This window comes from Mytilus trossulus, chromosome 8, assembly GCF_036588685.1.
Source record: "Mytilus trossulus isolate FHL-02 chromosome 8, PNRI_Mtr1.1.1.hap1, whole genome shotgun sequence".
Lineage (NCBI taxonomy): Eukaryota > Metazoa > Mollusca > Bivalvia > Mytilida > Mytilidae > Mytilus > Mytilus trossulus.
The window spans coordinates 28,735,015-28,789,752 of NC_086380.1; the positions used below are offsets into that span (position 1 = coordinate 28,735,015).

General features: G+C 31.4%; 1 protein-coding gene and 1 long non-coding RNA gene across 2 annotated transcripts; both read right to left on the reverse strand.

Moving 5' to 3' along the window:
- Window positions 1-16,061: 16,061 nt before the first annotated feature.
- LOC134727543 (uncharacterized) lies at window positions 16,062-18,874 on the reverse strand. Its single transcript, XM_063591923.1, has 4 exons — window positions 18,819-18,874; window positions 17,135-17,236; window positions 16,715-16,941; window positions 16,062-16,270 (listed from the first exon to the last, which is right to left on the reverse strand). The coding sequence occupies exons 2-4, from the start codon at window positions 17,221-17,223 to the stop codon at window positions 16,062-16,064; spliced, it is 525 nt and encodes a 174-aa protein (XP_063447993.1). The 5' UTR covers window positions 17,224-17,236; window positions 18,819-18,874.
- A 7-nt stretch (window positions 18,875-18,881) lies between these two features.
- LOC134681807 (uncharacterized) lies at window positions 18,882-22,042 on the reverse strand. Its single transcript, XR_010100700.1, has 3 exons — window positions 21,934-22,042; window positions 19,413-19,521; window positions 18,882-18,919 (listed from the first exon to the last, which is right to left on the reverse strand). It is a non-coding gene; the product is annotated as an uncharacterized LOC134681807 (long non-coding RNA).
- Between the last annotated feature and the right edge of the window lie 32,696 nt (window positions 22,043-54,738).

Genomic DNA, 54,738 nt, shown 5'->3' on the forward strand with positions numbered 1-54,738 from the left:
ACAAATAAAAAACATGTTTGTAACAAAATGAAAAAAATAAATATATATATAAAATATAAAAATACTTGTATACATTTAAAACTATTTACTACCAAACAGCATTCATTGTAACATACACATTACTGTATAATTATGTCTATATATTTATAATTTGAATCCCATAGGATTTTATTTTGTCCCATGGGATATTAAAAATCCCATGGGATAAATATAATCCCATGGGATTTTTTTTGTCCCATGGGACAAGAAATATCCCATGGGACAACAATTATCCCATGGGACCAAAAAAAATCCCATGGGATTTAACCAAAATCCCATGGGATAATGGTAAATCCCATGGGATTTTGCCCTGTCCCATGGGATATTGAAAATCCCATGTATTTATAAATCAAATAGCAAAATAAATATAATAGAAACAGTACAAAACCAATGAAATTATTGAATCCCATGTAATTCCGCACATTTTGGTTATATACATGATACTGTAGCTCTTGTTTGAGGCGGCGGCGGATTTGCAAATGAGTGTTTTGCAAATTAAAAGTGTCCAGTGTATGATAAATTACCTTAGCCGTATTTGGTACACTTTTTTGAAATTGTTGGATCATCAATGCTCTTCAACTTTTTACTTGTTTGGCTTTATAAATATTTTGATATGAGCGTCACTGATGAGTCTTATGTAGACAAAACGCGCGTCTGGCATACTAAACTTTATAATCCTGGTACCTTTGATAATTAGTTGCCAATATATGTCAAGTTTTTGTACGACCATAAAGTGAGAAGGCTTTTCATGCTTTTAATTTTTTTCTGAATAGTTTTCTAAAGTTTTATCCTCATTTAAGGGATATTTAACGAATTCCATACAGTTTAAACTTTCCTGATGTTTTCCAAGATAATTTCTTATTTGGTAACAGTTTTGCATTACTGCCTAATCTTGTGATAACCCATATGGCTTCAGTTTTATCTACATTTTCCCTCAAACCAGCACAAGCAGCAAAGATATCAAAAATGTGCATTATTCAGTAAGGAAACACACGAGTGCATATGTCTCGCCCTATATACTAATTATTATACATAGATATTATGTTGATAGTCCTGAATATAAAGGCTTTAAGCTTTAATACGACTGTCACATAACCTTAACATTAACAAAGAAAATAGTGCCCTCTGGTGGTGGCCAAAGGTGTTTTGTTTTTTTTTGCTTTAATATTGTTTTCATCTAGCCCTGCAGGATGGTTTGCAGTCAATTTGTATTCTAGTTTAGCCCAGTCAGAGAGAAGTTTTGCACATTCTTCATCAGTTTTTCCATCAATATAAGCCTGGTGCATAAGGTTGTGACTGTGATGTTCTTTGTCAAATCGCAAACACAAACCATGCCAATGTATCATACCTCTTGACTTTGAAAATTCTTGCATATACCAATAACTATTAACCCCGAATACAGGTTCCATAATCTCTTTGAAATAGCTTTGAGTTTTTTTTATTAAAATAATCTCCAACAATGTGTGAATTATTTTGTACAGCTTTAAACATTTTGTTGTGGTCATTTAAAAATCGATTACGTTGCCAGTTGTTTCTTCAATGTAATGGGAACGTATTCGTTTTAGTGGTTTTAAAGTAAAATTCTGCACAACTGCCAGTGGTAAAAAAAGATGGTAAACTTAACATTGACCAATGAACCATGAAAATGAGGTCAAGGTCAGATGAACCATGCTAGGCAGACATATACAGCTAATAATTCTTCCATACAACAAATATAGTTGTCAATTTGGAAATAAGTATGGCGTTCAGTATCACTGAACTAGTGTATATTTGTTTAGGGGTCAGCTGATGGACGCCTCTGGGTACGGGAATTCTCGCTACATTGTAGACCTGTTGGTGACCTTCTGCTGTTATTTTTTCTACGGTCGGGTTGTTGTCTGTTTGACACATTCCCCATTTCCTTTCTCAATTTTATTAACCTATTGCATATAAGTTTAAAAAAAAGACCAAAACACAAAACTTAAACATTGAGCAAGAAGTATGAAAATGATGTCAAGTTCAAATAAAACCTGCGCAACTGATAAATAGATCATAAAATATTTCCTTACACCAAATATAGTTGACCTATTGCATATAGTATTAGAAATAAAAGACCAAAACTCAAAAACTTAACTTTGACCACCGAACCTTGAAAATGAGGTCAAGGTCAGATGAAGCCTGCTATCTAGACATGTACACCTTACAATCATAAAAATTCTAAACTATTCTGTTTTGAAAAATTGTATTCATCTTTAGTTTTGGGTTTTGTGTTGTTGGGATGCTGTCCAATGAACCTATACCCCAAATCTCCTTGTATTCATATGTTAATATATTTGGAAAAAAAGTTAAATCAGACTTAACTGAATTATTTGGCTAAAACTGAGATAAAAGTATTCTTTATTTCTATTTTAATTTTTAAAACAACATATGTATGTTTATGATTAATTTATGAAGACGTACAATTTTTTTTAAACAACAATCAATAAAACGAAAATAAATATTTCAAAATACACACAAATATTCAGGCGCAGTTAGTATGCACTTCAATTCACTCATTGAAACGTGAATAATCATTGTTTGAGAGTGCATAAGTCTTGTTTAAAAGTTAATTTTAAGTGTGTCTTTTCCATTTATGTACACATGTAGAATCTGAATCTCTGCAGACTTTTAATGCTTCTCATGTAACTTGATAAACTTTCAATGATTAGGTTGACATAATTGTGATCTGAAAATATATAAACATATTTTTTATAACTTTGTTACTAGATGTACAGTAGGTAAGGGATGTACATGGTATGTCATTGTTTGTCCATCCATCCTTTAAAATCATTATGGCAACACTTTGTTTAATATTTCAAAGAAGTGGGGCTAACTAAAAAAGGTTTTTATTTGGCCCAGATAGTACTGCTTATCTAACAGTTATCCTAAATATTTAAAAAATTGTCCGAACTAGACTAAGGTACACCATATTCTGAAAATAATGGGATTTTTTTACAACTAAAGAGTTACCATGGCAATGTGCCTATCCAAGATAAAAAATTATATTTAGCATGTTTAGTGAGATTATGTCAATAGTTATAATAAAGGTTTGCTTAAATTATTATGTTGTTTTGGAAACTGCATGAATTCTTAATTTCATTTTGCTCAGTTTTCCAACAAAGGCACATGGGGGCCATTTTTGGGGTTGGGTTGATTTGCCGACACCCAAACTTTGCTTTACCACATTGTATGTAGTACGTGTTGCTTTAATACGGATTCACATGGCGGGAAGCTTGATAAGACTTTTATATTTGTTCTCGTTTTCATGATGTAATTGTGGCGTTATCAGACAAAAAATATTATGATTTTAATTCATGTTTCTTCAATTTATGCATTTCCAAACATAATTGGGCTTTTTGGAATAGTTTATATTCTTGGAACAAAAATAGGCTTTTTATGCCCCTTCTCCTTTGCTTTCAACAATTTCTAATGAAATTTTAACATTAAATTTAGAATGAGTTCCCTTTTAATTTTTCAATTTTTTGGAGTCTTTTTCAAAAGTTGCAGGACCTATCAGATTTAGGGTATTTTTCACATCACCTATAAAGCTTGGGTTTGCTTAGAGTAAATAATCTAGATATGTACTAAGTGTCTTTCAGTTGTTTGGATGTACTAGTACCTGACCATGCCCCCTTTTTTTTTGGTTTTATTTATTTCTACTTGTATCCATCCTTTCATCCATAGTGACGCCTTTTGACGCAACCCCTTTACTCCATAATGACGCCCTTTGACGTCCATGTAGTACCTCAGTTGAAACGCTTTGACTACAAAGTGCCTGCAGTAGACTTAATAAAATTTGTATCCAATATAAAAAGGAATATCAAAGGAATATCCAACTTAAATTTATTTGATGAAATATTTGTTTTTCGCAATGCATTTTATACTTAAAAGCCTATTTTCAGAATTTTATTTAAAAATCATATGCGAATCAAGTATGAAAAAAAAATCAATGGAGGAAAGGGTTAAGATTTAAGACTTTACAACAGAATTTTATAGTTGGTTTTTATTTTGTACTCTTACAGCACTGTCCTAGGTAAGGGAAGGGTTGGGCCCCAGTTAACATGTTTAACCCCACCACATTATGTATGTCAATGTTTGTACTGATTCAGGAGCCTTTAAATCAGTGGTTGTTGCTTGGTTTGTCACATATTTGTTTTTCGTTCATTATTTTGTACATACATGTATGCTTACTTCGGCCAAAGGAGTAGGTCCAGTAAGACCCCTTTTTGGCCCCAAAATATAGCAGTTTTACAAAGTTGTTAAAATGTAAACTTTTAGTTATTTATTGGACAGTACAATGCCTCTGCTACATAAATATGGGCTGTTTTTGACATAAAAATGCACATAATTCGGGTACTAGCACCATAAAGTCATGCTAAATTACTGAAATCTTCATAATTCTAGCATTTTAGTTAAATTTTAGACGTTTTTCGTGTAAAACGAAAGTGGCCGCATTCGTGTTCATCCTTAATATTGAAATGTAAGTTGCATTTTATGATTATAAATAACATATCTAAAGGTTGAGGATGAACACGGATGCGGCCATTTCATTTTTAGTGGAAGAAGACGTCAAGTCTTCTGAAGACTTAAGGGGCCGACCCTTGTCATTGAGTCTCTGTATGCCGCATTCATTTCGTATATTACAATTTCAAAACAACTTAGATTCCTGACACCGATTTTTACACATGATTAGGCATCTGAATCATTTAATTTGTAAATTATAATTGTAAAACAATCACTATCGTAAATATGACCCTTTTATTTATGTAAATTATTAGATTTCATCTCATCCACATGAACGTTATTTGTTTACTTGTAACAGGATGTTTTAACTGTAGATATTTGTATTACGCATGCGTGAATTTGGTATCGGGACAACTCGCCCTGTTTAAAAGTTCGCCCTTGAAGTTACGAATTTGCAATCCTGCAGACAAGAAGATTTTGTTTTTATATAAATAAAAAGGATATATAAAGTGTTGTCTTTATTCATGGTTTTCCTTTGTCATGTGAATTAGATGCACTTCGTAACATACATTTCAGGGGTCTCCTCCCGTCCTCCCGTTTAGGAGAAAAAACTCCCGAGTATGAAATATTTCATGAATGAAAATTTTCAGACGCCATATTTAATCATTTCTTACTACTGTACGGGTGTAATTGACACCTGTGTTAAATTTTACCTGATCATCAAAGAAGATGTATAATTATATGGCTTCACTTGACAGCTTGGGTGTCAAACATACTGGTAAACAACGATGTTTACCTCCGGCTAACTGCCGTTGTGTTATCAAAACGATGTGTATTGGGAATATTGAAATACTTTTTTGTTACTTCCCTTTGTTTTAGCCTGTTTTCAGTTATTTTGCTTTTAAAAATGTAAATTGTAAAAAGACTATAAATTATTAATATTTTAATCAAATAATCATAAAATGATGTTAATTAAATGAATTTAAATGATTTTGGACAAATAAAAAAATTAAAATTTATAAATTATTTTAGCAATCTAGACCTCCTTTCATGGATTACATTGAAGTTTATATGATAAATTTGTTTCCAATTTTTAACAGCTAACATACAATATGTGCAACTAGACTAATAAAAGGTCTAGTAGTCAGATTAATTTAAATTTAAATTTAAATGTGTAAAAGTTAGTTTATATTAGATTTTATTGTTTAAGCTAAGAAATCTTCTTAATTTTACTGCCAAATTAAAGATTTTACCTACTTTTCATAGTCAACTGAACATAGAAAGAGATTGTACGGATGGGAAATCCATGTACTTAAGACCTTTTCTTGTTTGAAGAAAAAAATACATTTTAACAATAATGGAACAAAGCAGCCTGGATAAGTGGGGCTGCTTTTATGGTAATTCAAGTTACTTTTTATTCACCTTCTTCCACTTCAGAGCTATCAGCTCTTTGATTGACAAAAACTATCTGAAAAGTGACATTTTTGGCATATTTGGTAGATTTTTCATATTTGAGCTTGAATCAGATCGTTTTTAAAGACTAAATCAGTTTAAATATTACACATAAACAATTTGATTCAAATGAAATAGACACTAAAATGTTTAAAAAGTGGTCAAAAACTTTCATCAGATGAACCTTAAATTTGAGGCCAAAATCGGTCCTTACCAAACCTACTCCTTTTAGTTTTAATTGTTTTCCGTTTGTCATTTCAGTGTATTTTATAGCTCTTCGAGTGGTATGGGCTTTTCTCATTGTTTAAGACTGTACTATGACATACTATGGGCTACAGTTGTTAACTTCTGTCATTTGGTCTCTTGTTGGAAGAGTTTTCTCATTGGCAATCATACAACATAATCTATTTTATATTCACAGTTTATAGCATAAACCATGTAGTTGTATCCCACAATTTTATCATATAATTTACATCACCATAGGAAATATAAGTAATTTAAAAAGAAAAACGTTTTTGAGTATTTGATTTAATATATAATTTGGTCCTGTATTTACTCAAATATATCTAGTAATCAAAGAGCAGAATGCTCTGAGGGATACGATTGCCATATACTTTTCATTGACACATGTATAGCAGTTCTGCCAACTTTTCATTAAGCAAATTCGTGAGATTTGGCCAAAATTGAAAAGATCAAAGAGGAAAAATATAAATCCAAGGATACTGCTGCAAAAAAGCATGAACATGTGTGAGTCTCACGCATTTTTAGCAGCCCTAGCCTTGAAGGCCATAACACTTTGCTCAGTGCTTGGATCACAAAAATCATGCTCGAAACAAGAAATTCAGCAATATCATTGGTTGATTTTCGAGTATGAGTACAAAAAACTGACTCGAAAGTGTTATGACCGCAAGTCCAGGTACAGCTGGATAGTATTATTTCAGTCAAAACTAATTCAACTGCACATGCAAATGTAATAACCCGAATAGTCACTCAACTTTAAAAATAGCCAATCCCGTATACAAGTGTATGACCAATGTACTTATTGCGTTTCATTTGACAAGTTTGTACTATCAATTTCACGTTTACTTTCCACAGCAGTAACTGAGAGCTCAGACTGAGAGTGAGAGAAGGTATTTCACTTCGTATCTTATCATCGTTAATTCTAGGAGGAACCCCATTTCTAACTCTTTAAATATTAATTTCCTTTGAGTCAGTGGGCATGACTCCTTTCCGTACACACTCCTCTGTTTAAATTGAGATCGTTCTTAATATAATACACATCCAACGAGTTAATTTTTCTTGCGAGTCGTATTGTATTTCGATTTTGGCGGGAAATACTTCCGGAAGGGAGACAACTCGAAACGATAATATGGAAGACTCCATTTCGGCTGAAGGTGTTTTATAGGTAAAACTACATTGATTTTAATTCAAATGATGCATATGATTTTAAATTATGCAACAACAATATTACACCCTCATTAGCAGACAGACATAGAAAGAATGCCATGAGTTTCAAATGAATTAAGGTAACACGATACCGAATGACGTTACGCCACGAGTTATCGGTCCTGACGTTATCGAATAACGTTCACACATGATGTATGTACACAAGCCAATGTAGCAGGTTCTGCAATTAAAAGGTGATTTTGAATAAAAAAAATAATTTTGGTAACTATGTGAAATTTTTAACGGAAACTTTTTCTAGTTGCAGAGTGCCGAGAGTTTTGATGCAATACGTAACGGTTACATGTATATTGCTTTATCGCTTTCCGGTAATTCTTCTGCTCATTGTTAACCTTAAAAATGTATTACTTTACTTTTGAATATTCTGTTTCTTGAATATTTAAGCATCTGCACGATTTATCTATATATACGTTCTTATGCATAAAAGATTGAGTTGTGTCCCTTTATTTTATTCTTGGTTTATATTTGCGTGATTAAATACTTATTCATGATTCACGCCGTATCCCCATGAAATTTTCGTAGAAATCTAATTTATAGAAACTTAGGATGATGCGTAATAAAACAGGAATTGTACAACTAAAATTCGTGTTAAAATGGTCGCCAAAAACACCGCTCGGGCAAAATAGAAAAAGGTTATCATCTGGATGAGAATTCGAATAGAATTAGGCTCAAAAGAACAATACATTGTACAATCAGACTTTGAAACCCATACAGAAAATAGTTTGCTAGAATGGAATGTAAAAAAATGGTTTAACTTTGTTATTTTGCCGAAAAACATTCCCAGTGTTCCAAGTATAAACAGTCTCTGAAATTCATTGGTCTGTAGAGAGTAAATCCGATAAAGTTTCTGAAACATTTATAAAATAAAGTCCTGTAGACCAAATCTACACGGGACAGACAGCAAATTCGGAATGAGGTCTGAGAAAGTTAACGTAGACTGAGAAATACATGAGAACAAAAATAAAATTAAAAACAATTCAGGTCTAGTTAAAGCCTGATTAAAGACAGCTCCATGTATCCACTTGCGTCTATAAACGCAAGTTGATAGTCAGGACTGGCTCTTGTCAAACTGGTTCCGTTACATTTTTTCCTCTCGAAATTTACAAGCAAACGACTGACTAACTTTTTATTCAAACGACTTGTTTCGTTGTGAGAACAAATACATTTTATATTTCTGACAATTACATAATTTTTATATATTTTTTTTTATTCTACGAATTACACCACAAGGGTGACTAGGGAATAGTAATGATCACTTGGTCTTCTTCCGACCGGCAGTAAAATGCTTCGAAAGTGAGACGTCTATTTGACTGTGCGGGATGTATCAAGTTTTTAGCCACATCCGGTCAGAATGGGGACATTAAATCCGATGCCTCGATTAAAGAGAGTGTTATGCTCTTTGAAAATCAAAACTTTGCAACAACTCTTTGAGGGGTCCGTAGGTGGCCTGTTGCAAGATAAAATTTCTGTCCCTATCCAATATACCCTCATTTTCCAGTGTCATTCCAAATTTACTCGCTCATAATCCCGGGATAGCCTCTATTATATCAAACTACCTATTGTATTTATTGTTAACTTGTTCTCGCCCTTAACATGCATGATCTATTTGCCACTGGACGTAAAGCAAACAGCAATCAATCCGACAATTTACAACCGTCGCTTGAAACTTTAGGTGTTAAATTTCAAATCACTAGTTGTCTCTAATTTTTCTAAGAAATCGACAAAGTTTACGAACATTTACGCAAAAAGAAATATCTTCCTTACCGCTTGCTCATTATGGAAGAGGGTAACATTAGACTAGTAAAAGTAAAAGTATAAATAAAGCAAACAATTATATGGAAAATTTTATTTGTACAACAGTTGGCTGTAATAATGATAAATGAAGAGTTGTCTCATTGGCACTCACACCACCTGTTTCTATATCTACCTAACGACATCAAAACCTAAGAAATCATGAAAATTGTGACTGAAACTGATTGGACGAGTATCTTTTTATTTCTAATTTGTAGTTTTAGCAAATGTTGGTCCTCTATATTGGAAAGTTTTGATAAGTATAATTATCACAGTAACATTTCAGTCTCTTAGTACATATCTGTTTAAGTTTTAAAACTTTTATTTTTCGGTAGATAATTCAAACCATAATGAAATAAGGTGGTGCGGTAAAATTGCCAATTAATCAACTTTCCACCATAGTGGGAGATATTATGGACATAATTGTGCAAATCGTGATACAAGCATGAAATTTGGTATAAAGGTTAATTATATGATACTTATAAACAATCCGCTGCTGGCCAGAAAAAAAAACATTTTTTCAAGATGGCTACCACACATTTTGAAAATGGCGTCATAACAAATTAGCCATTATTTGTTTATCCTTTAAAAGGTGTGATATATGTTAAATCCATTGTTAGATTTGATAAAAAGCAAATGACAGTTCATAAATAACGACTAGACAATACATTAATGAAACTTTAGGTGACTTCCGGTTTCAAAATGTCGGCAAAAGAGTAAAAAATTTGGTTTTTTTTTTCTTTCAAGCAAAGGACAAGGTACGATAAGCATTAGAGAACGGCCCCCTAATTTCGTTCAAATTAAAAGTGACTTGCCATTAATTATAATACATTATTCTTAAAGTTTAAAATCTATATTTATGTTAACATCAATAGATTTTTCAACTTCCGTTGATATTATTCATGCTCTGTTGCTTTAAAGACCTGAGGATTCGCGAAAAGGGCAGAAAAATGGCAGTTTCCAAAACTTTTTCTGCATTTTAAACTATGAGCGTACCTACGACCCACGATCATATTTATACCAGACATTCCTTGAACATTAATGTTGATGTAGTTCAAATATTTTAGTGGGTCGTAAGTACGCTCATAGTTAAAAATTCAAAAAAGTGACAAAAAATCGTCGTTGGTGCCATCAGCACAAGGATAATAGTTACGCTGAACGGTGCCCGCTGGTCACCCTATAAATAGTACTCTTCTGTGTAGTAATATTGTAGTTCTAAAAATAGAAAACCAAAAATAGACAATTCTTCTTTCTGTTTAGCAATACACCATAGATCTAAAGCCTGTTACCGTCTGTATTATCTGTAAGTAAAATTAACGTACTGAGCAATTGAATACAATGAATAACACAAACTTCAGTTTAATGAAGTTATTCAAAGCAAAATATTTGTTTCATCCATTTTGCATGATTTGTCATTTGTGATGACACATTTTTTAAATGTTCGAATCACAGACTAGAAGGAAATCTTCTTTTTTCAGAAGTCCGCGGAAAATGTAGATAAGAGTGGTATGTATGCATTTAATGTATTATATGAAAAAATTTAATATGATGGCAACATACACTATGTTTATATAAAGCTGCAACTATCAATCTTTTTGAACTTAAAACTTGCAATCGTTTCTGGTAAAATGGCTACTTAGGCTTGATTGAACGAATCATTTTTTGTTTCATGATTACCTTACACAAATATTTAATTAGATTACATGTGGTCATCTTAACCAGAAATAGGATTTGTTAACCTCTGTTGGCCTTAATATGCTAGAATGGGGTAACTTCTGGTCACCTTATTCATATATAGGATTTGGTGACCTCTGGTCACCTTCTGTAAATATTGGATTTGGTGACCTCTGGTCACCTTATGTAAATATTAGATTTGGTGATCTCTGGGATCTTATGTTAATATTGGATTTGGTTCCGTCTGGTCATCTTATGCAGATTTTAGATTTGGTTATCTCTGGTAATTAACATTTTCATACAACTAGTTGATGTTTTTCATATCATTTGTAAAAAGTTTGAGACAATCAAAGAAAAAGAGAAAGGAAGAAGAACAGGTTTGATATACATTATAGGTCAACAAGAATATAGAATATTATTTTCTTAAGTTTGATATATCGATAAAACTTTACACAATGAACATTATCTTTCACAATCATCTACAAACAAATCTAAGAAAAATCCTTGATCTTTCAAACATTGCCAAGGACATGGACAGTTGATAATTTAGTCAATTTCTTCTTATCCTCATCAGACACTTTTGGATACATAAAATTGAATTTACTAATACAATTATCATATGTTTATCTTCTTTTTTCAGAAGTCGTCAGAAAATGTAGATGCGAGTGGTATGTATGCATTTAATTTATTGTAATAAACATTTAATATGATGGAAACACACAGAATGTTTATATAATGCTGCAACTATTCAACTATTATTCTTTTTGAACGGAATAATTGCAATCGTTTCTGGTAAAATGGCCACTCAGGCTTGATTGAACAAATCATTTTTTGTTTATTGATTACCTTGCACAAATATTTCTTTTGATTACATGTGGCCATCGTAACCAGAAATGGGATTTGATAACCTCTAGTGGCCTTAGCATGCTAGAATGGGGAAACTTCTGGTCCCCTTATTCATATAATGGAATTGGTGACCTCTGGTCACCTTTTGATAATATTGGCTTTGGTGACCTCTGGTCACCTTGTGTTAATATTGTATTTGGTAACCTCTGGTCACCTTATTCATATATGAGATTTGGTTACCTCTGGTCACCTTATTCATAGTTTAGATTTGATTACCTCTGGTCACCTTATTCATATTTTAGATTTGGTTACCTCTGGTCACCTTATTCATATTTTAAATTTGGTGACCTCTGGTCACCTTATGTTAATATTGGATTTGGTAATCTCTGGTCACCTTATGTTAATATTGGATTTGGCTATCTCTGGTCACCTTATGTTTATATTGGATTTGGTTACCTCTGGTCACCTTATGTTAATTCTAGCTTTGGTTACCTCTGGTCACCTTATGTTAATATTAGATTTGGTGACCTTTGGTCACCTTATGTTAATAATGGATTATGTTACTCTTTTCACCTTATTCATATATTAGATTTGGTGACCTCTGGTCACTTATGTTAATATTGGATTTGGTAATCTCTGGTCACCTTATGTTTATATTGGTTTTGGTTATCTCTGGTCCCCTTATGTTTATATTGGATTTGGTTAACCTCTTGTCACCTTATGTTAATTCTAGCTTTGGTTACCTCTGGTCACCTTATGTTAATATTAGATTTGGTGACCTCTGGTCACTTTAGGTTAATATTGGATTTGGTTATCTCTGGTCATCTTATGTTGTAGAATATTATTACATGAAGTTTAATATGCCTATGAAACTTAACACAATAGACATTATCTTTCATGATCATCTACAAACAAATATAAGAAAAATCCTTGACCTTGCAAACATTGCCAAGATCATTGGCAGTTGATAATTAAGTAAAATAATACTGATCATCATAAGATAATTGAATTTACTAATACATTTATCATATATTTATATTCTTTTTTCAGAAGTCCTCAGAAAATGTAGATGAGAATGGTATGTATGCATTTAATTTATTGTGTCAAACCTTTAATATAATGAAAACATACACTATGCTTATATAATGCTGCAAATATAATTCTTTTTGAACTTAAATCTTGCAATTGTTTCTGGTCAAATGGCCACTTAGGCCTGATTGAACAAATCATATTTTTTTGGTTTCTTGATTACCTTACATAAATATTTAATATTGATTACATCTAAACAAGAAATGGGATTTGTTAACCTGTGGTGGCCTTAACATGCTAGAATTGGGTAACTTCTGGTCACCTCATTCATATATTGGATTTTGTGACATCTGGTCACCTTGTGTTATTAGATTTTGTGACTTCTGGCCACCTTATGTTAATATTGGATTTGGTGACCTCTGGTCACCTTATGTTATTAGATTGGGTGACCTCTGGTCACCTTATGTTAATATTTGATTTGGTTATCTCTGGTCACCTAATGCTAATTTCAGATTTGGTTACCTCTGGTCATCAAAACATAAGTCATGTTATGTTTTTTTATCATTTGTAGGAATTGTAAGACAATCAAAGAATATGAAAAAAAGAACAAGAACAGGTTTGATATGCATTACTGGTTCAGCAAGACTATATTTTATTGTATATTAGTCAATACACTTGATTCTCAAAGAAAACAGTTTTTGCTGGTTAAATTACATATATTGGTGATCTCGTATTTTTTTTTAAAGCATTCATAGAGTAGTTACATGGTAGGTAAGGAATGGTGAATGGGTCGAAAGGAACATTCAAACTAAAATTTGGAGAACAAACTGACAAAGTTGGACCAAAAAATTAAAAAAGATTGATATTCAAATTGCAATCATTATAATTCAATATAGAAAAAATAAAACTGAGCAACATAAACCCCACCAAAAACCAGGGTGGTCTCATGTTATCTAGAATGGTTAGCAAATCCAGCTCATTATGCGATGCCCATGATATTGTTCATGCTTGAGTTTAGGATCCCTTGGTATATTACTGTATCATTAGAAATCATATGTCTACTGTGAATCATATACATGTCACTTTGCCAATCTGTAAGACATTTTTTTAAGTTGTAAGAAATTTCATAACGGTGCCTAATATGTCTTATTCCATATATTTTTTTAGCTTAACTGCAAGAAAAGATCACAACTGTATCTCACTTCAGTTCCAGGTGATGTTGACTATCAAGTTAAATGCTTTAACCGAGGCTCCTGTCGATAACGAATCAACCAAAAAGGCTGTTTTCCGAAAAATGAAAGGGACATCTGCCCCTAAAAAAAAGGATGACAATGAAAAAACTAAGTAAGTGTTTGAGGGGAATTCAATTGTTCAGATTTTACGAACATTGGATCTATAATGGCTACAAAAGCAATCGTCTTCTTGACAGCCTTATTACATACTAAGAGTATGGAATAAAATACACAATAGAAAATGCAAACAACTAGATTAACATGAAATATATAAAACATACATTTTCCAAATACCATGATCATTATGTATTCATCTTCTTAACAATCAATTATACACTGAGTATTCTCATCTATTTTTCAATAATTATTCTAGACTAAATTTGAAACAAAATTCAGTTCATAAATTCATAATCAAGTCAGTTCATAAATTCATAATCAAGTCTATAATGCAATCTATCTTTTTGCACTCGAGGTCTACAAATGTATTATATAGAAAATGAACAATTGTGTTAATTGCGAATGGAAATGATTCAAACACAAACATACTACCAGCTGTTCAAAAATAGATTTTGTTTGAATATAACTCTATGGACACGGGTAATATGCCAAAGAGAAAACAACCCGACCAAAACGTAAAAACAACTCAAGGTTATGCAAGTTTCATATTTCTCTGTGTACTAAATAATAAACTTATCAAAGCAAACTGACATGCAATCAATCATTTTAAAATTAATCGCATCGTTAGAATACGAACTATAAAATCATATACAATCTACTTCTTACAGGTCATAAACGTAAAACAATCCACACTACATTTTTATCGGAAAGCTAGGTAGAACAATTGATGTACAAATTACTATTTAATTTGGCCTTACAATTCGACTTGGTCCTATGTTTTTTTGTAGATATGTATAACATTGCTATTCTCATTTATTTTTAAACGGTTTAACATGCTCTGTTTTATTGTAGCTAGGAAACATTTAAAATTATTGAATAAAATATTTGTTATTAATGACATAAATTAAGCATTATAGTACCAACATACTAAAACATTTTAAAAAGAATATTTAAGTCAATTAAATACATTTTTGTAAAGTACTTTCTTTGTTCAGATTAAATTAGTCTTATTAAAACTAGAAGTCAGAATTAAAATAGTGTCATTATATAAAATAATGTAGGTAAAGAAATGTCCTATAATAATAAAACTGCTGTCTTAACTTATATTTGCAGAAAATTTATTGGCCATTTTATAGGCGAACTAAATAAAACAAATGTTAACAAGGCAATTCATGGGAAAGTTTTGAGGCCTTTTGGAAGACAATAGAGACAATGCTGCCAGGTAATGATTTATTAGACACATCACACGTATTATCTTAACTTCAAACATGTTTGATCATTTGCTTAAAACATATTACCTACTTGAGACAGCAAAAAGACCTAGTCAAATGTATATATATATAGCCAATTTATCTGTTTGACAAAATCTTCATTAGGAATAGGTATTAGTTATATTAAATTATATACATTTGGTAACATAAGTATCTTTGCAAAACATATCAAGAGCAAACTGTATATGTCCTACTTTTAAAGCCTTTATGCACCAATGTAACATATAAATTTTTTGAATGAATATCAAGAACAAGCAGTTTTTCTAAATCAGTATAATATTTCATTATTTTGGTCATTGAAATAGTTTACGAATGGATTCTTTCTATCTGTTGGTCGATTTGAAACTGCCATCATCATTAACTTTTCGCCCCTGCTTTCGGCTTACTGAAGAGTCATGATCAGTTTTTGAACTTTTGGATTTTCTGCTTGGAAACAGCGGATGTTGCTTTCGCTTTCTTGTTGTTTTGGAAAAGTTGGTTGTCTTACAACTATGTAATGCCGTTGTGATTGCTTGTAAAATAGTCTTTTTTTCACGTCAATTGTCAGGAAGTTATCATTGTTTACATATATATTCCCTCAATTTTTCTTTTAATAGCCTGTTCGGTTGTTTCTTTGTCTTCCTTTAATTGTTGTCTTGTTTCATCAATTGGGGTAGACTCTATGTCAGGTGATGAAAATACCAATTTTTGCTACCATCACACAAATACAATGTATACCATGGCTATTGGCAAAACATGTACATTTAAATGAGGTCAAATAAACAACTGATACATTCCCAATCTGGATAAAACCTCTAGATCTGCGCCCTACAGTGAGGTCGATGTTCCTTTTAGACGCAATGAATTCAGCTAAATGAACATGCTTACACATCCCTAAAAAATAGGAAAGAATGGAACATAAATAACTGCATTATACCTTTATGGTTTACTTTCAATTGTACAACCTTCAAACAAAACCACTAATGAACATTCAGTAAAGATTAACTTAAATTAAATCGCATTGTTTTAGAAAAATTGATGAGTCAAATGATTATTTGCACTTGTATAACCTGATGACGCCTTGTTGGAAGACAAAAACAATCAAAATCGAGGAGACTCTTAACCCAAAAATCATTCACAACAGTAAAAAAATAAAATAATAAACAGCGCGAATTCCACTAAAAACCTGAAGTAGAATTAGATGCTCCAGAAGGCTAAGCATTTGTGGGACCATATACGGCACTCGCGAAATTAATAATCTTGATTTCTACAATTCTTACTTGATGGTGTACTTTTAAACATTGTTGAACTGACTTAAGATAATAAAAAAAAACATACCTCTTGTTGTTGCAGCTGGACAATTGCACACTACATTGACAATGTCTACATTATAAATCGTCCCAAATGCTGTCTGTGATGGAACAGTGTATTCTGTGGATGAAGTCCATTGCACCATTTGTTCAAGTTCTGCCTTGAGCATATTCTCTGCTGTCAATTTACTTTTGTCTTCCCTTTGTCCTCCCATATTTTTCAAGCGACTAATCTTTGCGAGTTCATCTAGATTGCTAAAATTACGATGTTTTTTTATTTGAAAACATAATTCAAAGATCTATTAATAAATTATTTCTTAAAAAATTGAATTCACAGTATTTAATATTCAATGTAATTGCATCTTTAATTGAAATTATCTTTCTAATTTCAGACGATTCAAGTGGACGATAAGAAGAACAGGATTGTGACAAATTTAAACTTACTTACTCATAAAACATAGTTACATTTACATGGAGTAAGATTATTAAGTCCTCTACTCTGCTATTGGCATACCCACCAAGGAAATGGTATTTCATGCCCAGGAAAAACCTGAAAATGACAAAATGTTATTGAGTTTGAATTTATGATTTATGTTTAAAGGAACAAATAGAAAGTACATAAAATTTTAATGTGTATACATTTGAATGTTATAAGTAGCATTATATTTTTTGTTTTAATGTTTTCATACACATCAGGTTTTGCTAGACTACATTTTTCATTTGTCTGCTTTTATGTAATTATCGACTTGCATTGAAGATTATGATTTTTGTATTAAATTTGCATAACCCTATCATGAAAGAACGGCAATAATCTCTCCGTATAGTTAAACAATTGTATAGTTTATATCATTTTAAGTCTTTGGTTACCCACGAAGAAGTAGGATATAGACAAAGTGTAACACTTTTTATACTTCAGGTCATAAAAACAGAGACAGTTCAGTTTATCCCCAAAATAAAATATAATTAGTTACTATTATCAAATAGATAATGATTAGATGATGCTTAAAATTTCGATTTTGTAATATATAAGGTGTATAGTAATAAAATGTATTAATAACCTTTCAACTAAGTTATTTGTATCTTGATCTTAATGAAAAAATATGTCTTCCATAGTTGGCCCATCGACATCCCAACTTGTCAGTACACCAGTTGTCTAACAAGTAGTCTGTTATTTGTTTGGAAGGCATCTTCTCTTGCAACATTTGAACTTTTTGAAAAGTATATTTGTTGATGAAAAATTATATTGACACATTTCTTTTAAGTATAGGAACAGAATCTAAAGATTAAACACGCATGTACTCATAAGCATTGTACATTTATAGGTAAGATCTTCAAATTGCATCAAGCAACTCTTTGTACTTTTAAATTATTTTACTGATATAATTCAATAGAGATTCATTGCTATATGTTTTAGTGGGTTCTTTTTATCTTTTATCAACCAAAATTTATGTTTTTTGTAAGTGTCACTAGTTCATGAGATAAATATTATTATGTAAAATTATTTATCTAATATTCTTTGCCAAAATTCAACTGAAATCTGTGTTGACGTTAATTGTATTAAATTTGATATGCAGGAAAAGATGTTTCTTTAGATGAATCTTTCTTAGCATTGTCTATTGGTCAATTGTTAAATAACTATCACTGCACGAATATGTGGATAATGTCATAGTTTAACCTGTAATTTTTACACACAAATATATTAAAAGATATAATTGAATGGCCTTTATTTATCTTTTACATCCATATCAGATTTGGTCTTGACCGAATGATGTAACTAATTGTAAACAAATAACATGACGAAAATGAAGTGTTAATAAGCAATGATATCGAATTTGAATTATTGTCAACTTTGATACCCACAAACCTTGGACATAAATCAAATCCATGATTTTCAGCCGTAGTCTTCATAGATCTCACAACTATTTTGACAACCAGTATCATTTGACGAGATATATTACAAAATATGAGTGCTCCGGCCTTGCTGTTCATCTCTTGCAAAAAGAGCATAGAATGAATAACCATAGGCAGTTAAACAAAACATATGTTGTAAGTTTATTGTCACACAGTTAAACTTTTTTTAAACGTATCAATATTTTAAATTGAAATTTCCATGATTATATATAAGTATATACCTTTATATGTAACATCTAAAACCACCACATTTTCACCTAGTTACATTATTCTTTTTCTTTTTGCTTCATTCTGGTAAATAATTACTAATGGTTATACCCCCCTACAATGTAAATGTTACATATTTATAAATGCCCATAAGTATGAGTATGAATTACATATTTTATGTTAAAATCATGTTCATATAATGGAAGAGAAGACGACAAACTAGCTACATTGTTCTCATATTAAATAACCTCAATTAAAACTGAAAAGACAAAAATGTAAACTCTATTGACAAAATATATGACGTGTGAACAAGTATAGCACTTAAAACAATCAAAGGGATAAAAAAACGAAAATACAAAACATCTATTATAAGAAGTCAGATATACGTTCAGTCTACAGAAAACTCGTCTGTACAGCTCTCATTAAATCATTTTACGGACAAAAACATATACGAAATTGAACAGACGAGTACTATAAAAAATATGTCATTTGAACATAAGGCCATCAAGTCATGTCTGAAGAACAAAACAGGGTATCAATCAGTAATTTCTGAATTACTCTTTATCAGCATTATGCTTATATCAGTCATTAAAATTTACAAAAAGTACATTATTATATAAGAACAATTTCTCTTTCAATTCTTGGTAGAAAATTATCTCTTCCTTCAGTATTTGTGTGCATAGCTCTGGTTCAGCTACAGCTTCATTCTGGTGAATTCTAAAACAAAGGAAGAAAAATGAAATTTAACCAACTTTTATAGAAATATCATAGATCAATACAAGTACTGACATATACAGAACCAATGTCAACAGTACATCTGTATACTTTGACCAGAAAACACCTAAGTTCATTTACTGTGTAAAATGTTGCGGGAAGACAGTGTTAACCAAATTTAACATCTGTATAGTGTGATAAGAGATAACCGATTCCAATAAAAATTCATTGTGACCAGAGGTTACCAAAGCCGATATTTTTGAACGGTGACCGGAGGTTACTAAAATTAATATCTGTTTATGCTGACCAAAGGTAACCCCATTCCACTAAAGGGTGACCAGTAGTAACTTAAGTTAATATGTGTATACGATGCCCGGAGGTAATTTCATTCAATAATATGAAAGGGTTGCCCAATTCGATATCTGTGTAGGGTGACCAGAGGTAACCACATTCAATATCTTTTAAGTTGACAAAAGATATTCATTATTAATGAATTGTAACCATAAGTAACATAAGCCAATCTATTGTAGGGTGACCAAAGGTAACCATTTCCAATATGTTGTGTAGAATGACCAGAGGTTACCATAGCCAATATATATGTGGGTGACCAGAGGTTACCATGTTTGAAATATATGTAGGGTGACCAAAGGTAACCAACGTCAATATATGTTTAGGGTGACCAGAGGTAACCATATTCAATATCTTTAAAGGTGACCAAAATAACCTTATTCAATATCTGTGTAAGGTGACCATAGGTAACCTTATTCAATATCTGTGTATGGTGACCAGAGGTAACCATATTCACAATTTTGGTAGGGTGACCAGAGGTCACCATAGTCAATATATGTGTAGGGTGACCAGAGGTAACCATATTCAATATCTTTGTATGGTTACAAGAGCTAACCACATTCAACATCTTGGTAGTGTGACCAGAGATTACCAAATTAAACATATAAGTAGGGTTAATAAAGGTACCTAAATTCAATATTTATGCATGGTGTCTAAAGAATTATTTTTTTTATCTATGTATAGTGATCCGAGGTAACCACATTCCAAAAAAGCCAATTGCTATATATATTTGTTGACAATGGCAAAATAATTAGATATATGTGTACAGCGACCAGAAGTTACTATATTAATTATAAAAGTAGCGCAAACAGTGTGAATCGAGATATCCGATGCTAACCAAATTCATTTTTTGTGAATTGTTATCATAGGTAACATAAGTCAATTTATTGAATGTTGACCAAAAGTTACCATTTTCAATATCTTTGAAGGATGACCAGAAGTAACCATAGCTTATATCTGTGTGGGTGACCAGAGGTAACCATTTTCAAAATATGTGTAAGGTGACCAGAGGTAACCATATTCAAAATTTCGGTTGGGTGACCAGAGGTCACCATATTCAATATATTTGTAGGGTGACCAGAGGTAACCATGTTCAATATCTTTGTAGGGTGACCATAGTCAATATATGTATAGGATGATCAGAGGTAAGCACATTCGATATCTGTAATGGTTAACCAGAGGATACCTTTTTCAATATTTGTGTAGATTGATCAGAGGCTACAACGTTCAATATATGAGTAGGGTGAACGAAGTTTACAAAATTTAATATTTAAGTAGGCTAAATATAGGTAACCAAATTCAATATGTATGCACGGTGACTAGAGATAACCAAATTATATATTTGTGTATGATAAGAGGTAACCAAATTCAAAATATGTGAAGGGTGACCAGAGGTAACCCCATTCAGTTGATGTGTGGGGTCACTTGAGGTATTTGAAGTTCATATATGTATAGAGTGACCAGAGGTCACCACAATTAATTATGTAAAAGGTGACAAGATGTAACAAAATTCAATATCTGAGAAGGATTGCCGGGGTGACCAGAAGTAACCAAATTCAATATCTTTTAATGTTTAAGAGAATTTAATGCATGTGTTGGGTGACCACAGGTAACCAATTTTAATATATGTGTAGGGTGACCAGAGGTCACCACAGTTAATATCTGAAACGTGACAGGATGTAACAAAATTCTATATCTGTTTAAGGTGGCAAGGTTGACCAGAGGTTACAAAATTCAGTATCTAATTAATTGTAGGTAAATTCAATATATGTAAAGGGTGATCAGAGGTTACCAAATTCAATATATGTGTAGGGTGACCAGAGGTCACCACAATTAATTATGTAAAGGGTGGCAAGATGTAACGAAATTCAATATCTGTGTAGGGGGCCATTCAATATATGTCATGAGAGTGCAAAATAGGACATTAGGGTTTTTTTTCTAAAAAAAAATAAGCCATGTCACTCGCTTTAAGATATAAATAGAGTAAAGGGTGAATCTTCTATGCATTTTCAATTGTTTCTTTTTAGTGAATTATTATGATTATTGATTATTTGGTATTTTCTTTACTTTTTGTATCTCTCTCAACAGTATCCTTTGAAATATGGTTATTCCGGAACTTTGCATTAAGCTAATATCCGTATTATATAGCAGCAATTATAAACTGTGTATCCCCTTAGTAACGTACTTTCACTTTAAACCGGAAATCATGTACTATTTTTTGTCGCGTATAGACTCAATTTTAACCGTTTCAGTTCAGGTGACCAGTGGGCACCGTTCAGCGTAACTATTATCCTTGTGCATTCATTGAATCATCGAAATTTTTAACCGAACTGCGGACCGGAGATGATTTCCGGTATTTACTAGATCTGACGACGGAAAAGTATTCCTGCTACGCTATAATAATAGCTAGTTTCTTTAGGACGAAAAATAAACATATATTTGAGACAGGAAAACAGGATATTCCTTTACTCATTATTCTTGAAATTAAAGTGACATTTTAGCAGACCGTCGAAATTTGACCAAAAAATAAACGGAACTGTGATAAACTTCAGAGAAATACTGGGAACGTAATTGTAAATGAATATAATAACTGGTTCATACTCAAAAAGTGCATATATACGTATTTTGTTTCATAATTGACGAAATCGTTGCCCTGGAATGTTTCAATCTCCGTTGACACTTTAGTGAAAAGTGCTTTCTTTCCCGTCCGCATTTCTACCAAGTATGGCATGCCAAGTAAACATTTTAGACAATCATTTAATAAAAATACAGATGGCGAAAATAAACTACAGAACTGTGAATAATAACATACACTGTAATTCATATCACATAAGAGGGGGAGGACAGGGGGAAAGGGGTAGGAGAAAGGAGAAAGGGGTACGAGAAAGGAGAGGAAGGCTGGGAGAAAGGAGAAAAGTTGGAGAAAAAAATAAAAAAATATATGAAAAAATAAAATATCTCTTTTTTTTCCGGTAAATTAATAAAAATAAAATTAGGAGAAAGGAGAAGAGGCCTGGTAGGAGAAAGAAGATGAGGGATGGGAGAAGGGAGAAGGGTACCCCTTGTCCTCCCCCTCACATAAGAAGACACCATGTGACCATTTTAATTAGTTAATTGTGTAAGTGTAACAATAATCAAAGTTAAACAAAACTATCTCAACACTTTTATGATCTAAATTATGTATCTTGAGGTTTTTTTGGTCATGGCGTTGAATTTATTGGACTTATTTTTTGTAATTGTCACCCGCCTTCCCGTTGTTCTGTCTTGACGACAACTTGGTGCTACTTCGTATTTCTTGTTTGCAAATCATTCTCTTCATATCTTTCCGTTAAAATTTGCATGCATAAAGTATTTGTCACTGGACGGTCAGAAAACAACATTCAATCAATCATATATCTTCTAAAATAACAGCACTTCATGTATTATGAATTTAAACATATTCAAAAGAATAAAAGCTTCTTTTATTTTTTAATCAGATATTTACACGTCGAAGAAAATAAAACAAGTATTGAATATGAAAGGAATAAAAACGCATCATAATTAAAGATATTTTGCTTGTAAGACGTGTGTTTCGCGTACAAAAGACTCATCAGTGACGGTCGAATAAAAAAATGTCAAAGGACCATAAAAGGCTCAAAATTCCGATTTTTTTTGTGAATAAAGGTTATTTATTCCTGAATATATTATCCGTAGTTTTTGCAAACAATATAAAGTTTTGTTAACAGTTAATTCATAAAAGTTACTATTTCAATAATAATTCATGTTTGCACAAAGTGCTCACTTTTGGACATCATGTTGCTTTTGGACATCATGTTGCTGAATATTAATTTTGAGTGTGCTATAGCTTAAAAGGTTACAGTCCGTTGGAAGACATATTACCCTAACTTGACACTCCGATCCAACTAGTTTTTGTTCTTACCCCTTAATGCCAATTGATTGACGGAAATCAGCAAATATCAATTTTTAAGTCTTAAGTTTGACCAGGCCGGTGTCAGAACCCACGATATCAGGCGTTTTAATTCATTTATTATATTTATAAAATTGTACAATGAATGAATAAAAGGGTGCATACTGTAAGAATCCATCTTATATGAATCCGCGCTTAAACATACACATCCACCCAAAAGAAATAACTTTTGCAACATTTATAGAAATAAGAAGATGTGGTATGAGTGCTAATGATACTACTCTCCTTTCAGGACACAACATGTAAAAAGTAAACATTTATAGGTCAAAGTACGACCTTTAACACAGAGCTTTGGCTTACACCAACCTGCAAGCTATCAAGGACACACAAGTGGCTAATGTAGCATTTCAAACAGGAAAATCAACGGTTTAATCTTTATATAAAAAAAACTAGAAACGAGGAACACGTATGAACCACAACAACCACTGAACAGGTTCCTTACTAGTTGCAAACAAACGCAGCATGTGTAAACGTTTAAACAGGCGACAACCGTCACCCTAACCCGAACTTATACTAGTATACTCTTATCAGTAACTTTCATGTCCAATTAAAACTGTAGTTCATTTTGATAAACAAATTAAAAAAACACAAAAACAAAACGAAAAAATACAAAATGCAAATTAATCACATACATGCATTTTGCATGATATTTCACAAATCATTTGACACTGACAGGAAAATGAAACCATTTTTCGTCATTGCCAGTATTCACATCATAATTACAGATAACAAAAATGTTCCATAGTTATAGGAAGATGTGATGTGATTGCCAATGATACAACTCTCCATCCAAATAACAATTTATACAAGTAAACCATTATAGATCAATGTACGGCCTTTAACACGGGGCCTTGGCTCACACCAAACAACAAGCTATAAAGGGCCTCAAAATTACTACTGTAAAACCATTCAAACCACAGTCCATTTCATCGTGAAAGAAAACAGTTTATTCTGTACTCAGTTTTCATTTGTCTTTGTCAATTTTCCCTGGCTTCAAATGAAATGAATGGATTAATTATGTTAAACATATTACTTTTTTCTTCTTTTTTGGAATTTTATTCTCATACACACTTGTCCCGGTCTACACTTATTTAGTTTTTATACATTGACTTGTGATATTTGGCATACAGTGTATAGCCATGACTCGGATATCATAACAGTCTAATTTTGTTTATTTTCTTTGGTAACATCTTCTGACATCAGACTCGAACTTCTCTTGAATTGAATTTTAAATGTACGTATTGTTATGCGTTTACCTTTCAACATTAGCTCGAGGTATAGGGGGAGGGTTGAGATCTCGTAAACATGTTAAACCCCGCCGCATTTTAGCGCCTGTCCCAAATCAGGAGCCTCTGGTCTTTGTTAGTCTTGTATTTTTTTAATTTTAGTTTCTTGTGTACAATTTGGAAATTAGTATGGCGTTCATCATCACTGAACTAGTACATATTTGTTTAGGGGCCAGCTGAAGGACGCCTCCGGGTGCGGGAATTTCTCGTTACATTGAAGACCTGTTGGTGACCTTCTGCTGTTGTTTTTTCTTTGGTCGGGTTGATGTCTCTTTGATACATTCTCTATTTCTATTCTCAATTTCAATATCATTATGACATTTACCGTTGATCTCAAGGTCCAATTAATTGACCTTTAACTTTCATAGTTAAATGCCTCGTTAATAACTCCAAAAATGATTTATACATCCCCCTTTTTGCCTTGATAAGTCGTTTCTAATCCACCATAGGTTTGTACCCATGCAGAGGACGCATTTATTCCAACCCCTGCATGTGTACATCATATTAATTCGTAATTGCCTGGATTAGACATTTTATTCCGCACAATGTCTGTATGTGGTACAAGTCACGTCTCTTTTATTCCATTAACTGTTAAGTATCTTTAAAAACTGTTTAAACTCATGATAAGACTTTCACATTGAAACAAAGATTTTGTACTGGTCTACAAATTAAACAAAATGTTTGATGTCGCTTAGTAAGATGTGGGATTCTATACTCAATATAGAATTCGTCCAAAAAATAATGATAATCTAGATGTGTATATAACAGTGTAACACCGTATAAGAAGTATATTCTTAAAAAATAACTTAGCTCATACTTCAAAAAATATAAAGAACCTATTATTGCATTGTTGATATGCACTTGTTATGTAATTTAGCTGTTGATCAGCGTGTAGTGACCTACAAATGAACTAAGTTTTCATTTCTAACTAAACATGTTTAGAAAAAGACAATGTGCATTGCATTCAATTTAATTTGTTCAATAAAATGACTTATTGATTTGTATTTGGCTTTAATTCAAACATGGTTTGCTGTTGCTAAGCAACACTTGTGTTGCTATGCTCAATATGGAATTTGTAAAGAATAAAAAAAAAGAGGTATATATGAAAAAATATTGGATGAAACACCAAATGGATAAAAAATCTTCAAACAACAGCTTAATTCATACTTAAGAGGGGCAAGCACCGATTTTTTAACCGTTGCTAGGCAACATTTCTGTTGCCAAGGTTGTTTTTAAGCATATAATAAACAAAATCAAAGGGTATTTTCATTTGTGACTTCAAGTTCATCTTGGACAAACAATATCATTTGCAAATATTAATATGTTTACTGATAAAGCAATTAATATATGATAATTTTCATTCTTCATATAAACCGTTGCTAGGCAACCTTCCTTTCACCGGAACACAATAAAATCATTATTGTTTCAAGTGTCTACACTAAGACCATCATTGATATCAATTTAAACTTATTTGGAGAGGGGGCCAAAAATAGCCCTTATCATACCTTGTCCAAATTTACAAGGGATTTTGATCCTTGAAAGATGTGTAATGTATAATCCAATGTAAGTAATGATAAAACGTTAAAAACAAAACAGCTCCTTAGTACGACAAAACAACACATAAATGAAGAAAAATAGTGGTTTCCGGTTCCAAATTAGAGGCAAATACGTGGAAAATATTTTTTCAACTTAACAAGTAATAACACAAGCATGAAAAACAAGCATGAAATTTGGTATAAAGGTGGACTAAATTATAATTAAAAGAAATCAGGTGCTGGCCATCAAAAATTTCTATTTTTTCAAGATGGCCACCGATCATTTTGCAAATGGCGTTATAGCCAGTTGTAAATCCTTCAAAGTTGTGTTATAGGTATAATCCAATGTAATTTTTATTAAGCGTAAATTACAGTTCCTAAAGTATGAAAAAACAACACATAAATGACAAAAAAAGAGTGATTTCCGGTTTCAAAATGGCGGCAAAATTTTTGAAAATGTATGTTTTTTTATAATTTTCATCAACTTAACAAGTGATATCACATTCTATGTTAAGATTAAATGCCTAGTTTTGTTAGAAAGACAGGTTTGCTATCTTATAATTATCTGACAGTAGCCAATAACAAAACTCGTACAACGAAGGACAGAACGGTAGCATTTACAGTCACCAACACAACTGAATTTTTCGCCTCCTCATTTCAAAAGTTCCCGACAAGAGGATGCAACTTTAATAACAGCCGAAGAAGTCCTTTTAGGTTCCCTACTGTTATCGATTTTTTTTTCTTTCATCCAACCCCAGTGTTCATGAAATGGTACATAAATCAAGCTGAGCCCATACTTATCCACCTTGATACGCTGCTCTTTGGATGTGCTCCGGTAAAAAAACCTCTTGTAGACGGAACTACATCACAATGCCGCTGCTTCTTGGGTAAAAAATTACATCGTGCCTCGTTAACAGCAAGTAGTGATGTTGTTCTGTCATACATGATGCAAACAAATTCTTCTTTTATGACCATGTATGTGTCTTTATACTTCAGCAAAGAAATAAGTACGTCCTTTACATGTTGAAATACTTCTCATGTCATCCAAACTGACCTATTCCCTTAGTGTCACATCCACTGAATGAATGAAAGGAAGAGTAGCTACACGAGGACCAAACACATTTGATATATCACGTACAGGAAGCCATCAAAAGTCTTCATTCCTGCCAAAACCTTTTCACAGTTTGTTCCACCATATTTTTGGAGTGCTGCAATTCTTAATACTACTACATCTGTGACGGTGCTACCTTAAATTACCGTCTTACAACAATTATATAATCATGCCGAACATGGACAAACATTCGTATATCTGCTCCTCCATGCTTACAAGGGATAGCTGGAAAGTATCCTTATTAGTCTCTACAGAAGTATTTCTGTCGGCAAGACACTTGAAAAATTTCGTTTCGTTGTCATCTCCATAGAAAAAACTATTCCAGAACCTAACTTTTGTCTTCTGTCATATAGCCTTTCAATGATTCATTTAGTAAATCTAACACAATGTATACTCTTGAATACTTATCGATGCAAGATTTAATTCAAGGCCGTATGCCACAATTGCAAAATCATCCAATATTGTTGCCCTACAAGGTGGCCTGGAATTAACCATTACTGCCCCATCAACGATTAACGCGTCAGAATTTGAATCTGCAAATTGCAAAATGTTTCAAGTTTATCCATTTACCCTGATTTAATACCACTGTTTAAATGACATCCGAAGACAAAACAGAGGAGCAGTTTGTCTTTATGGATTAAGAAATATTCCAAATCAATTTGTCCACTGCGACAAGAAATAAAAGTCTAGAAAAGATAGCTAAGGTTCTCTAGCTTTGTTTTTTACCAAAACGTTTACAATTTTATTTTACCGACATAATAGAAAGTTGTTCTTTTGATCTGGTTATCAAAAACCGGTTCTCCTTCGTTTTGTATTTGCTTCAAACAATCTTCAAATTATTTGCCTTTGATCTTTTTAAAGAAATCCTTATGTGTTCATTAAGTCGTTCATCTATTATAGAAAAAAACTATAATGCCTCAAACCACTAGATCTTGCAAATTCATCTGATCGTCTACTGACTTCTGGTCCAGCTACCATCAATACATCTAAATGAGGTCTTCGGTTAAACCTATGACAACACATCGCCCTTTACAATTGTATTATTTTTGTTTTTTTATCTGATCAATTGTGTTATAAAAAAAATATTTTCTGATCTTACGTACAGTAAAATTATCAGTTTCAATATCAATTGCCACCTGTGGGTGACGTAAGAGAAGGAAAGCCTTATCTCAGAGAAGGTCGGTAGCGATCGAGAATATGTTACACGAGCAAGACCTAAATGAATACGCTATCATGCATTATATGGACTGTTTGTACAAAATCTGACTCACGAAATGAGCATACTACCAAATTCACAAGAAGTTTTTAATTTAATAAATGAACGCCAGGAATCGAACTGTGGTATAGATGACTACTAGTATATTTTTTTACTCCAGTATTCCAAATCATTGAACGTCACAGAGTCATGCCATAATTATAATTTCTGTGTTTAGCTTTCTTAATCCGATGTATACCATTCAAGCTGAAACACATAGAGTTATCTTATGCACGTGTCTAGTCCTAAGTACATTTGAACATACATACAAGAATATGCCGTTCTAGGTGTTGTAATACTGGTTTAAGTGAGGACATATGTACATCTACTGTCACGTAATATATCACCCAGAATTTTATAACAAGTCATTTCAATGTGAAATCCACCTCACATGACGATAAACTTATCTTCTCTGTACAAATCAGGCAATTCCCACTGAATATCCATTACCAAAAGTGGCTGATCTGCCGTTACTATTGATGATTTTCTCGTATAAACTACATTTTCCGTCTTATCCATCAAATTCCTGATCATTGCAACTGAATAAGCTTGTTTTTAAACAGTGGCATCATTTTTAAAAGAGTAATGAGATGAACTGCGGTTTGCTCTGGTAGTGCATACAAATTACTCATTATGTCTATAAATAGTTTGCGCATGCGCAAAATTGTTAAATCGTGTCATTACTTTGAAAAATGTTATCAAACCATATCATTATTTGTTGGAAAATCCCAAATCACTTATTTTAAAGTAAATAGGTAAAATATTTTTTAATGAATTTGGTTTCATCAAAATTGGGCATTTTCGCGCATGCGTAAACCCTATATATGTCAAATGCTCATGTCTACTGAATTATTCACATGTAAGGAAGGTAGCTACCAGACCTGACAACTGTTTTTTCCCTTAAAGAAGGTAAACGAAAAGTTTTCCAGAAAAAAATCTATATTTTCAAACTGAAAAAACAGCCATTTTAGAAAACGGCGGTGGCCATCTTGAAAAAATGTTTTTTTTTAATGGCCAGCAGTTGTTTCTTTAAAAATATATAATAATGATGCTTTGTGGTAATTTTCATGCTTGTATCATCATTTGCACAATTCCCTCGATTTTGCCTGCTAATATCTTCCACTACCAAAGACAAAATGACGGAAATGTAAGTTTTATGTCACTTTGCTTACATTGCTACTTAATGTTAGATATCCAAATAACTATTCCATTATATGAACTGGATATTCAAAAATATGTTTTGTCACCAAAATCCTGATAGGCATGTATCATCATATTGTGTCACTTTTGTCCGTTCAATCGTCAATCTCGCACTTGGTATAGGGTGTATACGGCTAAGTATTTAGCACTATGTACAGTCTTTTTGCTTTAAGTTAAAACTATGTATTATGGTGTTAAAACTTATATTAAAGCTGCACATATCGTCTGGATTTTCTTTATTTTTTGTTCATGACAGGTTGCTGGATTAGGAATTTTGATATATATAAAAAAAAAAAGGCACGCAGAGTACAGACTCCGGCTTACATCTCCTACATGTGGAATTTCAAGCTGGATCCTTTATATTTCGCAGTTTGTTTTACTTATAAAGAATGCATATCTGATCTCAAGATTTGTTTTGTAAATAATTTTCCACAAATAAGAGACTGTTGACTGATTTTGTGAAAGCTTGCGTACAGTTCGCAATGTTTGTCCGACTTGCTTAGCAACCAACTACTGACACTTTTTCACCACGCAGAGTATGCTATACTTATGTATGTAGCAAATCAAGAATGTGAGTTCTGAAATTTCCTTTGAGTTTTGTTATTTTATTTTTTAGAATGTGTATTTTATTCAGGATAATTACTTTCACTCATAATTTTCACAACTGACAGAATGTTCAATCTTTTTTGACTGGTGCATTAAATGTGTCTTTTATAAACAACTGTTTTCAATATTGTATTGTATCATACCGAACATGCATGAACTATTTGCCACTGAACGTTAAACAACCACCTAAAACCGATGCCGAGCAATTATAAAGCTGTTAACTGGATCAACATTTTAAAGTACTCTATTTCTGCATGGATGAAGCGATGATACCATCTTTGTCTTAAAGGATGGAGATAAAAACTCAGTTATTCAAATCACACGTGAAATTTTTCATGTTATTTCCACGTGAACTTTATAAAAATTTGAAGGTATTTTTTATGATTTTGATTAAATTTTAGAATTAAGATCTTTCCGGTGATTTATTCATGAATTATTATCATAAGATTCACGTTGAACCAACCAGTTCAAACAAGTTTCAAGTATATATAAAAAAGAAGATGTGGTATGACTGCCAATGAGACAACACTCCACAAGAGAAATTTCCATGTGCAGGACGAAATATTTAATATTGCATTACTAGGAAATTTACGACACCCGACAGGGGAAATGAAAATAAAATAAACACCATTCAGATTCCGACACATATTTTGTTTTCCATTTCTCTGATTGGGAATAACGTTGCATTCTGTATTCAATAACGTCACACGTTTTCGGCCAAATTCTAAGGCTATCAATCAACTTTGAAGCCTTTATCTCAAAAACAAGGATTGTGACATATAAGTTTCTATACGTGTATGGATGTTAGTTTTTTGTTTTTCTCCGTATATAAGAACATAGCCATCCATTGGAAAATCTAAAAAGGCAAGCCGAAAAATAGGCATTTCCCCTATATACCTAAGTAAATCTGACGTAAAAATTGACGTTTTCTTATCAAAATACCAAGAAAACAAAAATGGTGACCCCCATTTTTTATTACATATTCCGATGTAACTTGATTCAAAGAACATGTGTGCCAAAAAGTTTGAAAATCGGGAGATATGCCATTCGGTATCGTGTTACCTTAATAAGCGGGAAATCCAGAGCATACCCCTGGAAACCAAGAAAACTTTACGCATGCGCATTAATACATAAACAAACCCGCGACTTGCGATTTGGAAAAAGAACGTTTATTAGATGATATGATGAATGGGTCTCCATTTATTTTGGAGAGTACAGTATCAGTTTCATAACGGTAAAATATAGAAAAACTCCACCTCAGTTCTTATATAACAGAAATAGAATTATCGGAATCAGAGAACTTTCGCATTCATCAAAACTGGGGAATTACCTCTGACGTGTTTCTAAATTTATAAAAACACTAAATATAAATACTGCTTAATTCTGATTTTCCGTGTTGTTAAAAACACGCATATAAGTCATGGGAAATATCACACATGACGATTATTGAGAAGAACATTAAAGGGAAGTTCTTTATGTCCAATCTTTTACTTGTTTTACCTTTTAAAGCAAGACAATCATAAGAATCTGAGATGTTGCGGAATGTTTAGAACAAAACGATTACCGTGAGGGAATGAGTCCTGAGTCAACGGTAAAAGTCTACAGATTGCTTGAAAGCAATCGTATCCCAAAAACATAATTTTGTAAACAAACCAATTTAATATAAGATATACTTACGGTGTATCAATTGATTTATATTGAAGCTACATGTACATGTACACTGTATAATTATGTAAATTTTCTCAAATTTTCATTCTGTTTGATTTCAAGTTTTAACATGAATAACTGTTAAAATCTCCAAGGAAACTTAGAAATCAATACCTGTGTTTAAAGTTCTTCTGGTTGAGGGAGCTAAAAGTAATGATGAAATAATAAAATGAGTATAACTAAAAATAGATTGTTGAAATGCAAGGACTTGCATTATTTAACATATAAAAAGTTTGAAAAATAGGGGGAGGGAAGTATTATTGACAATAAAATACTGATCAATACTGAATGCAACCTTTTTTTATAATTCTTTCACAGGCATCAATCTGTTAAATCCTACTATACATATTAAAGAAAGATATTGAGTGTTTATGTGTGTCACCTACATTTGTAACTATAAAAAGGATATGTCAATTTCATAAAATATTGCTTCAAATCAAAATCAGTTTTCATGTTAACATTTTAAACATCATTATTGAGCATTAATTGTTCTCATTATTTACAAACATTTTTTAAGAACAATGTAAGTAGTCATTTTATTCCATGCAAGGCAGGATAATTAAATAGTATTTTTTTTTATAAATTTAAGTAATTAATCCATGCAAATAAAAATATTTAAAAAATAAACCAATACTTAATATAATCTGTTTGTTTTATTCATTGTGATTCAATCTTAACACTATGCTGTTATCTTTTTTGTCACCATTTGTAAGATAAAAATAAAAACATTAGAATTGATAACTGTCAAAAGATAATTTTTTTCAGGAATAAAAGGTGTTTTAAGAGTACATGTACATTGTATATATATTAAGGGCTAAGGCCAAATAAAATACTGTGTCTGTTTCCTATTACATCATTGAAAATAAATTGTATAGGTAGCACTGCATGAAATGATACGTTTAAAAAAATTATTCATATATTAAATTACGGAAGCGTATAGGGGCCTTATATTAGTTAGTTAACAATGCTTAAGAAAACTTAATTAAAACAATATCATGCACTATAAAGCATTACATTTAGATAATTTACTCACTTATAAGAGACTTTACTACTTAATTTATGGCAATATTAATTCTTACTAATTTTAAGGATGTTAACTTAAATATCTTTATTTTTTAGAATTTATTAAGTTGCATTAAATAAAACACTTTAATGTTAAGGAAACTTAATTAAGGAGTTTTCATCAATTATACTATTTTAAATTGTTTTAATTAAGTTCATTTACTAACTTATGATAGATAAATCAAACTTAGTTAAATCATTTTATTTTTTATATTTATCTAAAATGTATAAATTTAAAAACTTTATTTCTAATATGGCATTACTCAGTGGCGGATCCAGAGGGGTGCGTAAAGGACGTACGCCCCCCTTTACTGGGACTTTTTTTTTGTAAAATGAATAATCAGACTAGACACCCTGATTTTTGCCATTTCCCGTATATTCAATTTTTATACAACAATTCTTAACTTATCAATAAGGTTTTTTTTGCTGGTATTTACCGACTATTGCAAAGTCATGTGATTCGCTTTGGTGGAGTTGACCAGAACAGATCTTTAATGTTTTGTTCTACCTTGTAATTTATATTAATCTAAGACCACTATCGATTATTTCATTTTGAAATGTTCGAAAAAATCTAACTTTGTATATATAAAACCACGGGTAGCGTAACAAAACATGTCCTAAATAGTGTTTCGATTTTGGCGCAGTCTCTGTGTATTTACTACAAATCGCTTAATTAACCGGGTTGTGACGGAAGGACGAACGGACGGACCGAAAAACAAGATATATGTCCCCATCAGTTGGTTCATATCTCTGAATTCTAGCTAATTACATAGGGTAGATATAATACCTACTGAACCTTTCTGTGATCCGTGCGAATTGAAATATTAAGCTTCGTCGATTGGAGTTCTTTCCGCAGTGGATGTGTGGGAATGTTTCGCTGTATATCTACACCATTTCAGTTAACTAGCTTTAGTTACAGGGACGGATCCATGATTTTGGAAAAGGGGGGGGGGGGTATTTGTAAAGATCGCCGAGCGGAGCGAGCCTAAAAATATTTATGACTTTTTTGGGGCTAAAAAACATAAAATAAGTTTAAAATGCACTCTTTAACGGTTCCTAACGTGGAACATGTATATTTTACAGTTGCTGTAAAGTGTAAGGGTTGGACATGTTTTATACTGTATTAATTCTCCCTATCAAGATACAGATATTCCGGTCAGACATAGAAACCCAGCCCCAATAAAACACGCCCGTTTTTCATCATGTTCATTTAATGCTAAATAATTCTGTTGGAAATTGTCGTTTCTTATAGTAAAAAAAATGGACAAGATTATTGTTTTCAATCAAGATACGGCCAGAATTTTTGTTTAAGTCAAACATCAGAGTTTAATTTTTTCTCTCAAATATCTCAGACTGCCTCCTCAAATCTAAGTACCTTAGACTTTAAATCTATCTAGAGTTTCAAATGTTAAAATACTGACCGGGGATCATTGTTCAGCTATGTTATTTTTAAATAAACTAGGGCGTTTGGGGTTCAACATGTTTTTGTATGTAAATAATATTACTGTGGACCTTTTTTTATCATGAGAGTGTAATAGAGTTTTATTTTCTGTTTGATGGAAATTGTGAAACAAAAGTCAATACCTTCTTGCTTAATCCCGTCTCGCTTTGAAGGTGTCATTCTCAGCCTAAGCAATGTGTTACTGTAATTTGAATTTAAAAATGACCGAGTGACATTTTTTCGACGCAGTGGTCAACTCCACCAAAGCGAATCACATGACTTTGCCATAGTCGGTAAATGCCAGCAAAAAATATCTTATATTTAAGTAAATTAAATAAAAATTGAATATACGGGAAATGGCAAAGTTCAGGAAATCTAGTCTGATAAATAATTTTATAATTTTACCCCAAAAAAACAAAAAAAACAAGTCCCAGTAAAGGGGGGCGTACGTCCTTTACGCACCCCTCTGGATCCGCCACTGAGTAATGCCATATTAGAAATAAAGTTTTTAAATTTATACATTTTAGATAAATATAAAAAATAAAATGATTTAACTAAGTTTGATTTATCTATCATTAAAACAATGTAATGCTTTATAGTGCATGATATTGTTTTAATTAAGTTTTCTAAAGCATTGTTAACTAACTAATATAAGGCCCCTATTCGCTTCCGTAATTAAATTTCTAGTTTTGAATTTAATGTCTGATTTATGAAGAATTATTTTAGTAGTTTATTAAAGTTTCATAATTTTGTTAAATTTCTTATTTTCTTAAGTTTAATTTCGATTTATGGGTTATTAAATTTGTTATTTATTTGAAAAATAATACCAGTTTAAATTTGTTATTTAAAAGATTTAAATCTAGTTTATCGCCGTTAAATTTGTCGTTTAAACATACGTTTATTTTTTTTAACAAACTACTAATATAAAACAATTTTACTGAAATTTAATTTGGTTTAAATACCAAGTTTAAACTAATTAACTTTCCTTTCGGTAAATTTGAAATTTAATGCCAGTTTTCGTAACGTGTTTATGTATGTTGTTTTATATCAATGATTATTTCTTCGTCAACAAATTAAGGCTTCAATACTGTCAGATGAATACATGGTGTACAAATTAGTAAGAAAAAAAGACAACTTAACGATCGGGCTTATTACAATTGTCCAAAAAGAAAAACAAGAAAAACTTTCGTTGCAAAAATATTAACAACTTGTAATACGTAAATAATTATTCAAATCTTGAAAATCTCAAAATCTTTAGAGATTGTCAATAAAGTATATGACTGTCTTCGTCAGATTTCCATGGACATTCTGGTTATCTTTTTATATATCTTTCTCAGTAACAGAACACAACACATGACAAGAGCTCTATAAATAATGGCTAAATTTCATCGTTTGTTTTTATCGTTTTATTAGGAATAATTAAGGTGGTACCTAACACCTGAACTAAAATTAATTTGGCTCGTTTAATTTTCTTAAAATTTTGACAAAGTATTTACTTTGACCCTTTGGCAAAAATATAAAAATATCCAAAAAATTGAACCAACCGTTTAATCAGAAAAATTACACTGGTTATATAGCAGTTTGACAAACACTTATTTTGATCATTGAGAAGCTTTATATTCCCTAAAGAACACAACGTCATTCAAACGTTCTACTGATTTTACAGAGTTATCTCCCTGTAGTGTTAGGTACCACATTAAGTAATGAATAGTTTAAACAACATGTATTTATCGCAGTACATAAACACAAATTATAGAAGATATTTTTAGAAACAAGCAGTCTTGATTATCCCCCTTATTCATGTTATTAAAGACTAAATATATTTTGCATTTTGACATTCTTCTTCCACTTGATAATATTTATTATAATCATATATATACGAAATGAACTATATACAGTGCACTTTGTCAGATATTTCTTAAAGATCGTATTACTTTTTAAATAATATTTATATGGGATTTAACTCTTTTTGTCAACAATGATATCTGAGGAAAATATTTATTTTTAAAATAAGTTATCTCCCATTACATTTGAAAAGCGTAAATATTAATATAACATTTTATAAAACATTTCTTTTTCTTCTTTTTTTTATATTCAACACTGTTTTACGGATTGTTCCGACCGTGCAAGGGCTGTATAGCCAGTCAAGGTCGTTAAAAACTTCCATTTGTTTTACGGATCGATGGATAATCCTTTAAAAAAAAAAAAAAAAATGCCGCATACTAGTATGAAAGGGCACAATAAGAAAAAGTAAGAGCTGTTTAGCGCAAATTTCAAAATATTCACGAAGTAAACGGGATCTTTTCTTTTTTCCAACTTGTCGTAATTTACCACTGACCCGTTTGTACAACATAATTCGCTTTTCCGTATGTGAAAGTTACGCGGGCGCATTTAATTTGCGCGCATTGTGTGATTATCTTCATACGTTTGCGCGCATTAGTTTTTCAGAAACACTGTGACAGGTAAATTAAGATAATCCATATTAAAAATGACTGTAGTTGTATTGAACTTGAACATGTTCAAATTTTGAATTACATATATTTTTTTTCATAATTCTGTATTTTATTTGTTTTTTAAAGAAATCGAAGACTTAAAAGCAGACTGCAATAAGGACCTCAAATTGGATGTATTATTCATTTTATCTATTTGTTTCATTCGTAAACACAATCTTACGTTTTGGACAGGTCATATGTGCCTTCCTCTTTTTTTATTTCCTATGAGTTAAAAACAAATATTAACATTTTTAAACAAATCGTGCTTTATAAAATTGAGAATGGAAATGGGGAATGTATCAAAGTGACAACAACCCGACCACAGAAAAAAAACAACAGCAGAAGTTAACCAACAGGTCTTCAATGTAACGAGAAATTCCCGCACCCGGAGGCGTCCTTCAGTTGGCCCCTAAACAAATATATACTAGTTCAGTGATAATGAACGCCTTACTAATTTCCAAATTGTACACAAGAAAATAAAATTAAAATAATACAAGACTAACAAAGGCCAGAGGCTCCTGACTTGGGACAGGCGCAGAAATGCGGCGGGGTTAAACATGTTTATGATTTCTCAACCCTCCCCCTATACATCTAGCCAATGTAAAAATGAAAACGCATAACAATACGTACATTTAAAATTCAATTCAAGAGAAGTCCGAGTCTGATGTCAGAAGATGTAACCAATGAAAATAAACAATAATATCCTAGAACAGTTCTCCTGACAGCTTCTGACAGTTTTGGTGAAAGGTTTGAAGTTATCTCCACTATAGATGTCTACTGAATCCAATAATCAATGGCCCGATTATTTACCTTATGGGAAATTTATAGGTAAAACTTTTTAAAAAGAAAGAGCCATTTTTGCCTCCTCCTCTCCCCCCAAAATTCCTTAAGAAAAGCAAAAAAACTGAATAAAATGTACACTTCGTATACTAGTATATGCGCAATGCAAGGCGGTGTTGTCATAGAAGTTAGAAATAAAAAGTACAGCGGGGAGGAAGTTATTACCGAGGAAGTCACGAATCAGATCTACTCTAACATAGTAAGGTTGATTTTGTAGGCCCTTATATATATCGACCTTATAGATTTACCAATATATTTCCAATGACCTAACATAATCTGTATATATCATTGTGCACCTTATCTACTATTATACCTATCTTATCACGTGACAAACAATCCACTTTATATCCCAGTTGTAGGTTCGAGAAAGCATACCAGTATTAAAAGTAACTTTATAAATTTAGGTCAAAGTTAAAGATGTCAATATACTAATTACTTAAGCAATTTGAAGGAAACCATAAAAAATCCCCCTTTTTCTCCTCACTTCTAAACGGTTTGAGCAATAACCAACAGAGTCAATCCAATGTGGTATGTTTATTTGTAGTACTATTTCATATAGTCAATACACTCAATATACACAAGGTATTGTCCAACATGGAACCATTATCACAAAAGTCAATCACAACCCTTCTTGTTTGATATGGAAACGTGTGGTACAAATTCAGAGAGGTCCATTCACTTATAAACAAAATGCAAGAAATTTTCAGGAAAAAAAATAATGCTTATTTTGACAACTTTTTGGTCCCTTAGACTAATTCCTATATCCTTCAAATTCAAGGGTAACACTTATTTGGGTTATTTAGCCTTAGGTAGCAATAAACAGTTAGGAAAAAATACTAAAATTTGCCCTTATGAATTTTACCATTCCCTTTTCATTGCTTTCTTGCAATATCAAGCTTACTGTTTGTGTCATATATGGGCATATGTATGTAATCAGAATCTTCCATAGATTTTATTTCCAGTATATAAAATGGTAAAATATAATTTCTTTTTGGTGTATCCATGGCAACAATCTGCATTTATTTGTTATGAAATATTGCAAAAAGGGGGGGAAAGATGTCACATATTTCCCCAAAATTTGGCTAAAAGTAGAATTTCAATCGCTTGAAGTAATACCTTTTCTGAAACTGTGTACATATATCATTCAGCAAATCCAATGAAAATCATATGTCTTTCGTCTCATTTTTTTGTAAAATTGCGTCAAAAACTTCGTGTAGAAAAAGAGTGTTTGTAAACAGTACATTAATTTCTGGACCGATGACCGGTCTAGCTATGAAAATACGGACTGTCAAACAGAAAACAGCCCATAAAACATGTAAAAAATAATCTTGATGCTCTTATAAACCACCTTTGAAGGCTAAATTAGCACTCATCTGTCTAAAAATGAATTTTATTACACAATAACTTTCCTATTTGAAAAATTCACAGGGGCCATAATGCGAAACTAAACCCCTAACTGTGTATTGCTACCTTAATAGTAAATATTTTTTCAAAGTCTCCCTTTTAACTTATTTTCTGAGTTCTGCTAGCTAAAACGAGTAAAATGGCCTTTTATTTTTGAAAATTGGTTGAGTAATGAATATTTTATGAAGGTTAGCAGTTGACCCTGAAACGCGACAAAAACTGATTTTAAGAAAGGTGCCAAGTCAAAGTGTAAAATCTTGTCTCTACCTCAATTTTTAGCCAAATCTTAAAAACTGTACCTCTTTTGTCAGTTTTTTAATGTTGAATATTATAATAAGATCTCTGATGATGCAACATTGTACAAAATTTAGCAATTTTAAGCATAAAAATGTTAATCTTTATGCTTATTGCATACAAAAGACTTGATTAAAAAAATTGTTGATAGGGAATCAATTTCTTACATCTGATTTAATTATACATTTAATATATGCCAAAATGTAACATGAAATCTTGATAAAAACAATAATTATATATATTCGCAAGAAAAAAACCAACGCGTTAAATACTTGGGCTACTACATGCAGTCCAATCCATCAGAAGCAAACGTTAAGCCGATAGAGTACAAATATAAGCCTAGTGTCAAAATGTCTAATTTTGGTTGCTAAGGACTGTAAACAATAAAATTGACACATATTGTCATTGTTAAACACTTAATTTACTCAGAAGTTGATTTTGAATCTAAAAATCAATAGATTTGTGGCATGAAAAGTCTTAAAGTATACAATTCTGAGCTTGGTAAGTATGCCATAAGGTAGCAATAAACAGTTAGGAAAAAATACTAAAATTTGCCCTTATGAATTTTACCATTCCCTTTTCATTGCTTTCTTGCAATATCAAGCTTACTGTTTGTGTCATATATGGGCATATGTATGTAATCAGAATCTTCCATAGATTTTATTTCCAGTATATAAAATGGTAAAATATAATTTCTTTTTGGTGTATCCATGGCAACAATCTGCATTTATTTGTTATGAAATATTGCAAAAAGGGGGGGAAAGATGTCACATATTTCCCCAAAATTTGGCTAAAAGTAGAATTTCAATCGCTTGAAGTAATACCTTTTCTGAAACTGTGTACATATATCATTCAGCAAATCCAATGAAAATCATATGTCTTTCGTCTCATTTTTTTGTAAAATTGCGTCAAAAACTTCGTGTAGAAAAAGAGTGTTTGTAAACAGTACATTAATTTCTGGACCGATGACCGGTCTAGCTATGAAAATACGGACTGTCAAACAGAAAACAGCCCATAAAACATGTAAAAAATAATCTTGATGCTCTTATAAACCACCTTTGAAGGCTAAATTAGCACTCATCTGTCTAAAAATGAATTTTATTACACAATAACTTTCCTATTTGAAAAATTCACAGGGGCCATAATGCGAAACTAAACCCCTAACTGTGTATTGCTACCTTAATAGTAAATATTTTTTTCAAAGTCTCCCTTTTAACTTATTTTCTGAGTTCTGCTAGCTAAAACGAGTAAAATGGCCTTTTATTTTTGAAAATTGGTTGAGTAATGAATATTTTATGAAGGTTAGCAGTTGACCCTGAAACGCGACAAAAACTGATTTTAAGAAAGGTGCCAAGTCAAAGTGTAAAATCTTGTCTCTACCTCAATTTTTAGCCAAATCTTAAAAACTGTACCTCTTTTGTCAGTTTTTTAATGTTGAATATTATAATAAGATCTCTGATGATGCAACATTGTACAAAATTTAGCAATTTTAAGCATAAAAATGTTAATCTTTATGCTTATTGCATACAAAAGACTTGATTAAAAAAATTGTTGATAGGGAATCAATTTCTTACATCTGATTTAATTATACATTTAATATATGCCAAAATGTAACATGAAATCTTGATAAAAACAATAATTATATATATTCGCAAGAAAAAAACCAACGCGTTAAATACTTGGGCTACTACATGCAGTCCAATCCATCAGAAGCAAACGTTAAGCCGATAGAGTACAAATATAAGCCTAGTGTCAAAATGTCTAATTTTGGTTGCTAAGGACTGTAAACAATAAAATTGACACATATTGTCATTGTTAAACACTTAATTTACTCAGAAGTTGATTTTGAATCTAAAAATCAATAGATTTGTGGCATGAAAAGTCTTAAAGTATACAATTCTGAGCTTGGTAAGTATGCCATAAGGTAGCAATAAACAGTTAGGAAAAAATACTAAAATTTGCCCTTATGAATTTTACCATTCCCTTTTCATTGCTTTCTTGCAATATCAAGCTTACTGTTTGTGTCATATATGGGCATATGTATGTAATCAGAATCTTCCATAGATTTTATTTCCAGTATATAAAATGGTAAAATATAATTTCTTTTTGGTGTATCCATGGCAACAATCTGCATTTATTTGTTATGAAATATTGCAAAAAGGGGGGGAAAGATGTCACATATTTCCCCAAAATTTGGCTAAAAGTAGAATTTCAATCGCTTGAAGTAATACCTTTTCTGAAACTGTGTACATATATCATTCAGCAAATCCAATGAAAATCATATGTCTTTCGTCTCATTTTTTTGTAAAATTGCGTCAAAAACTTCGTGTAGAAAAAGAGTGTTTGTAAACAGTACATTAATTTCTGGACCGATGACCGGTCTAGCTATGAAAATACGGACTGTCAAACAGAAAACAGCCCATAAAACATGTAAAAAATAATCTTGATGCTCTTATAAACCACCTTTGAAGGCTAAATTAGCACTCATCTGTCTAAAAATGAATTTTATTACACAATAACTTTCCTATTTGAAAAATTCACAGGGGCCATAATGCGAAACTAAACCCCTAACTGTGTATTGCTACCTTAATAGTAAATATTTTTTTCAAAGTCTCCCTTTTAACTTATTTTCTGAGTTCTGCTAGCTAAAACGAGTAAAATGGCCTTTTATTTTTGAAAATTGGTTGAGTAATGAATATTTTATGAAGGTTAGCAGTTGACCCTGAAACGCGACAAAAACTGATTTTAAGAAAGGTGCCAAGTCAAAGTGTAAAATCTTGTCTCTACCTCAATTTTTAGCCAAATCTTAAAAACTGTACCTCTTTTGTCAGTTTTTTAATGTTGAATATTATAATAAGATCTCTGATGATGCAACATTGTACAAAATTTAGCAATTTTAAGCATAAAAATGTTAATCTTTATGCTTATTGCATACAAAAGACTTGATTAAAAAAATTGTTGATAGGGAATCAATTTCTTACATCTGATTTAATTATACATTTAATATATGCCAAAATGTAACATGAAATCTTGATAAAAACAATAATTATATATATTCGCAAGAAAAAAACCAACGCGTTAAATACTTGGGCTACTACATGCAGTCCAATCCATCAGAAGCAAACGTTAAGCCGATAGAGTACAAATATAAGCCTAGTGTCAAAATGTCTAATTTTGGTTGCTAAGGACTGTAAACAATAAAATTGACACATATTGTCATTGTTAAACACTTAATTTACTCAGAAGTTGATTTTGAATCTAAAAATCAATAGATTTGTGGCATGAAAAGTCTTAAAGTATACAATTCTGAGCTTGGTAAGTATGCCATAAGGTAGCAATAAACAGTTAGGAAAAAATACTAAAATTTGCCCTTATGAATTTTACCATTCCCTTTTCATTGCTTTCTTGCAATATCAAGCTTACTGTTTGTGTCATATATGGGCATATGTATGTAATCAGAATCTTCCATAGATTTTATTTCCAGTATATAAAATGGTAAAATATAATTTCTTTTTGGTGTATCCATGGCAACAATCTGCATTTATTTGTTATGAAATATTGCAAAAAGGGGGGGAAAGATGTCACATATTTCCCCAAAATTTGGCTAAAAGTAGAATTTCAATCGCTTGAAGTAATACCTTTTCTGAAACTGTGTACATATATCATTCAGCAAATCCAATGAAAATCATATGTCTTTCGTCTCATTTTTTTGTAAAATTGCGTCAAAAACTTCGTGTAGAAAAAGAGTGTTTGTAAACAGTACATTAATTTCTGGACCGATGACCGGTCAAGCTATGAAAATACGGACTGTCAAACAGAAAACAGCCCATAAAACATGTAAAAAATAATCTTGATGCTCTTATAAACCACCTTTGAAGGCTAAATTAGCACTCATCTGTCTAAAAATGAATTTTATTACACAATAACTTTCCTATTTGAAAAATTCACAGGGGCCATAATGCGAAACTAAACCCCTAACTGTGTATTGCTACCTTAATAGTAAATATTTTTTTCAAAGTCTCCCTTTTAACTTATTTTCTGAGTTCTGCTAGCTAAAACGAGTAAAATGGCCTTTTATTTTTGAAAATTGGTTGAGTAATGAATATTTTATGAAGGTTAGCAGTTGACCCTGAAACGCGACAAAAACTGATTTTAAGAAAGGTGCCAAGTCAAAGTGTAAAATCTTGTCTCTACCTCAATTTTTAGCCAAATCTTAAAAACTGTACCTCTTTTGTCAGTTTTTTAATGTTGAATATTATAATAAGATCTCTGATGATGCAACATTGTACAAAATTTAGCAATTTTAAGCATAAAAATGTTAATCTTTATGCTTATTGCATACAAAAGACTTGATTAAAAAAATTGTTGATAGGGAATCAATTTCTTACATCTGATTTAATTATACATTTAATATATGCCAAAATGTAACATGAAATCTTGATAAAAACAATAATTATATATATTCGCAAGAAAAAAACCAACGCGTTAAATACTTGGGCTACTACATGCAGTCCAATCCATCAGAAGCAAACGTTAAGCCGATAGAGTACAAATATAAGCCTAGTGTCAAAATGTCTAATTTTGGTTGCTAAGGACTGTAAACAATAAAATTGACACATATTGTCATTGTTAAACACTTAATTTACTCAGAAGTTGATTTTGAATCTAAAAATCAATAGATTTGTGGCATGAAAAGTCTTAAAGTATACAATTCTGAGCTTGGTAAGTATGCCATAAGGTAGCAATAAACAGTTAGGAAAAAATACTAAAATTTGCCCTTATGAATTTTACCATTCCCTTTTCATTGCTTTCTTGCAATATCAAGCTTACTGTTTGTGTCATATATGGGCATATGTATGTAATCAGAATCTTCCATAGATTTTATTTCCAGTATATAAAATGGTAAAATATAATTTCTTTTTGGTGTATCCATGGCAACAATCTGCATTTATTTGTTATGAAATATTGCAAAAAGGGGGGGAAAGATGTCACATATTTCCCCAAAATTTGGCTAAAAGTAGAATTTCAATCGCTTGAAGTAATACCTTTTCTGAAACTGTGTACATATATCATTCAGCAAATCCAATGAAAATCATATGTCTTTCGTCTCATTTTTTTGTAAAATTGCGTCAAAAACTTCGTGTAGAAAAAGAGTGTTTGTAAACAGTACATTAATTTCTGGACCGATGACCGGTCTAGCTATGAAAATACGGACTGTCAAACAGAAAACAGCCCATAAAACATGTAAAAAATAATCTTGATGCTCTTATAAACCACCTTTGAAGGCTAAATTAGCACTCATCTGTCTAAAAATGAATTTTATTACACAATAACTTTCCTATTTGAAAAATTCACAGGGGCCATAATGCGAAACTAAACCCCTAACTGTGTATTGCTACCTTAATAGTAAATATTTTTTTCAAAGTCTCCCTTTTAACTTATTTTCTGAGTTCTGCTAGCTAAAACGAGTAAAATGGCCTTTTATTTTTGAAAATTGGTTGAGTAATGAATATTTTATGAAGGTTAGCAGTTGACCCTGAAACGCGACAAAAACTGATTTTAAGAAAGGTGCCAAGTCAAAGTGTAAAATCTTGTCTCTACCTCAATTTTTAGCCAAATCTTAAAAACTGTACCTCTTTTGTCAGTTTTTTAATGTTGAATATTATAATAAGATCTCTGATGATGCAACATTGTACAAAATTTAGCAATTTTAAGCATAAAAATGTTAATCTTTATGCTTATTGCATACAAAAGACTTGATTAAAAAAATTGTTGATAGGGAATCAATTTCTTACATCTGATTTAATTATACATTTAATATATGCCAAAATGTAACATGAAATCTTGATAAAAACAATAATTATATATATTCGCAAGAAAAAAACCAACGCGTTAAATACTTGGGCTACTACATGCAGTCCAATCCATCAGAAGCAAACGTTAAGCCGATAGAGTACAAATATAAGCCTAGTGTCAAAATGTCTAATTTTGGTTGCTAAGGACTGTAAACAATAAAATTGACACATATTGTCATTGTTAAACACTTAATTTACTCAGAAGTTGATTTTGAATCTAAAAATCAATAGATTTGTGGCATGAAAAGTCTTAAAGTATACAATTCTGAGCTTGGTAAGTATGCCATAAGGTAGCAATAAACAGTTAGGAAAAAATACTAAAATTTGCCCTTATGAATTTTACCATTCCCTTTTCATTGCTTTCTTGCAATATCAAGCTTACTGTTTGTGTCATATATGGGCATATGTATGTAATCAGAATCTTCCATAGATTTTATTTCCAGTATATAAAATGGTAAAATATCATTTCTTTTTGGTGTATCCATGGCAACAATCTGCATTTATTTGTTATGAAATATTGCAAAAAGGGGGGGAAAGATGTCACATATTTCCCCAAAATTTGGCTAAAAGTAGAATTTCAATCGCTTGAAGTAATACCTTTTCTGAAACTGTGTACATATATCATTCAGCAAATCCAATGAAAATCATATGTCTTTCGTCTCATTTTTTTGTAAAATTGCGTCAAAAACTTCGTGTAGAAAAAGAGTGTTTGTAAACAGTACATTAATTTCTGGACCGATGACCGGTCTAGCTATGAAAATACGGACTGTCAAACAGAAAACAGCCCATAAAACATGTAAAAAATAATCTTGATGCTCTTATAAACCACCTTTGAAGGCTAAATTAGCACTCATCTGTCTAAAAATGAATTTTATTACACAATAACTTTCCTATTTGAAAAATTCACAGGGGCCATAATGCGAAACTAAACCCCTAACTGTGTATTGCTACCTTAATAGTAAATATTTTTTTCAAAGTCTCCCTTTTAACTTATTTTCTGAGTTCTGCTAGCTAAAACGAGTAAAATGGCCTTTTATTTTTGAAAATTGGTTGAGTAATGAATATTTTATGAAGGTTAGCAGTTGACCCTGAAACGCGACAAAAACTGATTTTAAGAAAGGTGCCAAGTCAAAGTGTAAAATCTTGTCTCTACCTCAATTTTTAGCCAAATCTTAAAAACTGTACCTCTTTTGTCAGTTTTTTAATGTTGAATATTATAATAAGATCTCTGATGATGCAACATTGTACAAAATTTAGCAATTTTAAGCATAAAAATGTTAATCTTTATGCTTATTGCATACAAAAGACTTGATTAAAAAAATTGTTGATAGGGAATCAATTTCTTACATCTGATTTAATTATACATTTAATATATGCCAAAATGTAACATGAAATCTTGATAAAAACAATAATTATATATATTCGCAAGAAAAAAACCAACGCGTTAAATACTTGGGCTACTACATGCAGTCCAATCCATCAGAAGCAAACGTTAAGCCGATAGAGTACAAATATAAGCCTAGTGTCAAAATGTCTAATTTTGGTTGCTAAGGACTGTAAACAATAAAATTGACACATATTGTCATTGTTAAACACTTAATTTACTCAGAAGTTGATTTTGAATCTAAAAATCAATAGATTTGTGGCATGAAAAGTCTTAAAGTATACAATTCTGAGCTTGGTAAGTATGCCATAAGGTAGCAATAAACAGTTAGGAAAAAATACTAAAATTTGCCCTTATGAATTTTACCATTCCCTTTTCATTGCTTTCTTGCAATATCAAGCTTACTGTTTGTGTCATATATGGGCATATGTATGTAATCAGAATCTTCCATAGATTTTATTTCCAGTATATAAAATGGTAAAATATAATTTCTTTTTGGTGTATCCATGGCAACAATCTGCATTTATTTGTTATGAAATATTGCAAAAAGGGGGGGAAAGATGTCACATATTTCCCCAAAATTTGGCTAAAAGTAGAATTTCAATCGCTTGAAGTAATACCTTTTCTGAAACTGTGTACATATATCATTCAGCAAATCCAATGAAAATCATATGTCTTTCGTCTCATTTTTTTGTAAAATTGCGTCAAAAACTTCGTGTAGAAAAAGAGTGTTTGTAAACAGTACATTAATTTCTGGACCGATGACCGGTCTAGCTATGAAAATACGGACTGTCAAACAGAAAACAGCCCATAAAACATGTAAAAAATAATCTTGATGCTCTTATAAACCACCTTTGAAGGCTAAATTAGCACTCATCTGTCTAAAAATGAATTTTATTACACAATAACTTTCCTATTTGAAAAATTCACAGGGGCCATAATGCGAAACTAAACCCCTAACTGTGTATTGCTACCTTAATAGTAAATATTTTTTTCAAAGTCTCCCTTTTAACTTATTTTCTGAGTTCTGCTAGCTAAAACGAGTAAAATGGCCTTTTATTTTTGAAAATTGGTTGAGTAATGAATATTTTATGAAGGTTAGCAGTTGACCCTGAAACGCGACAAAAACTGATTTTAAGAAAGGTGCCAAGTCAAAGTGTAAAATCTTGTCTCTACCTCAATTTTTAGCCAAATCTTAAAAACTGTACCTCTTTTGTCAGTTTTTTAATGTTGAATATTATAATAAGATCTCTGATGATGCAACATTGTACAAAATTTAGCAATTTTAAGCATAAAAATGTTAATCTTTATGCTTATTGCATACAAAAGACTTGATTAAAAAAATTGTTGATAGGGAATCAATTTCTTACATCTGATTTAATTATACATTTAATATATGCCAAAATGTAACATGAAATCTTGATAAAAACAATAATTATATATATTCGCAAGAAAAAAACCAACGCGTTAAATACTTGGGCTACTACATGCAGTCCAATCCATCAGAAGCAAACGTTAAGCCGATAGAGTACAAATATAAGCCTAGTGTCAAAATGTCTAATTTTGGTTGCTAAGGACTGTAAACAATAAAATTGACACATATTGTCATTGTTAAACACTTAATTTACTCAGAAGTTGATTTTGAATCTAAAAATCAATAGATTTGTGGCATGAAAAGTCTTAAAGTATACAATTCTGAGCTTGGTAAGTATGCCATAAGGTAGCAATAAACAGTTAGGAAAAAATACTAAAATTTGCCCTTATGAATTTTACCATTCCCTTTTCATTGCTTTCTTGCAATATCAAGCTTACTGTTTGTGTCATATATGGGCATATGTATGTAATCAGAATCTTCCATAGATTTTATTTCCAGTATATAAAATGGTAAAATATAATTTCTTTTTGGTGTATCCATGGCAACAATCTGCATTTATTTGTTATGAAATATTGCAAAAAGGGGGGGAAAGATGTCACATATTTCCCCAAAATTTGGCTAAAAGTAGAATTTCAATCGCTTGAAGTAATACCTTTTCTGAAACTGTGTACATATATCATTCAGCAAATCCAATGAAAATCATATGTCTTTCGTCTCATTTTTTTGTAAAATTGCGTCAAAAACTTCGTGTAGAAAAAGAGTGTTTGTAAACAGTACATTAATTTCTGGACCGATGACCGGTCTAGCTATGAAAATACGGACTGTCAAACAGAAAACAGCCCATAAAACATGTAAAAAATAATCTTGATGCTCTTATAAACCACCTTTGAAGGCTAAATTAGCACTCATCTGTCTAAAAATGAATTTTATTACACAATAACTTTCCTATTTGAAAAATTCACAGGGGCCATAATGCGAAACTAAACCCCTAACTGTGTATTGCTACCTTAATAGTAAATATTTTTTTCAAAGTCTCCCTTTTAACTTATTTTCTGAGTTCTGCTAGCTAAAACGAGTAAAATGGCCTTTTATTTTTGAAAATTGGTTGAGTAATGAATATTTTATGAAGGTTAGCAGTTGACCCTGAAACGCGACAAAAACTGATTTTAAGAAAGGTGCCAAGTCAAAGTGTAAAATCTTGTCTCTACCTCAATTTTTAGCCAAATCTTAAAAACTGTACCTCTTTTGTCAGTTTTTTAATGTTGAATATTATAATAAGATCTCTGATGATGCAACATTGTACAAAATTTAGCAATTTTAAGCATAAAAATGTTAATCTTTATGCTTATTGCATACAAAAGACTTGATTAAAAAAATTGTTGATAGGGAATCAATTTCTTACATCTGATTTAATTATACATTTAATATATGCCAAAATGTAACATGAAATCTTGATAAAAACAATAATTATATATATTCGCAAGAAAAAAACCAACGCGTTAAATACTTGGGCTACTACATGCAGTCCAATCCATCAGAAGCAAACGTTAAGCCGATAGAGTACAAATATAAGCCTAGTGTCAAAATGTCTAATTTTGGTTGCTAAGGACTGTAAACAATAAAATTGACACATATTGTCATTGTTAAACACTTAATTTACTCAGAAGTTGATTTTGAATCTAAAAATCAATAGATTTGTGGCATGAAAAGTCTTAAAGTATACAATTCTGAGCTTGGTAAGTATGCCATAAGGTAGCAATAAACAGTTAGGAAAAAATACTAAAATTTGCCCTTATGAATTTTACCATTCCCTTTTCATTGCTTTCTTGCAATATCAAGCTTACTGTTTGTGTCATATATGGGCATATGTATGTAATCAGAATCTTCCATAGATTTTATTTCCAGTATATAAAATGGTAAAATATAATTTCTTTTTGGTGTATCCATGGCAACAATCTGCATTTATTTGTTATGAAATATTGCAAAAAGGGGGGGAAAGATGTCACATATTTCCCCAAAATTTGGCTAAAAGTAGAATTTCAATCGCTTGAAGTAATACCTTTTCTGAAACTGTGTACATATATCATTCAGCAAATCCAATGAAAATCATATGTCTTTCGTCTCATTTTTTTGTAAAATTGCGTCAAAAACTTCGTGTAGAAAAAGAGTGTTTGTAAACAGTACATTAATTTCTGGACCGATGACCGGTCTAGCTATGAAAATACGGACTGTCAAACAGAAAACAGCCCATAAAACATGTAAAAAATAATCTTGATGCTCTTATAAACCACCTTTGAAGGCTAAATTAGCACTCATCTGTCTAAAAATGAATTTTATTACACAATAACTTTCCTATTTGAAAAATTCACAGGGGCCATAATGCGAAACTAAACCCCTAACTGTGTATTGCTACCTTAATAGTAAATATTTTTTTCAAAGTCTCCCTTTTAACTTATTTTCTGAGTTCTGCTAGCTAAAACGAGTAAAATGGCCTTTTATTTTTGAAAATTGGTTGAGTAATGAATATTTTATGAAGGTTAGCAGTTGACCCTGAAACGCGACAAAAACTGATTTTAAGAAAGGTGCCAAGTCAAAGTGTAAAATCTTGTCTCTACCTCAATTTTTAGCCAAATCTTAAAAACTGTACCTCTTTTGTCAGTTTTTTAATGTTGAATATTATAATAAGATCTCTGATGATGCAACATTGTACAAAATTTAGCAATTTTAAGCATAAAAATGTTAATCTTTATGCTTATTGCATACAAAAGACTTGATTAAAAAAATTGTTGATAGGGAATCAATTTCTTACATCTGATTTAATTATACATTTAATATATGCCAAAATGTAACATGAAATCTTGATAAAAACAATAATTATATATATTCGCAAGAAAAAAACCAACGCGTTAAATACTTGGGCTACTACATGCAGTCCAATCCATCAGAAGCAAACGTTAAGCCGATAGAGTACAAATATAAGCCTAGTGTCAAAATGTCTAATTTTGGTTGCTAAGGACTGTAAACAATAAAATTGACACATATTGTCATTGTTAAACACTTAATTTACTCAGAAGTTGATTTTGAATCTAAAAATCAATAGATTTGTGGCATGAAAAGTCTTAAAGTATACAATTCTGAGCTTGGTAAGTATGCCATAAGGTAGCAATAAACAGTTAGGAAAAAATACTAAAATTTGCCCTTATGAATTTTACCATTCCCTTTTCATTGCTTTCTTGCAATATCAAGCTTACTGTTTGTGTCATATATGGGCATATGTATGTAATCAGAATCTTCCATAGATTTTATTTCCAGTATATAAAATGGTAAAATATAATTTCTTTTTGGTGTATCCATGGCAACAATCTGCATTTATTTGTTATGAAATATTGCAAAAAGGGGGGGAAAGATGTCACATATTTCCCCAAAATTTGGCTAAAAGTAGAATTTCAATCGCTTGAAGTAATACCTTTTCTGAAACTGTGTACATATATCATTCAGCAAATCCAATGAAAATCATATGTCTTTCGTCTCATTTTTTTGTAAAATTGCGTCAAAAACTTCGTGTAGAAAAAGAGTGTTTGTAAACAGTACATTAATTTCTGGACCGATGACCGGTCTAGCTATGAAAATACGGACTGTCAAACAGAAAACAGCCCATAAAACATGTAAAAAATAATCTTGATGCTCTTATAAACCACCTTTGAAGGCTAAATTAGCACTCATCTGTCTAAAAATGAATTTTATTACACAATAACTTTCCTATTTGAAAAATTCACAGGGGCCATAATGCGAAACTAAACCCCTAACTGTGTATTGCTACCTTAATAGTAAATATTTTTTTCAAAGTCTCCCTTTTAACTTATTTTCTGAGTTCTGCTAGCTAAAACGAGTAAAATGGCCTTTTATTTTTGAAAATTGGTTGAGTAATGAATATTTTATGAAGGTTAGCAGTTGACCCTGAAACGCGACAAAAACTGATTTTAAGAAAGGTGCCAAGTCAAAGTGTAAAATCTTGTCTCTACCTCAATTTTTAGCCAAATCTTAAAAACTGTACCTCTTTTGTCAGTTTTTTAATGTTGAATATTATAATAAGATCTCTGATGATGCAACATTGTACAAAATTTAGCAATTTTAAGCATAAAAATGTTAATCTTTATGCTTATTGCATACAAAAGACTTGATTAAAAAAATTGTTGATAGGGAATCAATTTCTTACATCTGATTTAATTATACATTTAATATATGCCAAAATGTAACATGAAATCTTGATAAAAACAATAATTATATATATTCGCAAGAAAAAAACCAACGCGTTAAATACTTGGGCTACTACATGCAGTCCAATCCATCAGAAGCAAACGTTAAGCCGATAGAGTACAAATATAAGCCTAGTGTCAAAATGTCTAATTTTGGTTGCTAAGGACTGTAAACAATAAAATTGACACATATTGTCATTGTTAAACACTTAATTTACTCAGAAGTTGATTTTGAATCTAAAAATCAATAGATTTGTGGCATGAAAAGTCTTAAAGTATACAATTCTGAGCTTGGTAAGTATGCCATAAGGTAGCAATAAACAGTTAGGAAAAAATACTAAAATTTGCCCTTATGAATTTTACCATTCCCTTTTCATTGCTTTCTTGCAATATCAAGCTTACTGTTTGTGTCATATATGGGCATATGTATGTAATCAGAATCTTCCATAGATTTTATTTCCAGTATATAAAATGGTAAAATATAATTTCTTTTTGGTGTATCCATGGCAACAATCTGCATTTATTTGTTATGAAATATTGCAAAAAGGGGGGGAAAGATGTCACATATTTCCCCAAAATTTGGCTAAAAGTAGAATTTCAATCGCTTGAAGTAATACCTTTTCTGAAACTGTGTACATATATCATTCAGCAAATCCAATGAAAATCATATGTCTTTCGTCTCATTTTTTTGTAAAATTGCGTCAAAAACTTCGTGTAGAAAAAGAGTGTTTGTAAACAGTACATTAATTTCTGGACCGATGACCGGTCTAGCTATGAAAATACGGACTGTCAAACAGAAAACAGCCCATAAAACATGTAAAAAATAATCTTGATGCTCTTATAAACCACCTTTGAAGGCTAAATTAGCACTCATCTGTCTAAAAATGAATTTTATTACACAATAACTTTCCTATTTGAAAAATTCACAGGGGCCATAATGCGAAACTAAACCCCTAACTGTGTATTGCTACCTTAATAGTAAATATTTTTTTCAAAGTCTCCCTTTTAACTTATTTTCTGAGTTCTGCTAGCTAAAACGAGTAAAATGGCCTTTTATTTTTGAAAATTGGTTGAGTAATGAATATTTTATGAAGGTTAGCAGTTGACCCTGAAACGCGACAAAAACTGATTTTAAGAAAGGTGCCAAGTCAAAGTGTAAAATCTTGTCTCTACCTCAATTTTTAGCCAAATCTTAAAAACTGTACCTCTTTTGTCAGTTTTTTAATGTTGAATATTATAATAAGATCTCTGATGATGCAACATTGTACAAAATTTAGCAATTTTAAGCATAAAAATGTTAATCTTTATGCTTATTGCATACAAAAGACTTGATTAAAAAAATTGTTGATAGGGAATCAATTTCTTACATCTGATTTAATTATACATTTAATATATGCCAAAATGTAACATGAAATCTTGATAAAAACAATAATTATATATATTCGCAAGAAAAAAACCAACGCGTTAAATACTTGGGCTACTACATGCAGTCCAATCCATCAGAAGCAAACGTTAAGCCGATAGAGTACAAATATAAGCCTAGTGTCAAAATGTCTAATTTTGGTTGCTAAGGACTGTAAACAATAAAATTGACACATATTGTCATTGTTAAACACTTAATTTACTCAGAAGTTGATTTTGAATCTAAAAATCAATAGATTTGTGGCATGAAAAGTCTTAAAGTATACAATTCTGAGCTTGGTAAGTATGCCATAAGGTAGCAATAAACAGTTAGGAAAAAATACTAAAATTTGCCCTTATGAATTTTACCATTCCCTTTTCATTGCTTTCTTGCAATATCA

What these genes read in the sequence shown, in the direction of transcription:
- LOC134727543 (XM_063591923.1), bottom strand. Translation starts at nt 17,223, where the DNA reads ATGAAATACCATTTCCTTGGTGGGTATGCCAATAGCAGAGTAGAGGAC. An exon ending in AATGTAACTATGTTTTATGA is followed by an intron (nt 16,942 to 17,134) that starts GTAAGTAAGTTT and finishes TCGTAATTTTAG; the next exon opens with CAATCTAGATGAACTCGCAA. An exon ending in TCCAGCTGCAACAACAAGAG is followed by an intron (nt 16,271 to 16,714) that starts GTATGTTTTTTT and finishes CCTATTTTTTAG; the next exon opens with GGATGTGTAAGCATGTTCAT.